Source organism: Mustelus asterias, chromosome 12, assembly GCF_964213995.1.
Source record: "Mustelus asterias chromosome 12, sMusAst1.hap1.1, whole genome shotgun sequence".
Taxonomy (NCBI): Eukaryota; Metazoa; Chordata; class Chondrichthyes; order Carcharhiniformes; family Triakidae; genus Mustelus; species Mustelus asterias.
In genome coordinates, this window is record NC_135812.1 from 74,029,337 (window position 1) to 74,101,425 (window position 72,089).

The window sequence follows — 72,089 nt, forward strand, 5'->3', positions numbered from 1 at the left end:
ATGGCACCCTCCCAGCTAGTCCCAATTGCTCACGTTTGGTGCATATCCCTCTAATCCTTTTCCATCCATGTACTTATCCAAAATAGAGGATTGTTAGAAATTAGTAATAAAAATTATGGAAATTAACTTTCAATCTACAATGCTAAATGGTTCCCATATTGCATCCTACAGGCCATTTGTTAGCCTCAATGGACTCTGCTGGAATCTTCAGGTCCTGCCAGCAGTAAGGAGCTTGGTGAACGAGGGAACATAGTTTAGCATTGGGCTGGAAATCAGTTTCGTGATGTCGGGATGAACTTTAGGTATTAAGTTCTTGGGACTTCAAAAGCATGTTAAAGAACAATTCTGGGAAGTCTTTTAGCATGTATTAACAAATCATGCATGCTCATTGAAAGGGCAGCTCAGCAGCATTAAGTTTCCTACCAAATTAGATCCTCCCGCCAGCAAGAAAGTTAACATTCGCTTTTATGACTGTACATAAGAGGAGTGCACCTGGTGAGGTAGACTCTGTCCATGGTTACCGGAGAGTTATCACTGCATTGTCCTCCTCAGACAGCAGCTGTAGGTGCCAGCCTATGTTTGAGACCCGATTGTGGCAGTGCAAGTTACGTGGAGGATGACCAAGGAAGGTTTAGCGGGGAAGGGTGGAGCAGTGGTCAGGCAAAGGTGGCAAGGGACAGTGCAGGGTGTTCAGGTGCCCTTTAAAAATGGCGCCCGGACCTTCCACCCCATAAGGTAAAGGATACTTCCTGCCTGCCCCCACTGCGAGAATCAGCAAGCCCCTCGCAGATGCATATTTAATGAGCGCAAGATCACATGTTGTCAGCCACCTCCAGTTAACCGCACCCACCCTCACTTCTGTGCCACCACCAGAAATAGATTCCAGAATGGAAGGTTCTGGATTCTGCCCCGAGGTTTGCCCTTGAATTTGTAGGCCTCTGGGACGTTAACATGGGAAGGAAGTGAGAAAGATTAAAAATAGAAACAAGCACATGAGGATATGTGAAACTGCCAATCAGAGCAAATCATTGTCCAGAAATGTGGCCCTTATCACAGGGTTAATCTGTGCTGCTGACCTGAGCATCTACAAACGTCATGATGCAGCCATTATTCCTCTTTTCTGATTAGATTTCTGTGGTTTTGGTTTCTTTTTGATATTATAAGCAAAATGGACATTTGGACTCAAGTCAGTTTGGTTCCTGAGTCTGGCCTGGATTTTGCTCCGATTCAGCCAGCTTCAACACAGCTTCAGTGAAATGATGTTCGCAAATCTGATGTGGGTAATACTTTATTGATGAGATGTACGTGCAGTTATACACATAAGCTTTCCTAGCCGCAACCTGTTCTTTTTTTCAGAGGACGGTGCATTAAGAACAACCACTGAAATAGCTCTACCTTTAATCTTTAATGTTGGTTAGTAAAATTAAAAGGATTACATTTTATTCTTCAGAAGAACCTTTTTAGATTATTAAAGCTCACCTGAACTACTCAGGGGAAAAAAAGCATTAAACACATCAGTAAAAGGGGTTTGGCAGTTGTAAATACTGTCATTTAGTGAAAATCTGATAAGATAACACTGACAAAACGTAAAGACAAGACATGATGAAGTGTATCTCTGTTTTGTCCTTTGTGCGCTGATTGTGAGTGGAACTTCTCTCACTCATGCTTTTGCCTTATTGACTTTGCCAAAAATGAGGTTCATCGGTCTTGCCATTAGCAGCTTTCAGGACAGCTTTATTTCAGAATTTATCAATGCATCCATAGTTGCTTGCAAATGAATTGCTTCCATCCCGGTAGAAATCCGAATGACTATATGCCATAAAGTTGTTGCTATCTGTCCCTCGAAACGAGGATGATGTCTGTCAGGCTTCATAGTTAGTGTGTCCTCAAGTGACTCAACAGTCCAGCCCTGGAGCCTTTGGGCTTTTGGCAGAGAGGGCCAAAGTCGGCCTGAGGGAGGGAGGGTTAAGAAGAAAGAGAACAAAGAACAATCTGTATTTGTCTACAGTTACTGTGAAATACATTGACAGCCTGAGAATGTAAAAGACGCCATGCAATTGCAAGTTCTTCTTTCTTTTCCTTTCCATTATGGGTCACCTTTCTTTTGTTAGGTACCAAAGCAAAAGTCCACCTTTGGCCAATAACCACTCACTGTCTGGTTGAATGCAACAAAAAATGAATAGAGTCTAGGATTTAACCCATTTTACCTCTGGACTGTGCTCAATGTGTTCACCCCTTCTCCCCCGAAGGCATTAATTCACATTGGATTCCAGAAAAGCTGACATTCCTATGAACCTTTACCCTGCTCGCCATTCTTCATACACAAGCCTGGACAATGAGTGTCACGATCATCGTGGGAATTGGTGCTATGCTCAGTCCTTTTCCTATTTCCACAATCCCACAAATGCTTTGCAGAAACACTAAGGAACCTTGGCTGAGATTTTGGTGTTCAAGGATACTGAGGTCAGTTGTAGCGCCCCTGTAGTTGCACTAGGTGTTCTAGTGCATGAGTTACTTATAGTTAGTATGAAATTAATAGTAATTATGAAAGCAAATGGAATGCTATCCTTTACTTCAAGAGGAATCGAACATAAAAGTAAGGACGTCATACTTAGGTTATACAGGGCATTGATGAGACCACATCTCAAATACTGTGCAGTTTTGGTCCCCTTATATAAGGAAGGATGTAAATGCATTGCAGGCAGTTCAGAGGAGGTTACTAGATTGATAACTGGAATGTGTGGGTTCTCTTATGAGGATAGGTTGGATTAGCTAGGTTTGTTTCCACTGGAGTTTAGAAGAATGAGGGGTAACTTGATTGAGGTATACAAGATCCCGAATGGTCTTGATAAGGTGGACATGGAAAGGATTTTTCCTCTTGTTGGTGAGTCCAGAACAAGGATGCACTGGTTTAAAATTAGGGGTCACCCTTTTAGGACAGAGATGGGGAGATTTTTTTTTCTCAGAGGGTTGTGCGATTTTGGAACTCCTTGCTTCAGAAGGCGGTGGAGGCAGGGTCATTGAAAATTTTTAAGGGAGAGGTAGATAGATTCTTGTTCAGCGAGGGAATCGAAGGTTATTGGGGATAGATAGGAATGTAGAATTAGAAACACAAACAGGTTAGTCATGATTTTATTGAATGGCAGAGCAGGCTCGAGGGGCTGACTGGCCTACTTGTGCACCTATTTCCTATGTTCCCTCTTTAGCTATTGATCCAGTTGTGATTAATTAATTGATCACAGATCAGTGGGATGTTCCTAATCTACACAAAGCCCAACATTTGAGCTGCTGAATATTCAGGGGATGTAAACGTAATAACATCAATAAGATTTTGGAACCTGAAGCCTTGGTGAAAAATATAGAGCACCCCATCATCATTGGAATGGAATCCTCATCTACATACAAAATAATGTTGTGAAATAAGACAATGATATATTCAGATATTGATATAGCACATCAGGAACAGGACAAAGGTAGGTCAAAGTTATGAAACATCAAAGTAAAAGAAGCAAAAATATCAATTATTGTGCTTAGTGTACTTTTAGAGATATAGGCCTGAATTCTCTATTATACAGTGAATGGAGATTTGGCTGAGCGTCAAATTTTCCGTTCTCGCTGGCAGCAGTTGTGGGTCAAACGAGATCGGAGAATCCTGGCTACGCACAATTGTTCGAGTGCCACGATAGTGCAGTGGAATGCTCTTGAGCGAACCCCGATGTTCTCCCACCTGCTCCATTTCTCAGGCCCTGAGGCGGCATGGTGGCACAGAGGTTAGCACTGCTGCCTCACAGTGCCAAGGACCCGGGTTCGATTCTTGGCTTGGGTCACTCTGTGTGGCGTTTTCACATTCTCCCTGTGTCTGCATGGGGTTCCCCCAGGTGCTCTGGTTTCCTTCCAGAGTCCAAACATGTGTGGGTTAGGTGGATTGGCCATGCTAAATTGCCCCTTTAGTGTCAGAGGCACTAGCTAGGGTAAATGCATGGGGTTATGGGGATAGGGCATGGGTGGGATTGTGGTCGGTGCAGACTCGATGGGCCGAATGACCTCCTTCTGCGCTATGATTCTATGACCTAGCACCCAGTATCTGTTTGCACTATCCCTATTGCCCATTCGCTCCACTTTATTGACACCAGTACGAGGGAGAGTTGTATCCAGACCACCAGCAGATCTCTTGCATGTATCTTGTTTGATTGTGCTTTTGGTAGGTCGCAGGGCACAAGTTGAACTGTTCCATGAAAGAGTTAAATGCCAAGTCTGAAACGTGACTGCTCTGGGAATTGGGTGGACATTTTCTGAATTTTCGAATTAGGTTCCGGCTTTCTGTGAGGCAGACATTGTGAAATGAATGCTAAATCCATGGAGTATTGGCTCTCGAGATTTCCAGTGTGATATATGCATGATTGAGACACACCTGCCACCAAAGAAAATAAAACATACTATAATGAGCAGACTTGACATTAGATCTTGGAAATAATCAAAATGTTGCTTCCAGTGGGATTTGGATTGAAATGTTTGCTACAGCCAGATACGCAGCCCATACAGAGACATGGTTCAGACCAGTTTGCCTCCTCTGGGTTGCCTTACAAGATTAGGACTCTGTAGCAAACATTTAACATGCATGTTATAGCTGCAGAGTTTTAGTAAATATTCCTTCTTTGTTTAAAGATAACTAAAAAGCAACAACATGTCTTTGCCAGGTTATTTTTTTCAAAGAAAATCTAGATGTTGTACGGGACTTGTATTTAAATTTGCATTTGATATAAGCAACAAAACCCTGTCAAATGCCCCAAGAACATATTTGATTACAAATTATTTTTTATCTTAACTGTTGAATATCACCTGTTCGATCAGCCCCTTCTACAAGCAAGGCTTTGATGGCAATGTTTACAACAGCCAAACATTTCACATGCCATATTGCAAATAGAATATAGGAGCTCCGATAGTGTGTACTATTCATTTTGGGGGTTTTTTAATTCCGAAAAAGAAATATGAGATGGGAAACAAACAGCAACTCCAGCGTATATGTAAAAAAGGATCATTATGTAAAGTGGACTTAGGGCTTTAAAAGAAAAAGATCCCAGGCTATTTGGGCCTACAAAATGGGTGTTAAATCTTTAATTTTAGCTGAAACAGAGCACTGCAGTGAGAAAGAGTCTTTTTACTCTCAGCAGGAAGCCTTCAGAGTACATGGACACAAACTCAATCAGAGCGATACAGGGTGACCAACAAGCAGAAACTCCATCTTCAATGGAATTTAGGGAGAATGTTAAAATACGAGAGGGAAAATGGGTTTAAAAATGCAAATTTTGTAATTTCTTTACGTGTGTAGGTCAGGGTTTGTCTATTGCTTTTGGAAGAGACTGTAGTTGAGACAGAGGCTTTGTGTCCTATTCAGTGGAATGAAAGGACCCAAGAGTCCGAATGGAGGGAACAAACTTTTGAGGGTCAGTGCGGTCAGGCCTGGATAAATGTGTCGTATTGTTTGTATTAAGGAGATGCTCCCAGCAGGGAGTCCCTGGACCACAGCATACAACATTGAAGCTGTATTTGTTCAACACTCTAATATGTAAAGCGTAGTTGGTTAAATTGCAAACTGTTAATAAAGGAAAATATTCAACACGAGGGCTTTGCAGACATATTTGGCAAGGCAAAATATCAGCGAGGGCTGCTTTTTGAAATAAATAAATAGACAATATATACACGCACTAACACACGCATACACACACACATTAAATGTAGCATGGTAAGAAAAAGGAAATAAAAACTTACCAGGAATGACAAAAGACACCACATTCCATTGGAAAAAAAGACAATCTGGGTCATTGACGCTGAGAATGGAAACAGTCTTCACATAATGTTTGAAAACAGCCCTTTGTTTGCTTGAAGCTGGCACAAGCTTCGAGCTGTGGCCCTTCCTTCATCTGACAATTCATTGTCTTTTTTTTAAGGGGCATTGATGAAAAGGGAATGCTGTTTGGTGTTTCAGAAAGGGAGATGGGCAAACATGAAATCAAAGTGGAAAAGCTGCACAAAAGCGGAAAATAAAGATAATTCGTTAGCCGTAGCCCCATGGCTGCCCTGCGAATCGCAAGCCAAGAAAAAAACCCAAAATGAGTGCCACAAGGTTTCCCAAAGTTTGAAAAGTATCTGTTGATAAAAGAGCGAATGTTGTGTTTCGGAAAATTCCAGATCTGTTGAGGAGTGAAGCTGAAAACAAGGAAGTGCGGCAGAATGAAAATGTTTGATTGGATAAGTTACCAGCATTGAATGGCTCATTGTTTGGCCAAATGATAGCTTCATTGCATGCAATTGAGGGATTTCATCCCCGTTCAATGTTCCCTGTGCTGCTAGATCACTCCCTCGAGGTAGCTAATACTTAAATGGTTGTGTAATGGCATCGTTTCAGTTTTCTCTTTAATCTGACTGATTCTGTTACTGTCGTCATCTGTATGGCTGGACTCTTGAGTTTCTCATGAAGAAATCACCTGTGATATTAACACTTGGTGGTAACAGATTATACTGAAGAAGTGACAACTAGAGACACAGCCTTGGTTTCAGGGTGAAAATTTGCCCCTGTTTCTTGATTTCCATCAAAGTATTCTTACGGCACGGTGCCTCACAGCACCAGGGACCTGGGTTCGAATCCCGACCTGGGTCACTGTCTGTGCAGAGGGAGTCTGCACGTTCTCCCTGTATCTGCGTGGGTTTCCTCCGGGTGCTCTGGTTTCCTCCCAAAGTCCAAAAGACATGCTGGTTAGGTGCATTGGCCATGCTAAATTCTCCCTCTGTACCCGAACACGTGCCAGAGTGTGGCAACTAGGAGATTTTCACAGTAACTTCATTGGAGTGTTAATGTAAGCCTACTTTGTGAGACTAATACCGTAAACTTCCACTATTCTATATCACTACAAGCTTAATATGCCTCTGCAGTAAATACTTTTGCAGGTTAAGATATGCAGCACATTACAAAATTGGATCTTTTTTAATGTATTTGCTCTCTTGGAAGGGGACACCATATGCTTGAATCTACAGACAAGAGATGGGCAATAAATGCTGGCCTACGCAGCTTCGCCCACATCCCGTAAAATGAATTTCTAAAAGGCACTGCAGCTCTGAAGATTCGAGCATTGATGGAAGATTTGCTCTGTTCAATCCATTGGCAGGGTGAATTGTATACAATCTTCCCTGCACTGGGTCACACAATTCATGGGGATAAAGTCTAACTTCAGCAGGAAAGCAAATCAGGCCACAGTGGATTGGCAATCCAGTATAAATCCTCTTCCATCAGAATGAATGGAAAGGAAAATTGGGGCACGTTTATATAGTCAGTGGCCAGTTGGCTACCATCCATTTTGAACCCCCTGCTAAATTAGAATTTCAATCTCATAGGTAACTGTCAGCTAGGAAGGGCTTCCAAACTGAAAAAGGAAGGATTTTTCCGATGCAACGTGCAGTAATATTGTACATTTATTCTTAAGAACAACACTGGTTTCCTGTTGGAGTGGCAGCTCGGTGGCACAGTGGTTGGCACTGCTGTCTCACAGCGCCAGGGATTCTGGCTTTGGGTCACTGTCTGTGTGGAGTTTGCATGTTCTCTCGTGTCTGCGTGGGTTTCCTCCGAGTGCTCCGGTTTCCTCCCACAGTAAAGATGTGCAGGTTATGTTGATTAGCCACACGAAATGCATGGGTATAGGGTGGAGTGGGCCTGGGAATGATGCTCTTTCAGAGAGTCGGTGCAGATTCAAATGGGCCAAAAGGTCGTCTCCTGCACTGTCGGGATCCTGTGAATTGCATTCCTCTTGAATACAAGGTCGATTGTGGCTCAGGGGATAACACTCTTGCCATTGAGTGACAAGATTATGGTTTAGAGATGGAACACAAAACTCTACTATTATTGTCAGGGAGTACTGTACTGTGGGAGGTGCTGTCTCTTGGATGAGATAAAAGTCTGCTCTCTCAGCTGGACTTAAAAGATCCCATGGTACTATTTTAATGAAGAACAGGGCAGTTACATCATTATCCTGGCCAATAATAATATCTCCAGTAATAACCAGAGGACTGAATTTTCCAGCCCTTCTCACTGGCCGGGTCTGCAGCTCATACCAATTATGATCCTCCCCAACCCTCCACCCACGCCCCGGTGACAGAGGCGAACAGTAAAATGCCATCGATGGGACCGATAGATTCCCCCACCAGCCAATGGCGAGCGAGCCACATTGCCTCTGGAAAATGTGCCGTGGGAGGTGGGGGTGGGGGTTTGCAAAATCCCACCCAGGACATCTGCTCATCATCGCATCTGGGATGTTTCTGGGAGCTTGCTGTTCACAAATTGACCGTCACATTCCCCACCTCACAACAGTGACTCTACTTCAAAAGTTCTTAATCAGCTGTCAAGAGCTTTGAGGTATCCTGAGGCCATGAAACGTTCTCCATAAATGCAAATATTTCCTTTCCTAGAGGAAAAGGATAAGAGGAAATAAGATTACAACAACATAACTTTGCATTGATATAGCACCTTTGATCTAGAGAAAAATTTCATCGAGCTTCACGTGGGCTAACATACAAGAAATGGGTGCCAAGCCAAAGAATTGGGAGATGTAACCAAAAGCACTGGGTTTTAAGGAGAGTCTTATAGAAGACAACAGAATAGAAACAATGCAGTTACAGGAAGTGTGGAGACTAGATGGGTGAAGACACAGCAGCTAATAGGAATGCAAAGGAGGGATACATCAGGGCCAGATGAGAGGAATGGGGATGTTGCAAGGCCAAGGGGGGGTTACAGGGATGAGAAGGGGTGAGAACTTGAAGGGAATTAAACACAAGGACTGGAATTTTAAGCAGGAGGCACTGGGAAGCCAGGAGCCAGTATATGTCTGAAAAGAGGATTATGGGTGAGAGGGACGTGGTGTGGGAAAGGATACAAGCAGAACTGTTTTGGATGAATTAAAGTTTAAGGTTTGGAACTTTTCCAGGATAGTATTGGACATGAACTCATTATGGATGCGAGTGAAGGTTTCAGCAGCAGTGGGACTGCTCGAGGCAGACAATATAAGAATTGGAAGTTGGCAGCTTTTGTGATGGAGAAGCAATAAGATATACTCAACTTGGAGATGATTAAAGACATATGGCCCGGGTTTTACCGGCATGCTGATTCCGGGGCAGCCAAGGTTCGCAGAATGGAATTCTCTGTTGGCGTAGGGCGGGATTTTACGAGCATCGCATGATCGAGGTCGTAAAATCCCACCATTGATGGTGGTGAAGAAAAGGGACTAGGGATTATCATGGTTCTTTAGGGTGACCCTGGTGTGGGAAGCAGTTTTGTTCTAAAGAGACTGAGGCCCAATGTTTCCCTTTGTATATTCTGTTCCTTACTCTGTTGGTGACAGACACAGCAAGATGAAATGGTGTACTGTTAGGTTTTGCCTGAGCTAGAAAAGAACTGCTCTGGGGTTTACCAAACTCAACACAAGAAAAATAGGAAGTTGATTGTGCGCTTGTTGTACTTAGAATCATAGAATCCTTACAGTGCAGAAAGAGGTCACTTGGCCCATCAAGCCTGCACTAACCACAATCCCACCCAGGCCCTATCCCCATAACCTCATGTATTTACCCTGCTAAGGATCAATTTAGCATGGCCAATCCACCCCCCTAACCTGCACATCTTTGGACTTGTTATAATTATTTTAATAAACACTCTCCTAGCACAATTTAATTCATGTTATCATTAGTCTTAAGATAAGAGAGGATAAATATGACCTGTAGCTCATACTAAAACCCCACTGGAAGAAATTAGTGGTTGGAAAACTCTAGCTTAAGGAGAAGTAAAAAGAAGACTCTTTTAAAACTGATGAGGAGCTCCCTCCTCTTTGGAAGTAATTCAGGTAATATTGCAAGCAGTTATTAAAATGTTACATTCCTATAAACAATTAGGATTTGACTAAATTGCTTATTTATTCATCCAAGATGGAAGGAAGTTGTGTATACATGTTAGGTAAGATAGTCTGACTTGGGTGCAACATTTTTGTCTTTGGGAAAGTGTCGTTGTATGATTTGAAGCTGCCTACAGGGGTATGCCGCATTACCTTAATACATGCCTGTTTGGTGCCGTGATACCAGCAACGCACAACAGTCAATTAAAGGACCTGTTAAAGAGGAAGCTCATTCCCCTGTGTTTGGCCACAACTAAATCTTATAGACATGTACAGGTAGAATATGAGTTCATCAGGAAATATCAGCATTATGATCGTGATGATTAGCATTTGCAGTTTTAACCAAGGAGCAATCTGTTACTTAGAAGAAGTAAAAATAAGGAAGAAAAGTCTACATTTCAAATGGGGATATAAAGTAGTTGTATAAAATCATACAAATAAGAGTCGGGGTATAAAAAGAAAATAGGTTGGTGTCTGGGTTATTAGATTATTCTTTATCTTGAATGGAGATAATGATGCCTTTACGACTTTGCTACTCTTCCACTCTTTAGTCAGATCAATTCATTAGAAGTCTGAGGACTCTGAGTCTATACTCGATGGAGTTTAGAAGGATGAGGGGGGATCTCCTTGAAATTTACAGAATAATGAAAGGCCAGGACAGAGTGGATGTGGGGAAGATGTTTCCATTGGTAGGAGAGACTAGAATCCGAGGGCACAGCCTGAGGGTAAAGGGACGACCTTTTCGAACTGAGATGAGGAGGAATTTCTTCAGCCAGAGGGTGGTGAATCTATGGAATTCATTGAAACAGTAGGCTGTGGAGGCCAAGTCATGGAGTGCATTTAAGACAGAACTCGATAGGTTCTTGATTGGTAAAGGGATCAATGGTTACGGGGTAAAAGCGGGCGAATGGGGTTGAGAAATTTATCAGCTATGATTGAATGGTAGAGCAGACTCAACGGACCGAATGGCCTAATTCTACTCCTATGTTTTATGGTCTTATGGTCTAAATATGTGCAATTGCATCCTGAGTGTATAGAAAGAAATAGGTTAAACTTCTAAAGTTTTCCAGAATGACTGATCTATATCGTGTTTGTCTACAGTTCCCTCTCCATCTTTGATACCATTGCACGATGTACTTTTTCCTTTGACTTGTTGCTAAATTTCTCCTAACCCAATTGCTGAACCCCAACTGGTATTGGGACAGCACAGTGGTTAGCACTGCTGCCTCACAGTGCCAGGGACCCTGGTTCGATTCCCGGCTTGGGTCACTGTCTGTGCAGAGTCTACACGTTCCCCACATTTCTGGGTGGATTTCTGGATGCTGCGGTTTCCTTCTATAGTCCAAAGATGTATGGGTTAGGTGCATTAGGCTTGCTAAATTGCCCCTTAGTGTCCAAAGATATGTAGGTTAGATGGATTAGCCATGGTAAATGCGCAGAGTTACAGGATTAGGGCAAAGGGCCTGGGTGTGATTTTCTTTGATGGGCCGAATGGCCTCTTTCTGCATTGTAAGGATTCTATGGTTCTATGGTGTCTAGCCATAACTACATTCAGGCTGAAAGTTAAACCCAGAATGTTCCTGGTCAGAATGGCTCAGCTATTGACTGCTTTAGTCAGCTGAGCCACAGGATAGATGGAAAGAGATCAATGAAGAATACTCTCTTTATGACAATGAATTAATGATTACACTGGCATTAATTGAATCACTTGTTTTCACAGGCTCTGTTGTGCTTATTGGCTTGCTGGCTGATCCTAACAGCATAGTTTTAAAGCTTGGACCTAAAATACTAGAACAATCTACTACATTTCCCCCACATTGCGGATAAATTTGGCAAATTGATAGACTCCCATTGCTTATCTTTATCTGAAACTATGTCTGTTCTGATTAAACAAAAACAAGCGCAGATGAGTTTAAGACTGGGTCGAGATTGTTCTAGGTTTTGTATCTGTAACTAATAGATATAACCATGGTGGATGAACAAAACAACTTTGAGACATAAAACTTTAGTCTTAATGTAAAATTTTATATTTTTTTCCTTTCAGCAACTTTCCATGCTTATAACAGTGTTGTCTGGCTACAAATGGCTGTGTATCCTGTGCCCTCATGTGGCTTTGTTTGGTATAGCTAGTTTGTTTGTTTCTTAATCATTAAGCTAATTACGTCGTGGAGAAAATTAATTTATAGGTAAGCATTTTGTGAGAATTCGGTTTTGCAGGATATTTATGGTAGCTCCAATTTTGCCATGGTACTCGGATACAGTGATCTCATCACCCTTTCCTCCCGGGTGACCTCTTGCTTGAAGGATCAGAAGGAAGGACCCGATTTGTGGCAGATATGCTGCTGTGCACGTCTGTGATCTGTTGTGTTTAACCCGCGCGTACAAGGCAGATTTACATGACTCTGGGGCCCATGAAAATGGAAATGGAGCCAAAGGAGAAGCCAGCCAGTGCTACAGGCAAAGGAACTATCCGGGGTGGTTCATTTAAAGCCTCTTTTCTGAGAGATAACCATGAATTATGAGCCCTAAGTACAATCAGTGAAATATTGAGCTAAAGCTGCTGCTATCACGATCACCAGAACCCTGATGTGAAATCAACTTTAATTATATTCTGTGTCAATACAGCAAGAGGCTTTAAAAAAAAATAATCCCAATGTTGAAATAGCAAGTGATAGCAGAGTTATTCACAGTTCCTTGCATTCACACAGATATAAGATGCTGCATCCAGAAGGTGGAAGTTCAATACTATGATATGCTTTAGGTACAGGACCATTTTTATATTTGAGAAAGTGTTATAAGTTCTGCATGCAATTAAATTAAATGCGCCACTGTTGCTGTTAAAAATAAATTGTACTTTACTTTGTAAACATACAAATCAACACAGAAATGTACATTCAAATTTTATTATTTTGCAAAGAAAACTACAATAGCACCTCTCCATGCTTTCAAATGATACACAGCTCTTTCTGATCTTGTACTTTTGGTGATATGTTGACAAGCTTACTATAAGCTTACTAGGAGGAATGGCCTCGTGGTATTATCGCTAGACTATTTATCCAGAAACTCAACTAATGTTCTGGGGACCCGGGTTCAAATCCCACTACGGGAGCTGGTGGAGTTTGAATTCAATAAAAAATATCTGGAATTAAGAATCTACTGATGACTATGAAACTATTGTTGATTGTTGGAAAGACCCATCTGTTCACTAATGCCCTTTAGGGAAGGAAATCTGCTGTCCTTAGCTGGCCTGGCCTACATGTAACTCCAGAGCTACTGCAGTGTGGGTGACTCTCAATAATTGCTAGCAATAAATGCTGGCCAGCCAATGACGCCCATGGATGAATAAGAAAAAAGCTTGGGTCAAATTTCCAGAACTCCCTCCCTAAACAGCACATTGGCTGTTGGATGCACCTGCACCACATGGACTGCAGCGGTTCAAGAATGTGGCTTACCACCACCTTCTCAAGGACAATTATGGCAATAAATGCTTTCATCCCACCTACTAATTAAAAATAAATAATCAAAAACCTATTCTCATTCATATTACACCTTTAACATAGCATGGAATGCATTTAAGATAACCACAAGAGGGAAAAATGAATAAATGGAAGGGTATGTTGCTATGGTTAGGTGCAAAGGTGATTTGGGGAGACTTGTGCATAAACACCAGTATGGAATTCTTTAGCTGAATGGCCAATTTCTATGCTGTAACAACTCTCTCATACTTTGCAATGATTTAAGGTAATTAAATGAACCAGTACTCTTCACAAGAGCATATTAGATAATAATGGATACCAAGCTGATGAGAAAGACATTAGGACAGGTGACCAAAAAGCTGGTCAGTTAAGTAGGTATTAAGGAGGAGAAAAAGGAGAGAGAGAGGATACAGGGTTGACCATTTAGGACGGAGATGAGGAGACATTTCTTCACCCAAAGAGTGGTGAGCCTGTGGAATTCATTACCACAGGAAGTAGTTGATGCCAAAACATTGAATGTATTCAAGAGGTGGCTAGATATAGCACTTGGGTCGAATGGGATCAAAGGTTATGGGGAGAAAACAGGATTAGGCTATTGAGTTGGACGATCAGCTATGATCGTGATGAATGGCGGAGCAGGTTCGCAGGACCAGATGGCCTCCTCCTGCTCCTATCTTCTATGTTTCTGTGTTTCTATGAATTCCAGTGGTTAAGCAACCGATAATTCAAGACACAGCCGCCAATGGTTGTGCAAAAGAAATGAGGAATGGTGGGTGGAGAGGGAGTTAGACAGCTGGTAGGAATACAGAGCTCTGAGAGTTGGTAGGGCTGGAGGAGATTCCAGAGATCATGAGGGCTGTGGAAGAACTTAAGCATTGAGATCAAAGTGTTACCTGGCGCCAGCTATGAATACACATCTGAAACGATGTGGTTGTAAGTCGTTGGCATATCTTGGACCATAGTTATGCTTACAGAAATTCTAAACAATTAGGCTGATATTTTCATTGCCTTCAAACCTGTTCACAAGTTGACTTGCTACTAGCAGAAGGAGGTGGTACATGGTAATTGATTAAAGTTTGCCTGTAATGGTTGAAATGCAGATATTGGTCATTAGAGGTGTGAGCACAAATAGTTGAGGTTGTAACTAAGGCAAATAGATTATTTTGTTTTATGTCCAGACAAATGGCGACAACAGGAGCAGAGCTTCTATTTTAACCTAATGAAGTTCCAGTTGAAGATTCCTACTATATTGTCCACCCAATTTTATGAAGGTCATAAAAGCAACAGGAAAGATTCAAAATAGACTCAATCATAAGTTACCAAAGATTAGCTGACATGGTTGTAATGACAGAATTGGTAAATTATGGCATTTTTCCACTAGACCAGAGAAGGTTAAGGGGTAACCTAATCGGTCTTCAAAAATGATGAAGGGCTATGACAATACAAATAGTGGCGGATTGGTTTTCCAAGTTGGAGAGATTCTAACAAGAGGATACAAATTTAAGATAATCAGAAAAAGAATTGAAGGAGAGGTGAGAAATAATTCTTTACACAGAATTTGTTTCGAACATAGGGTGGCACGGTGGCACAGTGGTTAGTGCCAGATACCTGGGTTCAATTCTGGCCTCGCATCACTGTCTGTGTAGAGTTTGCACATTCTCCCTGTGTCTGTATGGATTTCCTCTGGGTGTTCCGGTTGCCTCCCACAGTCCAAAGATGTGCAGGTTAGGTTGATTGGCCATACTAAATTGACCCGAGTGTCAGGGGGATTCGCAGGGTATATATGTGGGCTGACGGGAATAGGGCCTGGGTGGGATTGTGGTCGGTGCAGACTCGATGGGCCGAATGGCCTCCTTCTGCACTGTAGGGATTCTATGATTCATGGAATTTTCAAGCACATCTTGTTTTAGAATGGAGTCCATAAAAAATTAAAACAGAATTATAGTTTGTTGAAAGGGAGGAATATTAAATAATATGGGGAAGGAGCAGAAGAGAGAGTGGATTGAATATGAGGAAAGCATTGGCACAGGCTTCAACTGAATGGTTTGTGTCTGAAATGCAACATTCTAAAACAAAGTACTCTGTTAATTTGTGCACAGTGAGATAAATTAGTTTATGTGCGACAGATATAATTGAAAATTTAGATTATTTTCTTTCCAATGTTGTCCCCAAACCTCCTTTTAATTAACATTAAGTTCAACTGAATGGAATCACCCTCAAATAGTTCATCCAAGTGACAATTATTCTTGTATGACTCTTGACTGTGAACATCTGACTGTGGAGCAAATTATATCAAAATCCACTTCTGGTTTAACTGAATGTCTACAGCTATAAACTTATGGTAAGTGTTATGTGCTGATCAGCAGGGGGAGTTATGACTAATTATTCATTTCCCTAATCCCCTGGAACTAATTGTACCAAACAACTGCTGCTGAGCTAAGGTCAGAACCAACAGAGGATTGAATCAGTGGCCTTCTTACTCAGTGTGTGATCCTAAGAATTTACCTCAGTTATCAGATAGCCAGAAATGTATTTCTTAACATCAGATGCAATAAAACCACAACAAGAAAAGTCAATTTGGCGCACTCCACAAATACAGTGCTTCTGGTGCATCCAAAAGTGGCAACACGGGTGGCCAAGGTGATTAAGAAAGCATATGGCATACTTGCCTTCATCAGCCGGGGCATTAAGTACAAGGGTTGGGAAATCATGTCGCAGCTATATGGTTAGGCCACATTTGGAGTATTGCATGCAGTTCTGGTCACCGCACAACAGGATGTGGAAGCTTTGGAGAGAGTACAAAGAATGTGCATGAGGCTGTTACCTAGTCTTGAGGGTGTTGACTATGAGGGGAGGTTGAATAAACTAGGATTATTTTCACTGGAAGGACGGAGACTGAGGGGAGACCTGATAGAGGTCTACAAAAGTATGAGACAGGGTGGATAGTCAGAGGCTTTTTCCTAGAGTGGAAGTCTCAATTACAAGGGGGCATTGGTTCATGGTGAGAGGGGGAAAGTTTAAGGGAGATGTGCGGGGGAAGTTTTTTCTCAAAGAGAGTGGTGGGGTGCCTCCCACGGGCTGCCAGAGGAGGTAGTGGAAGCAGCCACATTAGCAACATTTAAGAGGCATATGAATGGGTGCATGAATAGGGAGGAATATGGACTGAGTTCGGGCAGAAGATTTTTTTTTAGTATAGTTAGGGCATCATGATCGGCACAGGCTTGGAGGGCCGAAGGGTCTGTTCCTGTGCTGTACTTTTCTTTGTTGTTCTTTGTTCTAGTTATCTGATAAGTCAGTGAGTAAATCCACCATGTGGTTCAAAAAGCTGGTTAGGAATTCTCAGATTTAGTCTGCATCACCTCATTTCAACCTGTACAGTGGTTAGGAATGTGACGGCATCTCCAAGCTAAAGAGGAGAAAGTTCAGTTTGAGCATTCAGTCTGCAAAATAAGAGGCCTTGGATTTACATTTCATTTCTGAGCTGCCTGCATGATTGGGTTGCCCTCCGCATTCTTGTAACGAAGGTGGTCATATCAAAGGTGGTGATAAACAGTGAATATGGAATGCCATGAGCATCCACATGAGGGTGGAGAGAATGTGAAGGAATGCTCTCCTATAGTCCATCTCAATCCTTCATTCTCCATAAAAGGAAGATCCTTTGTTAATATTCTATCACATGTCAAGTCCTGCATTCCCATCGCCTCTGTGTTCACTGTCTTGCATCAGCTCTCGATCACAGATTGTCTAAATTATAAATTTTCATCTCATGTTTAAATCTTTTTGTGGCCTTGCCCTACCCTGATTCTGTAACCTTTTCCAAATGAGTTCTTGCCCCCCAATCTCTGATTTCTTGTGCATCTACCACTTCTTTTTTCTCACTATTAATTGCTGTTCCTATAGCTGCCCATGGCCTAAACCTGAAAATTCTCCCCCTAACCTTTTCCTTATCTCCTGAAACCTTTCCATCCCTTCATCTGCATCTCTTTTGAACATTCTAGATACAGCCTTTCAGCATCGTAGCTGTGAGGGACAGCTCGGTGGATAGGATATTGGTATGTAGATAGGCTGGAAAATTGGGCGGGGATCCTGGATTCAGGATTCAATCCTGGACCGGGGAGCGGCGCGGGCTTGGAGGGCCGAAGGGCCTGTTCCTGTGCTGTATTGTTCTTTGTTCTTTGTCCTCTCCTAACCTTTCCCCATTTAGCTCAAATTTGATTTTTATCTGACTTTTTTTAATCAAGCATCATTGAATATCTTTCTATGCCAAAAGTGCTATATAAATTCAAATAGCTATTGTTGGAAAGGAGTAAAGAGATCCTGCAAATCTAAATTGGTACAGAGGATAGGTAAGAGTTGTTATTGTCCATCTTTAGGTTGAGGTCATTGAATAGTCCAATTAATCACTGTTTTCAATGTAAGGGTTTCATAGAACCCCTACAGTGCCAAAAGAGGACATACGGCCCATTGCACCTGCGCCAACAGCAATGTCACCCAGGTCCTATCCCCATAACCCCACATATTTACCCTGCTGACACTAAGGGGCAATTTAACATGGCCAATCAACCTAACCCGCACATCTTTGGAGTGTGGGAGGAAACCGGAGCACCCGGAGGAAACCCAGGCAGACATGGGAAAACGTGCAAACTCTACACAGACAGTGACCCGAGGCCGGGTCCCTGGCGCTGTGAGGCAGCAGTGCTAACCATTGTGCCACTGTGCCGTTTTCAAAGATCCTAAACAATGTACCTATGAAATGTTGAACAACCCAACACTGTCAATGTCCTGTTGCGTATCTCCAAAGCTTTCTGTTTACATTTCCAGCATTCACATTACTTTTAAAGAATTTTTAATCTTGCTGAGTTGAAAGGGAATCATTGTGGCCCAGGACTCGGATAGTCGTGAAGGAATTAAGTACCACGAAAGGCAGCACATATACAAAATACCCATGGTAGTCTCATGATTATTGTAAATCACATCAAAGTGTATTGTGTTTATTGGCAATAGATAAACATTTCCTAATTAGTTTTCTGGTACCTGTAATTTGTCTGTAAATGGAACAGAATTCTGACACACTGTTTATCCTGTTTCAAATGACTTTTCACAGTTCCATCAGTTTAATACCACGGGAATATTGTTGGAACTCTCAAATGTCATCTCTGTCTTTGACTTCTGGATTAATTTGTACCACACTTTGTTATTTGGTAACTTATTGAACTTCCTTTCAAGAAACATTTTTCTAGCATTTTTCCACATCTCAGAAACTTCTCAAAATATTTCATAGTGAATTAATTTGAAGGGCGGTCAATGGGCAAATCTAACATGTATTCAGTTACACAGGAGCTGACAAGCAGCAATGAGATGAACGACCAGTAAAGCTATTTTTTTGGTTGAAGGGAATGGTTACTCAGGGCACCGATATATCTCCTGTTATTGAATCATGCTATGAACTCTTTAATATCTACCTAAGTCACTGGAGTAATAGTCTGGACCAGAGTTTACAAATCATCTAAAACAATAAGGCATCAGTCGAGGCAGTGCTCCTTCAGTATTGCACTAACAGGTTATCCTAACTTGTATGCTTAATTCCTGGAATAGAGCTTGTTTTGTGAAGGAAGTACGAGTTTTTGATTTTGATTTGAGTCATAGTCTCATATTCTTCTAAAACTTTCCTATCCATGTACCTGTCCAAATTTGTTTTAAATGTTGTAATTGTACCTTTGATTTGATTTGATTTATTTTTTATTCATCCATTCATGGAAATGGGCATTGCTGGCTGACCAGCATTCATTGCCCATCCCCAGTTGCTTGTGAGTGGCTTGCTAGGCCATTTCAGAGGGCAGTTGAGAGTCAACAACTTTGCTGTGTCTCTGGAGTCACATGTAGGCCAGACCAGGCAAGGACGGCAGATTTCCTTCCCTAAACAACATGAATAAACATGATGGGTTTTTTCTGACAATCGACAATGGTTTCATGGTCATCAGTAGATTCTTCATTCCAGGTATTTTTATTGAATTCAAATGCAACCATCTGCCGTGGCAGGATTCGAACCCCGGATACCCAGAACATTAGCTGAGTTTCTGGATTAATAGTCTAGCGATGATACCACTAGGTCATCACCTCCCCACATGTATAGGGATACTGCGAAAAGTATTGTTTCTTGCACGCTATACAGACAAAAACATACAGTTCATAGAGTACAAAGGGGAGAAGGAAAGGAGAGGATGCAGAATATAGTGTTACAGTTAGTCCTCCTATTAGAGAAAGATAGGGACAGGAACAATGTCTCCACCACCTTATCTATGACACTGACCTATCTTCTGTCCCCTTGAAGCATGCTGTCTTCTGGCATTGCAACAAGACAGTCACTGTGGCATGGAAGAGATACCACTTTCCTAAAGTAGAGTTCCAAAGACACGAGGACTTTGGAAGGTAAATCTTTGGGACCGGAGGAATAGGATACTTGAAAATTGGATTTCTGATCCCTTGAACGTGGACATTAATAGGCCCCCAACCACTGGCCAGTGGTCTTTCAATACCCTGCAGTCATTGGTGTGAGCAACTGAAAGCGACTCAGATTGATCAGGTCACCTTTCCTGCTGTTATTTACATGAGGTAATAGATTTCCCCGTGAGAGGAGAAAATCCACATTGCGGTGGAGATGTCACTCTTCCTATTTTTTTTATTTCAGCTCCGTGTATATCGACGTGTCATTGTGACATCTAGATTGCTGCCAGTTTTGCGATGAGGCCTGGAAGCAAGTTTTCACAAGCAAAAAAATACGCGTCGGAATGAATGACTTGCTGAAACCTCAAGGTAATCTAATGTTTTGAATGATATTTTCAGTATCTGGTTGCTCAGAATTATTGCCTTTGATGTGGTGACTCATGTAAGTTGCGTTCGGAGGATAAGTGCTGTGCTGAAATGACATGGATAAGAAGGATTTACAGCTGTCCATATTTGACATGAAAATAACAGCATTGCATAACGTGAACCATTGGAAAATGATCTGTGGTGTTCAACTGAAATAGGAGAGAAATGGAAAAGAACGAGGAGAGGCAAGCACACTAACAGACCCAGTAACTAGGCAAATCTAGCTAACTAAACTCCTCAGTGAGTGGAAAGTTAAGGAGAGCGGGCAGGATTTTATTTCTGTTGCCTCACCTCTTAGTAACAAAAGCAGAATACTCATCCTGCAAACATTGTTCACTGTCTGAAAACACTGATGCATTCTAAATCTTACACTCTTGCCTGTCAGCAGCTTTGTACACTTTTCAAACTATGCTGCTGTGGACAGAGAGGCTGAATCCTCAAATTATTGTTGGTAGCAGTTATTGTATTGTGTTAAAGTTTCTGTGAAGCCACGTGAGCTTCAGGCCAGCAATATTTGATCTTTAAAATTAAATATAACTGCAGAAGGTCTTGTCTGGGCGTGGTGCAGAGGGATGCTTTGTGTTTTTCTGATGTTTTCTTTTGCATTGTAAGTGTTAAATCAAAGAACATGGGCAGGATTCGTCAATCTCATTTGTTCCCGCCCTGATCCCAATGGGAAGGGAGAATTTGGCGCTCAGCCAAAGCTCCATTCACTGCAGCGGCACCGGAGAGTCCCAGCCGCGGATGTGATCGGAGGTTCCCGGCGCATGCCTCGCTTTGTCGATACTTGTTCTACTCTAGTACTTCAGCAGAATCTTTGTAGCTGCACTGCACAAACCTGAAGAAAGAATATGAACCCATATTAATCTCTTAACTCCAAAATTATGCATTTACGTTTGAATAATGCAACATTCCTGCAAATTCAATTATTACTGAAGAAAATGGTACAGGCGTTTGTTAAAATGTGCCAACTAAGGCACATTTGCCTTGGATTGCTTGACTGATATCCACTCTCTTCACCACTAACTCATGAGGCGACAGTACACATGATTTGCAGGATCCACTGCAGCAAGCCACCAAAGTTACTTTGACAGCATCTCCCTCCTCTGCAACCTCTACCACCAAAACCAGGTGCAGCAAAGTCATGAGGACATCATCCCTTTTAGGTTCCCCTTCAAGCCACGTTGTGCCCTAGTGTATATGTTACAGTTCCATCATTGTCAGTGAACCAGCATCCTGGGAATCTATTTATTCATTCTTGGTATGCAATGCAACAGGCAAGGCTAAACTTATTGTCCATCCCTATTTGCCCTGACAACTTAGTAACTAGCTAGACCACTGCAGAGTGGCAGTTAAGGTTCAACACAATGGCTTGGGCCTTTTTAAAAAAAATTCAAATGTGAGTACCGCTGACTAGGCCAGCATTTTTTCCCATCCCTAATTCCCATGAATAGTTGGTAGCGAGATTCCTTCTTGAATTACTGCAATCTATGTGGTATTGGTACACCCACCTAGGAAGGGAGCTCCCAAGTTTTGACCAAATAATAATATTGAAAGAGTGATGCAGTTCTAAATTAAGGTGATGTGTGACCTGGAGAGGAACATGTCAGCAGTGGTGTTTAAATGATACTGTTACCTTGCTCTTCTAAATGGTAGCGGTTGAAGGTTTGAAAGGTGTTGTCCAAACAGCCTTGAGGAACCAATGGTGGAAAGAGTAAATTATTAATGTGGTGAATGGGGTGCCTATTAAGTGAGCTGCTTTGCCCTGAGTGATGTTGGAGTTGCACTCAAACAGGCAAGTGAAGAGTATTCTATCACACACCTGACTTGGGCCTTGTAGATGGTGAACTGGCTTTGGGGAGTCAGGAGGTGAGTTACTTGCTGCAAAATTCCCAGCCTCTGACCTTGTCTTGTGGCTACAGTATTTATATGGCAAATCCAGATAGGTTTCTAATCATTGGTAACCCCCAGGATGTTGACAGTGGGGGATTCAGTGAGGGAATGCTGTAGAATGCCAAGGGGTGATGGTTAGATTCTCTCTTTTTGGTGATGGTCACTACATGGCACTTGGGTGGAGTGAATGTTACTTGCCACATATCAGCCCAATCTTGAGTTTTATCTAGGTCTTGCTGCATTTGGACACGGGCTGTTTCAGTATTTCAGGAGTCTCAAATGGTGCTGAATATTGTGCAATCATCAAAGAATATCCCCATTTCTGACCTCATGATGAAGGGTAGGTCATTAATGAACCAGCTGAAGATGGTTGGACTTAGGACACTACCTGAGGAACTCTGGCAGTGATGTCCTGGGACTGAGATGATTTGCACCTAACGACAACAACCATTTTCGTCTGTGCTAGGTATAACTCCAGACAGTGGAGGATTTTCCCCCATTTCCCATTGACTTCAAGGTTGCTCAGGCTCCTTGATGCCATATATGATAAATGCTGTTTGATGTCAAGGAGATTTACTTTCATCTCACCTCTGGAATCCAACTTTTTAAGCCCATGCTTGGATCAAAATTGTAATTATATCTGGAGAGGAGTGGCCCTGGTGGAACTCAAATAGAGCATTGATGAGCAGGTTATTGGTGAGTAAGTGCCACTTGATAACACTGTCGATGATACTTTCCATCATTTTGCAATGATTGAGGGTAGACTAATGGGGAGGCCATTACCAGATTGGGTTTGTTCTGCCTTTTGTGATCATGATATATCTGGGCAATTTCCACATTTTCACATGGATGCCAGTGTTGTAGCTGTACTGGGACTGGTTAGCTAGGGGTATAGCTAGTACCAGAGCACAAGTCTTTAGTATTACAGCCAAAATGTTGTCAGGGCCCTCAACCTTTGCTGTATCCAATACATTCAGCCATTTCTTGCTATCACGTGGAGTGAATTGAAATGGCTGAAGATTGGCATCTGTGATGCTCAGTCCTCAGGAGGAGGCAAAGGTGGATCGTGTACTTGGTGCTTCTGGCTGAAGACGGCTGCAAAAGCTTCAACCTTATTTTCTGCTCTGAATGCTGGAGGGCATCATTATTTGAATGGGCATAAATTGAGAGAAGTAGATACTCAGCGAGACCTTAGTGTCCTCATGTATCAGTTGCTGAAAGTAAGCGCATAGGAACAGCAGACTGTAAAGCAGGCAAATGGTATGTTGGCCTTCATAGCAAGAAGATTTGAGTACAAGAATAGGGATGTTTTACTGCAATTGTATAGGGTGTTGGTGAGGCCACACCTGGAATATTGTGTGCAGTTTTGGTGTCCTTGTCTGAGGAAGGATGTCCTTGCTATAGAGGGAGTACAGCGAAGGTTTACCAGGCTGATTCCTGGGATGGCAGGACTGTCATATGAGGAGAGACGAAGTTGGTTAGGATTGTATTTGTTGGAGTTTAGAAGAGTGAGAGGGCATCTCACATAAACTTATAAAATTCTAACAGGATTAAGCAGGGAGATCCAGAAAGAATGTTCCCAATGGTGGGGGAGTCCAGAACTAGGGGTCATAGTTTGAGGATAAGGGGTAAACCTTTTAGGACTGAGGTGAGGAGAAATTTCTTCACCCAGGGGGTGGTGAATGTGTGAAATTCACTACCACAGAAAGTAGTTGAGGCCAAAATGTTGCGTGATTTCAAGAAGGAATTAGATATAGCTCTTGGGGATCAAGGGATTTGTGGGGAAGACGCGATCAAAATTAATGGTTGAGCAAGTTTAAAAGGCCGAATGGCCTACCCCTGTTTCTATTTTCTATGTATATTTCTATGTATGTATCTGTTCTTTATTTCACTGAACTATTGTTCACAACATTATTAATGACAAATTATACTTGTTCTTCAAGACAACATTGTTAGAGCTTGGAATCTAAATCTGAGGCAATTTCTAATACACTTAATGTTGCACAGAGTACCTTCCTGTGAAATGTACTTGTACGTGCCATTTCGCCATCATAAACAATACACATGCACTATATAAATACGTTTTGGTCAGAGTTTTGAGTTAAATTGTCAAATGCAAAAAAAAAACACCAGTGTTTCAATTTGCTGATTAACCAAGAAATCGTTATGGAAATATGTAAAGTTTGGTCACATCTCAAACATATGGGACCCTGCACATTCAGGCTGATTTTTATGTTTATTGGTTCAATACAGCATTCACGCTCAGTGCAAGCATTAATTGATATTAGTGGGCTCCCTGCCTCGATAAGACAGGCCTTAACAGTTTGTTTTTATGCAATGTGTGACCCTTACTGCAGGCTCCACGATATTGTGTTTCCAATTAATTTACTTGAATAGTTTTGTGGGATTGACCGTATTGGGGACTAAGTATGTTCATGAGAATGGACATGTAACTTCGAATAAAATTGAACAGGATAATTTTAAATTAACTTGGTCTTTTTCTTCATTCGAATTTGTCCTGTTAACGAGAGGAAACAAGCTGTCTGGAACTATACGTAAAACAAAGTCAGTTCTTAATCTAAATGTTTTAGTGAGTGTAACATCTGTACAAGCGTTCCACCCGTTTGAGCCTGAAGTATGTAACCTAATTATGTTTAGCTTTTTTCTAAATGTGATATCTCCGAGCATGAATACGAAAAGTGCCTCTCAGGAATACGATTTGAGAGATTCTGCAGCACAGAGTGAATCAGGTAAACTTGCTGCTGCTGCAGGGATGGCATTGATAAAGATGAAAAGAAAGAATCTGTTTGTGATTGACAGTTCAGGGCTATTTTATCCTTAAATCCAATCCAAAGATTTATTTCCTGCAGATCAAATTTCACTGCAAGTGTCAAAATGCAAAACATGCTTCTTATACTGCGGCTTCAGTCCAACATTATACATTCTGGGTTCAGAATTATCAAGAATCCGGATTAGTTAACATTTCTGTAGTAGAACTGAGAGGCGCTTGAATCTTTTTGTGCTCTGCATATGAAATCCTAACGTAGACAGTGTGCTCAAAATAAATTGCGTCCAAATTCCAGGTTTACCCCCTATATGATCAATAATGATTTGTTGCTGTGTTACATGCAAGGTTGTCCTCCATTACAGGGCAGGCAGTAGAGACAAAATTAGTGTGAATGTTCACAAGATGTTGGATGGGAGAGGTAGGATACTAGAGAGATGAGCTGCAAGGCCCAAATGGCCTCTATTTATTCATCTTTCTCGATGGAGATAACTAGACTTCCATTCTTTCTGAAATAAGAAGTCAATGGTTGCAGCTTAAGAATCTGTCACTGTCCTGATTTACTCTTTGGCACTGTTCCCAGTCTGATATTCCTTCCATTTTTCGGTTTTAGCCTCAAACTAAAATGTGATTTGCTGAATAGTTATTGTGAGCATAAAAGCAGCTGCCGCTCCTTCCAGCTAATTCACTTAAGTGGGAATAGACTTCGGAACGTGACATTAGCTAGCAATAAATGAAGGATAGTCATCTGTATTTGTGATGACATGTAGACTAAACAGGCTTCTGCACATTTTATACATTTTTAACGATTAGTCTACCAAAAGAGAAGGATCTCTGCCTGTTGATCTCCTCTTTTACTCACTGTGAGTCACCAGGAGTGCTGGGTTCTGGCATCTGAAGGCTAAATGCTCAGTCAATGGACATGACCTAGTTCCGATGGATACTCTGCAGTGGTTGCTCCATTCCACGCTTCTCACAGTTCCTTCTCTCTATGGGGCAGCGCGGTGGCACAGTGGTTAGCACTGCTGCCTCAAAGCGCCAGAGACCTGGGTTTGATTCCCGACTTGGGTCACTGCCTGTGCGAAGTTTACACATGCTCCCATGTCTGCGTGGGTTTCCTCCGGGTACTCCGGTTTCCTCCCACAGTCTGGAAGACATGCTGGTTAGGTGCATTGGCCATGCTAAATTGTCTCTCAGTGTACCCGAACAGGCGCCGGAGTGTGGCGACTAGTGGATTTTCACAGTAACTTCACTGCAGTGTTAATGTAAGCCTACTTCTGACACTAATAAATAAACTTAAGCCTAAACTTAAACTGATCACAGATGTAGAAAATTGGGTAAATTCAACTGTTTCCAACCACTGAGGACAGTTCAAAATAAGCAAGCAATGCAAAAGATTTGAACGTCAAGTTTCATTTGCTGCACTGCATTTCGCTTATGAAACCTGGGCACGGGATCTAAAAACTTTGACGATGAGCCTGGAACTGTTCAGGTTCACCTGCACATCATGGAATTTTTACCCCGAATGGATATCAAAGTTCAGCCGACATTTTCTCAGCCTGAATTTTAAAAAAGCAACAAATAAAGAACAGTTCTGAAATTTCAGTTGTGGCCCCAGGAGATGTTTAAGGATTTTTCTTCAAACTGCAAGAAACGAGCAGAGGATTTTAGGTCTACTTTGTGTGTCCTGTGGTGGTTACATTTTTCAAATTGTGCTGTAGATTTCCACTTATTATTTGTCTTTCAAAATAACTTCTAATACTCAGCATTACAAGCTGTAAATGGAACCCCTTTTCCTTTGTATAATTTTCTGATTAAAGCTAAATTCCTTGTTTCTTTTTATGACTTGTGGGCTGAACATTTTATTCTCTTTGTCGAGTTAACATAGCTTATTTGAGGGAATGTTAAAAGCGCAGGGTCAAATTTTCGAAGCAATGCTATTTCTGACTCAAAATTTTATGGCACTAATGGCTTTTTCATGACTGAGTTTTTTTTTCCAAAGCATAAAATCCCAGTTGCCACAGGGGGCTTATAGCATTTCCTTCTTACAAAGAAAGTCCAGAATGTTCTTTCTTTCCCCGCGCTCCTGTGGTATTTGTATGCCTTATTGGGTACAAAAATCCAAATGATGGCTGTATGTTGTCAAGAGGGGAGGCAGAAAACATTGCTGTCCGAAGTGAATTATTATGTAGGAAAAGGTTTTCCACTTAACCGGGTGCTCCCTGGTGATCAGATGGCTTGTTGCAGGCTTTGTTTCCAGCGTTGGTCAGATTAGAAATGTTTGAGGTCCATAAATTGTGACATTCACAATTCGCTGCCACATTTAATGATGTAGAAACCATGGGTTGGATTGCAATTGTCCGTGAAGGCGAGTACATTGAAATTAGCACTCTCAAATGGCATCACTGGGCCCCTGTGCCTCTCAAATATGATGCACCTTTCAAAGGAATGGTGTGGGGGAGGGGGGAAGGAAGATGACAACCCACAACCCTCCTCATTAACTATTTGTCGAGCTCCTTGTGGAGCTTGTTAACAGTCTAGTGAGCAGTAGTCTGCCACTATCAGTTGGGAGACAAGGGAAAATGGATGGTGTGGGACACTTTAGGGTACAGCTGGCATGAAAAAAGTCAGGAGCCATGAGTACCAATGGATGCATTCGTCAACATTTGTGAGAAATGGACATAGATGCCAGAACCACAGTGGCACAGTGGTGAGCACTGCTGCCTCACAGCGCCAAGGACCCACGTTCAATTCCAGCCTTGGGTGACTGTCTTTGTGGAGTTTGCACATTCTCCCAGTGTCTGCGTGGGTTTCCTCTGGGTGCTCTGGTTTCCTCCCACAGTCCAAAGAAGTGCAGGTTAGGTGAATTGGCCATGTTAAATTGCCTCTTAGTGTGCCAAGATGTATAAGTTAGGGGGATGAATGGGGTAAGTACGTAGGGTTACGGGTGTAGGAGCTGGGTAAGATGCTCTGTCGGAGAGTTGGTGCAGGCTAGATGGGCTGAATGGTCAGGGAGAGACCAGAGGAGCACAACAAGGAGCTGCAAGGAGAACATGGAACTACCGTAGACATCGGTATACCACCCAAGAGTCATCTGCTGGCAAATGACAGAGTGCCAGTGCTTGAGGAGACTGTGCCTACCAAAGCAGTTGGCCTTAGACATTTATGCTCTGATCCACAATGACATGAGGGCAGCATGGCCTCCCATGGCCGTCCCCTACCTGCAACCATCAAGGTCACTGTGGCATTGAATATTTATCATTCCAAGGATCAGCTGAGGACCTGGGAGACATCTCACAGTAGTTAGTACATTGTGCCATCAAGCAAGTCATGGATGCCCACTTCCAGAAGGCAGGGGACTACTTCCGTTTTGAGATAGATGGGTTAGAGTAGGCACAAAAGGCTTTGTTGCCATCAATGGATACCGTCAGGTCTGAGGGTGAAATCAACTGTACGCGCATAACCACTAGGACATCGGCAGATCAGCCAGCTAAATTCCTGAAGAGAAGGCTTTTATTCATTGGATGTACAACATAGAGATCTGTGACCAAAGGAAGTACATCATACAGGTCTGCACTCAGTTCCTGGGCAGCTCCCATCCATAGAATCATAGAATCTTGGAATCCCTACGGTGCAGAAGAGGCCAGACTCCCCGGCATCTCAGATTCCTTACATGGAAAGGGGCTACATGCACCCGTGTACCTGAGGATGGACACCTTGTCCCTGGTATTTTCCATTTTTTGGAATCATATTTTCATACGATTGGGGGCTATGACCCCTGCCCAGTAACTTCATCGGCTGGAAGGCAGAGAACCTTCCAGAAGGGTGCAAAGAGGGGGATAGGAAGAGTCATCTGGAGGCCACCCCCAGTGAAGACTTGGCAGCAGAGACGCAGCGAGGAAGCAGCAAAGACTCAAGACCAACCTTCACCAAGTGGAAGACCCTGCGTTCAGATCTCAGCGAAGACTGAAGACCGAGATTCATACCTGGTGGAGTGAGTCTGGCCAGTTCAATCTCATGGGTAGCATCTATGTCTTGGATAAATTAAGATAGCATTGTTTATTTCAGTTAAAAGAGTGTTGTAAGAAGTTTGGTACAACGAGTATTGAAATAAAGACCATAGTTTATTTTGTGTATAATTGCAAGTTCGGAGGTGTCTAAATTTGACGTCCAACATGGGGCTTTGATAAGAAGTGACCAAAGGTTGCTCCGCAGTCGAACCCCACAGGCCTCGTATTCTCCAACATCCAGCCTGAGCCTTAATTAAGAGGGTAATTGCCCCATGTGATAGCCAAGATTCAAGGAGTGAACAAGAGTTAATCCATCTGACTAGTAATTGGGCCATAAACCAGGTGTCTGTAAAGTGAGTCGAGCAAACAGCAGGATTTGAAGATAGGCCAGTCAAGAAATAGGGTAAATTCCAAAAGTCAGTCCCGAGGGGTGCTAGGCATATCTCTTGTGCATTGGCTCAGAGGGACTGGGCGGGAATCTAGTGAAAGCCCGACCCTTACCCTGGTCAACTTCCATACCCCTGTGACGAACCCTAGAGAGAATAAGAGTAGGAAAATTGAAGACTGCCCAGCGTGGGAGGAAACTCCGAGGACATATATGAATAAGAAATGGCCCAAATGGGTCAAGTATTGCAGTAAATGTCAGCTCTGAGACCCCCAGGACAAAGAAGTTGGGAGGAGGTATGTAGAGTCCTTGGGAAGCATGCTTCCAGGTTTAGCAAGGCTATAACAGTAGCCAGTTCTGTGGAGAAGCTTCGTGGAAAGGCAGAGGAGAATTTCAAAGGAAAATAAGAGAATACAAAGTTGAGGAAAAATAAAACATGAAGCAGGAAATGGAAAAATTGAGACCAAAAGCAATAGAGTAGGAGCAGAGACGTCAGGCGAGTCTGTTGCTCGTGAGCCAGTTTCAGACACAGCAAGAAAAGGCAAATCAGGAAGTTCAGCGTGCGATCCGCGATTGGCTGAGCTATCGGAAAAATGTACAAATTTACAGGCTGTGGTGAAAGTCCTGCACCATGCAGCCAAAGAAACCAAAGCCCATGCTGCTGACCCTTCAAAATGCCAGCACGAGATTGATAAATAAAATCCCAGCTTTCAATACAGAAAGATGCACATTGGAGACAGTCAAAGGAGGCAGCGATTATGGCAAAGATTGGAGAGATACGGAGGAGGAAGCCCATAGGTACATCGAGCTCCACAAAGATTGGGGACACCCAATCCTCCCTTCCTGGAGGAACCCGAACCCGTGGCACCCCCAGAAGTTTCCCCTGCCCTGATGCATCCTCTGACCACCAGCCATCAGGGCGTTCAGAGTATCGCCAACCCTATCACAGATATAATCCCATCCATGGTCGCACAATTGGCGGAGATGGTGAAAAAGATCCCCGAGTTTAAGCCCACTGCTGACCCCCATGTGTTCTTTAAGAATACCTGTCAACAAAGGGTTCTACCTGGGCTCGATGATGTGAAGTGTTATAAAGTCAAAGGTGAATAAATGCACCCTGACTAACCTTGACCAGTTTGCAGTAACCCTTTTTAACTCGGGTGCATTACGCGGTGAGGTAGGCAAAGAGGACAAGAGCCAGGTGAAGGTTCAACACAACTTTATTGAACACTTTATCAAGGAAAATCAATATTCATCAGACTCTGCTATTGTACTTTAATTAAACTCTATCAAACTCTGTCAATCTCTTCAAGGATTCTTCAGTTAGCAGTCTTCAATCTCTAAGTAAAGAGTCTCAAATCTACACTAGCTATCTAGTTCTGATACATGCTTCTGAGGATTCGCTACACCCTATCCACACCCAATCACTGTATTTGAACTGTTTGTCTGAAAAGACTGCTAATACCCATTCAATGAGGCTGGGACAGGCTGTTCCTTGGTCTTTGAGCGATGGCTGATGTTTCAGGGTCTGTAGTCGGCAGTTTGGGCTTCTCCTCTAGTCCAGGGCTGTTTCTGAGCTTCGGGGCATCTCACTGGGGTAGTCTCCTGGGTTTGGTCAGTCTGATGATGCTCGCCACGAGGTACAGGAGATTCTCTGCTGCTTGGCTGCCAGTGGAAGGTGCTCTCTGGAGACACCATTGAAAAAGGTGCACAAGCAGAGAGAGCTAGGGTTCCATGTTGCCCCTTTTATCCCCTTCTTCATGCCCGTCTCTAGAATTCCGTGGCCTGAATCCAATACTAGCATCGGGTGGGGGTAGAACGATCCAATGAAGCAACTACTTTCCATAATGGAGGTCACAGAACATGGTTTTGAACCTTCAACTGTTGAGTGGTGTCCTTGTCATGCTTTGCCTCTGGCTTCCTACTGAGCTGGGTGCCACCAAGTCTGCGTAGCATTCTTCTAATAAATCAGATTCACTGGGGGTGTAAACAATATTTCGTTGTAAAACAACGTGGTCTTTGCAGTTGGTCAGGCAGTTTCAGGCCTGTCTGGACTCCATTGGAAGTTGATTGTCCGAGGCTTGGCTGTATGAAAACTGTCTGCTTCAACTCTGCAGTTTGCAAATTAGAGAGTCTGGCTGGGTTTAAACTTGGCTTTTACATTTTGAGATTTTATCCATGCTCATGAAAAAATATCAATATTTCTGCAACAATTCGGGAGGTCATGGGTCACTTGACCACAGGAGGAAATAAAATTAACATTAATGTGCTTGAGTCTCGCGGTCAATCCTGTCTTACTCAATTCCCAGGAGGATGGGGAATGGTACCTGCTGGACATGACGGCAGTGACCTAGCAGCAGTTGGTTACAATAGAGGAGAGCCAGTGGAGGGATTAAACAAATTGCAGGCAGAACAAAGGAGAGCACATAACAGCGTTTGCTAGCCACCTGGGGACTCACTTCACTGGAGTCTTTGGGGATATTAATCAAGCCAGGTTGGAGCGACAAAATTTCTCAAACTGGACCAGGATTCTGGTATCACAGGCCACCGAAGGGCATAGGAGGAGTTTGACATACATACAGTGGCATTGGTGTTGAGGAAAATGGCCCGAGCCTGGGAAAGATCCAGAAAATAGACAAGACAAAGGAGAATTAAACAGGGAAAATGAATCCAGTTAAGACAGGCCCAGCACGGCGTAATGAAGGGTAGATAGAGGCAAAGAGGGTCATTATAGAGGTTTCCTGTCCCCATGCATTCCTCCTGCAGGAAGAGGCAGGTGTCAGCCCCAAGGGGATTCTAGACAACAGCAGGTGAGGTGCTACAGTTGTGGTTGAATGGGCCACTATGCCCGAGAATGTAGAGCAACCCATCAGCATCCGCAGGGACAGGGACCGGAGCAGGGACATTGGACTCAGTCACTAGAGGGACCAGGAGCCCCTTCTCCCTGTACCTTCAACTGGACACAGGTCCGAGGACATGATAGTGTCAGACCTCACCGATTTGAGTGTGTAGCGCCAGATGGGAGTAGTGGAGAATGACCTCTAGTGGAAGGCAAGGTAGGAGGCCACCCTGTCGAATTCCTATGGGACACAGGGTGCTCCCACACAACCCTTAACACATACAGAGAAATTGGTACATTATGGCGCACAAGGAAAATGATCATTTTAAGTGGCTCTATAGGGCACTTGCAGGAGGGATCCGAGACAGTCCCATTAGAGTTCAGGTTAGGAGATGTCGTGTGCTATCACCCCGCCATATTACTGGACTTCCACCCAGAGGCAGAGCATATCCTGGGCTCCAATTTCATACTCAGGTGGAATCTAACTTTCAACCCAGCAAACTGCTGTGTCTGGCTGATAGCGCAGAGGAGTGAGGCACCGACAGAGGTAGCCACAGAGAGCTATACGGACAGGAGCTGTATAGTTGGGGAATTATGGATGATGTCCCAGGAGCACAGGGAATCATTGCGGAACACACACCCACGTTCGCAAGACACAAACATGACTGTGGCCGGATGACAGGGGAAGTCGCTATACAAGGTCCCGATCCAAAACACCAAAACCAGTACGGCTTTCCCAAACAAGCTGAGAGCGAGGTTGCAAATGTAATCACAAGCCTACTGCAACAGGGAGTCTTACGCTGTATGGCTTCAACAAACAACTCCCCAATTTGGCCAGTTAAAAATCCAGACAGGTCTTGGAGACTGACAATTAATTACCAGGAATGAAATAAAACAGTACCACTAACAGCACCAATGGTAGCAACCAGTCCCGAGGCAAAGATGAGGCAAGCCCCACAGGTGAAATATTTTACCATGCTCGATATCCGCAATGGATTTTGGTCCATTCCCTTAAACCAGCAGTGCCAGTATAAATTCGCCTTTACCTTCCAAGCTTAGCTGCGCACATGGACCTGCTTACCGCAAGGGTTTCACAACTCCCCATCCATCTTTCATCAGAGATTGGCTCAAGGGTTTGAAGGTTTTTCATGACCTGAATGCCTGATCCAATACAAACATGATTTACACCTGCAGACAGATACCAGAGGGGAACATCAAAAATTATTGAACCAACTTTTTGCATAATTTGGATTAAAAGTCAATCCCAAAAAGGCCCAGATCATGAAGTCCCAAGTCACATCCTTGGGAACCGCGGGAACACACGGCAAACACAAAATTGAAAGGAAGAGCATTCAATCCATAGCAGAATTGCCTCTGTCCAAAGGTGTGAGCTCGCTGTGATCCTTTCTGGGACTGGTGGGATACTGCAGAAACCACATTGGTGGTTTTGCCACCAAAGCATCCCCATTAGCAGACCTCCTAAAAACTAATGCCCTGTGGGATTGGACCAACCACACACACAAGCTGTCTCGGAGTTAAAACAGGCCCTAATGAAGGCTCTGGCCCTACAGGTGACAGATCCAGAACTCCCTATTGCGCTGGAAGTCACTGCAATGGACTCAACAATTGCAGCGGTACTTCTGCAAGAACACCATGGAGGCTCGGACTGGTGGCCATTGCCTCCTGGTTCCTTACCCCCATTGAACAGGGAGTCTCGGTATGCAAGAGACACCTCCTTATAGTTTTCTGGGTGGTACAATGTTTTGCTTGCATCTTTGGACTCAATCCCCTAACTATAGCAACAGAGCACACCTCTATCCAACTGCTACTGAACGGACAAATCAAAGATGGCACAGTTAACCAGAACCGTACAGCACGATGGACCCTAATGCTCCAGGGCCGCAACATGGCAGTGAAATGCTCCAAACTACCATCCTTCCTAGCCAATAACTTGAGCTACAGAGGAGAACCCCACGAGTGCTAAATAGTGGCAATAAATGACCTGCAGGGACCATTTCTACCAAAGCAATAGGCGGGAGGACCCAAGAAAGGTACTAAACAGCCCTTATGAATTTTTATCGACCATCCTCTATGGTGGAGGATGGAAATAGGAAGATAGGGAGTGGGATACAGGCAGCTGATCACCAAGTCAAACCCCTGGTGGCACCAGCATTAAAGCTACCCAATGAAATGAGCACCCAGGCTGCTGAGCTAGCAGCTGTGGTCAGCCACCATGATAGGGTACCCCCACCTGAAGACATACATTCAGACAACATGTATGTCTGCAACAACCTGACTGACTTCCTGCCTACCAATCCAGTGAGAGGATTTGTATCAGCAGATGGGAAACCCCTACCGTCCGCGCTCCTGCTGAAGTATATTTTCCAACCTGCCCGAGGACAGGAATATGGGATTCATAAAGTCAGGCACCACGTAAATCTTCCCCAGCTGGTATTGGGCAGGTAGATGAATTGGCCAAGCAGGGCGCTCAAGAGGGGGAACCATGGCAACCCACCGGTTAACGAGCAGGCAGACACCGTTGCTGTTAGGCAAACTAAGGTTGAGGATTTAAACAGGCTCAGAGCAGCGATGAGAAATTAAAATAAATACAGGAAGGGGCACGCCCCACTTCCTACAATCGGTGGAAGGATAAATTACAATTGAAGAACGGACTTGTCCTTAAAGACGGACAGTAGGTGGTGCCAACACGGGACCGTCATCAAATTAGATCGCAGTGTAACGATGCCCAAGGTCATCAAGGGGCAGAAGCAATGGTAGAACGAATTTAAGTGCTATGTTGGTAGCCAAATATAGATAAAGGCGTAAAGCACTGTGTCAATAATTGCATGGTATGTGCACAAAATAACCCCAACGGATATGCACATAAGGGAGAGTTGAGACATACCCAGCCAGTAAAGGGCCTTTGGATGAATTTACAAATCGATTACATTGGCCCTTTACCACCCTGCATGGGAGGATATAGATACAATGATCTGTATCCGCACAGATGACTGGGCTTCATGAATGAAGCCCAGTCCATCACTCAAACCAGCCTCCCATCCATTGACACTGTCTACACTTCCCGCTGCTTTGGAAAAGCAGCCAGCATAATCAAGGATCCCATGCATCCCGAACATTCTCTCTTCCACCTTCTTCTGTCGGGAAAAAGATACAGAAGTCTGAGGACACGTATCAACTGACTCAAAAGCAGCTTTTTTTCTGCTGCCATCAGACTTTTGAATGGACCTACCTTGTATTAAGTTGATCTACACCCTAGCTATGACTGTAACACTACATTCTGCACTCTCTCCTTTCCTTCTCCATATACGGTATGCTTTGTCTGTATAGCACTCAAGAAACAATACTTTTTACTGTATACTAATACATGTGACAATAATAAACCAAATGAAAAAAAGTCAAAGATTTATCTAAATATCTCAGATTAAAGTTGGACTTCAGAATTCTCAGCACTTTAATCGGACAGATTGCAAAGTGTAGTTTGCTTTCATCACCATCACCGTTGTACATACAATACAATAGCTTGTATTTATAGAGCACGTTTAGTGGGCGGGTTTCTCCAGCCATTCCAACTTGTAGCAAGTGGGTCAAAGCATTCCCTACCTGGACCAACACGGCAAATGTTATAGTGCAGCAAGTATTTACTAGATGGGGGCTCCTGCGGAGCGTAGAATCAGATCAGGGTACTCATTTCACTGCTCAAGTAAGCAAGATGTTATGAATTTGTTGGGAATCAATCAAGGGTTCCACATTGCATACTGCACCCAATCCAGTGGGATAGTAGAGAGGATGAGGCATACCCTGATTAGAAAGACCATCCAGCAGAAAAATTCCACATGGAACACAGTATTATCCTTTGTTCTCATGCTGGTTGGGAATACAGTAGCAAGTTCCCCATGCCCTGATGACCGGATGCCCCATGAAGGGAATCGAAACTCTGATAGGGCTAGATCTATTTGAGCCTGAAATCACAACCCTTAGCCATAAGAAAGCAGTAAAAATACCAGCGAATAACATTCAAGCCGCACAGATGACAGCCATCATTAAAATGGGCCAGAGAAAGAAGCAGAGCAAGGCCTATTTCGATGGCAAAGTAAACTCAGTCGAGTATGAGGTAGAACAAATTATCATGCTCCAGATTTTCCAACCAGGCACATTCTAGTCTCCTAAGAGCATTTGAGGATGGACAGCTCGGGGGCCCTGACATCTTCCATATATGGAATCAGCAATCCCATTGGGTTCTGCGACCCTTGCCTGGTGACCTCATTGGCTGGAAGCCTAAAAACCTTCCAGAAGAGCGCAAAGAAGGGGATAAGAAGAGACAGTTGGAGGCCACCCCCAGCGGAGACTCATTGTTAGCAGCAGAGATGCAGTGCGGATCCAGCGAGGAAGCAGCAAAGACTCAAAACCAACCTTTGCCATGTGGAAAACCCTGAGTTGAGCACTCAGCTAAAACCCAAGACCAAGATTTGTACCTGGTGGAGCGAGCTTGGCCAATTCAATCTCACGGGTAGTATCTAGGTCTCGAATAAATTAAGATGGAGTTGTTTAAGATAAAGTTAAAAGAGTGTTGTAAGAAGTTTGGCACCGTGAGTATTGAGATAGAGACCAAAGTTTATTTTAAGTATAATTGCAAATCGACTCTTGTCCTTTGTTTGTCTCTTGAGCAAGAGTACCCAGGTAAATGGGTTTTGGTGCAAACTGGTCGAAGTATCTAAATTTTCCAGACAACAAGCCCATGGTGTAGGGGGTAACATATTAGCATGGAGAGAGGAATGGTTCGCCAACAGAAAAAAAGAGTAGAAATAAATGGGTCATTTTTAGGTTGGCAAGATGTAACAGGTGAAGCATCATATGGATCAGTGCTGGGGTCTCAAAGATAGGTCGGAAAGTAAGTTGTGAAGAAGACATAAGGACTCTGCAAAGTGTTATCGAGAGGTTTAAGTGAGTGGGAGAAAAGTTGTCAGATGATGGGAAAATGTGAACTTGTCCACTTTGGCACACAGAATAAAAAACAGCATATTATTTAAATGGGGAGAGACTGCAAAATTCCGAGGTACAGAGGGATTTGGGTGTCCTGGTAGATGAGTGACAAATAGTTACTACACAGGCACAGCAAGTGTCTAGGAAGGCAAATGGAATGCTGTCATTTATTTCAAGGGGAATGGGATATCGGAGTAGGGAAGTTTTGCTACGGTTGTACAGTTTATTGGTGAGACCACATCAGTACAGTTTTGGTTTCCTTATCTAAAAAAATGACATGATTGCATTAGAAGCAGTACAGATAAGATTCACTCAACTGATTTCTATATAAGGAGGTTGTCTTATGATGAAATATTGTTCAGGCAGTGGCCTGTATCCATTGGGATTTAGAGGAATGAGACATGATCTCATTGAAACGTATAAGATCCTGAGGGCACCTGAGAGAGTGGAAAGGATGTTTGGTCCTATGGGAGAGACTAGACATAGTTTAAAAATAAGGGGTCTCCCATTTAAAACTGGGATGAGGAGAATTTTGTTTATTTTAAAGGGTCGTGAATCTGTAGAACTCTCTTCCCCAGAGGACAGTCGAGGCTGGGTCATTGAATATTTTTAAGGCAGAGTTAGATAGCTTCTTGACTAACAAGGGAGTCAAAAGTTATTGGCAGTAGGAAGGAAAGTGGAGTTGAGGCCACAAAGCAGATCAGCCATGATCTTATTGAATGGCGAAGCAGACCTGAGGGGTCGATGGCCTACACCTGCTCTTAATACGTCTGTTCTTATGTTCGTATGAATTCCCCTGGCAAGTGGAGAAAGAAAGTCACTGGTCACATGACAAGCCAACGCTTTGTATGTTTTAAGCACATGTTTTCTCAGAGCTGAGAACAAACAGTTGAGGGAGGAGACCTAAATGAAGTCTCTCCTGCCTCCTATTTTCTCCAACCCACCTGGTGAACGTCGAGCCCTATTGACTGATTTTGATCATCCAGCGATGTCCTGCTGCTGATGGAGATTTCTTAAATGAATCCAATGCAGCACTACCGCCACCAGAAGAACGACAAACTCAGACGTCTACATCTTTTAATCTGAAGCATCAGGACCATTGAATTCAACCTGAGGCTAGCCAAGTAATCAAACTACCGACTGAATACTCTCACTTTTTTATGGAGTCTGATATGGTCAACCTACCCTTCCCCAATCTGTAATCTGTATTTCTGTGTGTACAAAAGTCAATGTGTATTTTATTGCTTTAATTAGATCAGTTTAAGTATAAGAAGGCAAACTCTCGGGGGAAATTCCCTGTAACTTTGGAAAGGGACATTCCAGTGTCATGGTGGGTAGGAACCTGACTGCAGAGGTTCATACATGGTGTGGGAAAGATGTGCATGGTTTGTGTGTTGGGGGGGGGGGGGGGCGGTGGGCGTGCTGGCTGGTAGAATAACACATTCAAGGAAGTTGGAGAGGAGAGGGGGGTTTTGGATGGAGTGGTAGTTCTCAATAGCAGAAAAATCAAGGGTATTTGGATGAGGTTTCAGTTTAGCCCACAGCACGTCTGAAAGTTACTTGGTCGTTGGACAGGTAGTGGGCTGGAGGGGGTGGGGCGCGGGGGGGGGGGGAGGTGGACGGACTTGCAAAGGTCTGTTGACCTCGGACGGGATTTTCCAGTTTTGCGGCGAGCGCGGCCAGAAAATCCCACCCTCTTTCTTTGCTAAATACACAAGAAAACCTTCCCTATTGGTTGTTTTATGATTACAATATGTAAACAGTTAAGTAATTATTGAATTGACAAGAATATCCTTTTTACACAGAAAAAAATCTGTTGTGGTCAAATGAGGAGAAAGAAAAGAGGGGATCCATCTGCCCCCTCCTCATCTGCTCATGGCAATACATTAATTAAAAGAAAAGACCCATACTAATACCAGTTATCTCGTATGCATTTCTTTTTTTTTGCTGTTTCATCTTCCCACATGAAACATATGTATTTTTGATATTGTACGTAAGCAATCATCTTGTCACTTAATTCAAAACTGTCATGCTATAATTGAATGATTCCAAATGTGAAAAAGATGTTTATTGCAGTTTCTCAAAGTGATCTGTAATGCTTTTGGAGTTTTACCTGCTTTTCTGGAGACCCTAGAGGTCTCGTTCTTCAGGAAGCAAGTTGTCCCTTTACCTGTCCAACAGGCAAGTAACTGTCAGACGTGCTGGGAGCTAAACTAAAACCTTATCTACCCTTGACTCTTCTGCTATTGAGAACTACCACTCCTCTCCAACGTCCTTGAATGTGCTGTTGCCCCTCCCCCCCAAAACCATGCACAGCTTTCCCACACCATGTATGAACCTCTGCAGTTGTGTTCCTACCCACCATGACACTGGAATGTCCCTTTCCAAAGTTACAAATGAAATGCCTGTGTGATTGTGACTGTAGTGCGTTATTGCTCCTCATCCTTTTTGACCTGAGGAGTTGAAATTCTCTGTACTTGAAGATCGGGAAGGCCAAAGACATTGGGCGGAATTTTCCCATATTTTTCTAAGTGTCGGTTCCAGTGAGAAAACCGGAGAGAATCCCGTCAGTGCCGATGGCAGAAAACCTCACCAGATCTCGAGCCCCTTTCACAATTCTTTTCCCCACGAATCACGCCACACACGTGATGGCTTGCCTCACCCAGGAAAACTTAATCTCTGCGATCAGAGAGGCGCTCCCTTTAAACGCCTCCCCAGCACTTGTTCCAGATCCAATCAGGGAGATGGCTGCCAGGTAGACGGTGCCAACATTCTCAGAGGATGCCTTGGCCACACTACACTCCTGGATGGTGTGGAGCAGAAGCAGAATGTCCTCAACCCACATTCTCGCAGACGTATATCCAGCCAGGCCACCACCCTTGCCTGGGAGGCAATGGCAGCCATAGTGAATGCCAACTCGCTACACAAGGGAATGAGGCAACAGTGCAGCAAGAAGATGAATGGCCTTCTTTGCATGGTCAGAGTAAGTCTGCCTCCTCAAATCTCCCGTTGCACCCCTTCACACTCCCCTCTCACCCAGTCACCTCATGAGTTCCCAGCATCTATCATGCAGCCCTCTCTCCCACCCCCACACTCCACATGTTGTCCCCAGTAGCTAATATGCTCCTCACATCCCTGCTCCCACTCACAACCCAGGCATGCCCAGCCTTCATCACCATCTGACCCGACAGGAGTCCCGCCTACACTCTCCCCATCTGTCACATTGCAGGACAAACTTGAGCATAACTGGCGTGAGCGGGCACAGCCAGCTGGAGTCAGGCCCGACCTGAGATGCCACACACTCTTTGAGGAAAGAGTCCTTGAGCTGGCCGGTGTGGAGGAGGACCACACCTGTGCAGAGGGCATGGTGCGGACAAGAGACAAAAATGAGAACCCTCAGGACACACAGTCATGGTTTAAGTCTCACATGAGTTAACTTTCTCATATCAGTTATCCTCCATAATGCACTAATGCCATTCTCCCTTCCCTTGCAGGGCAATCAGTCGACAAGCCCAGACCATCCTCACTCACTCACTCACTCATCCTCACTCTGAACATCACAGCTACAAGCAACTCTGAGGGAGACTGCTTGGAGATAAGCATTGAACAGTTGTCACGCGCACCCAGCACCAGCGCAGATACTCTCACCTCGGTGGAATTAACCAGTCGGCAGACTTCTGGGTCACTCACTGGTGGGCACCTCACAACTGAAGATCCATGATGTGGAGATGCCGACGTTGGACTGGGGTGGGCACAGTAAGAAGTCTCAAAACACCAGGTTAAAGTCCAACAGGTTTATTTGGTATCACGAGCTTTCGGAGCGCTGCTCCTTCATCAGGTGAGTGGAGGTTAGTAGGATTTTGCAAACTCAGGCAGTATGGTGGCCTGGGTTTGCAAAATCCTACTAGCTGTCCTGGCTTAAGACAATTCACGCCTCTTTAACCTGTGATTATCCCTCTCTCCACGCACACTGTTCGTACCTGTAAAGATTTGATTACCTGTAAAGACCCGCATTCCAACCATTCTTCACATTCTAATCTGTAATTATCTTGCAATTGCAGCTCTGTCTATATATGCTGTGTTTGTCAACTAACCTCCACTCACCTGATGAAGGAACAGCGCTCTGAAAGCTCGCGATTCCAAATAAACATGTTAAACCTTAACCTGGTATTGTGAGACTTCTTACTGAAGATCCACAGCAAGTGGAGGAAGTAACATCCCAGGGAATTGGCACTCAGAGGGATTCCAGAGCCCAGGACTCTGCTGAGCCCTTGGCGGGTAACGTGACCTTGGGTCCGCTCATCCCAGAGCTGCTGGAGCTGCAAAGGCAGAGTCGCGATCATGAGGAAGGAAAGCATCATTGTAAAAACTCACTTGGTTCTGCCATCCTTACCTGGTCTGGCCTACCTGTGACTCCAAAGCCACAGTAATGTGGTTGACTTAACTACCCTTTGAAATGGCTTAGCAAACCATCCAGTTTCAAGATCCATGAGGGATGTGGAACAAATGCTGGCCTTGCTGGAGTTTCCGACATTCCTCGAATGAATAAAGAATTGGCAGGAATGGTGCATGAAGTCAAACCCTACCGTCTTTTTCCTCCAGTTGGTAGCATTCAAAGTTCAGCAGACCTTTTTTAGTCTAATCCATTCCATCAGACATACCAGGAATCTAGTGGAGAAGCTGGCCCAAAATGTTCAGAGGTTTCAGGAAACGGAAATTGATGTTAATTTTCATACGTGATGCAGCGGTGAACATCAATTTATTCCTCACCACTTGACACCAGTCAGATGCTCTCAAACGGGAACATTACTGCACTTTTACGTATATCACCATAAACTGGCAGACTGCGGATTATCCTGATGCGTTCCCAGTGAGTTTTCAAGCATAGTTGAGGCCATCTGGGAAGGAGCACAGCAGAAACATTAGTGAGAGGGTCAATGCACCTCTTAGTGCTATAAACAGCAGACTGGAAATAAATTGTCTGCTTTCGCAGTCAGCAAATGCCAATTACTGCTGTGTGATCTACATAACAGGAAAAGGCAAAATATGTAAACAATTAATTAGGATCGTCAAGTTAATGACAGCTAGTTAGGATCCAACAGTACTCGTCATGTCTGCATTAATATATCTATGTACATGGGCTGGTTACTCATCTTTTTAAACAGTAATAAATGAACCTTTGTTATAGTACCTCAGAGTGAAGAGATGCTCCTTTAAAACTGAAATGAGGAGGAATTTCTTCAGTCGGAGGGTGGTGAATTTGTGGAACTTCTTGCCACAGAAGAAGGCTATGGAGGCCAGGTCACTGAGTGTCTTTAAGACAGAGATAGATAGGTTCTTGATCAATAAGGGGATCAAGGATTATGGGGCAAAGGCAGGAGAAGGGAGATGAGAATCATATCAGCCATGATTGAATGGTGGAGCAGACTCGATGGGCCAAATGGTCTAATTCTTCTCCTATATCTTATGGTCTTAGCTCCTGTTCTGAGAAAGTGCACCAAGTGTTATTAGCCAGGATTGTCTAAGGAAGGCTTAATTTCCAGTACGCACCTAGACTCTTGACTTTATGGGGTCAAAAGTGCAGCTTAGCCTTTAACCAAAGACAGCATGATAGCTTCCAAGGAAAATGAGCATTAACTTTCATGATTTCTGTTGATCTAGAACAACCTTTTCCAAACTGGGTTCCATAGGAGGGACCCAGGGATTTCACAATAGCCGTTGTAAATCCAAGAAAGCTGTCCTCCCAGCTTGTCCAATCGAAGGCAGTTTTCACACTGTGTTGGCTGCTGATAGGCACACTAGTCAGGCTATATGAGAAGCTGGCCTCTGATTGGACGAGCTGAAAACATTGACGAAGTGAGTGTTCAAAGTCCTAGGCAAGGGCAAGAGCGGAGGCAAGCGGGCAGCAGAATGAGGTAGGCCACGACCACGAAGCAGGAGGGGAAGTGGCCACTAGGTGGGAGGGGAAGGGGCTACAAGGCAGAGGAGAACCTAACAAAGGGCAGGATGGGAAGAGAGGTTAGAGTGTGTGTATAAGAGAGGTGATGGTGTGAGTGTGCATGTGTGTGTGAGAGACAGAGAGACACGAGTGTGTGTTTGTGTCTGAGAGGCAGAGAGGTGGGAATATGTTGGTGTGAGAGTGTGTGTGAGAGAGAGAGGTGAGAGTGTGAATGTGTATGTGTACATTTTTGTATGAGAGAGAGAGAAATAGGAGTGTGAGTCTGTGTGAGAGAGGTGAGAGTGTGTATATGAGAGAAAGTGTGTGTGGATATGTATGTGTGTATTTGTGTATGAGAGAGCTGTGAGTGTATTGGTGAGAGAGAGATGAACATTTGTGTATGTGTTTGAGAGAGAGTGAGAATATGTGTGCATGCCTTATATGACAATCTAGCTCTCCAACAGCACTCCTAATGTTAAGCAAATTTGTGAGCAAAAAAACATCATTCCTCCCATTAAAAATGACAAAAAGAAAGTAAGATTTAAGTGCTTTGATTAATAAGAGAACTTGTAAATTATAATAAATGTACACATACAAGAGAAATCTTGTATAAATTTGCTTTTGTATGTTTGTATCTATTGCACAAAAACAATTAGTGTTTGGTGGGGTAAATCTTCAACATAATAAGAATGTTTCTCGGGGTTCCATCAGTTCTCTCGGGAGGTCAGTAGAGTTCTGTGGCTCTCCTTCTCTCTGATACACACATACAGACACTCCCACCTCTCTAGAGGAAAGGATATATCTCTGGTGCAGGAACTGCAAAGCATGGCTGCATTCTATAATTCCTTGTAACCTGAGGAGGTTTGCGACAAGGTGATGTTGTAGCACTCTATCATACTGTCATAAGTTTGCCTATGGGGAAGTGAATAGACTGGCTAACTGGAGCAAATAATGGATCCATAACTTGCTTAATGCAGCTGTGCACAGATGATTGGTTAACGTTGCCAGTGATCCTTCAGAATAAGAGTTCCGGACGGTAGTGACCTTCACAGCTATTCGCTGTGGTGGAGGTGCACTGTATGCTGGGTTGCAGCATGTGCCACATGTTGATGGCTCCCTTGGCAAAGTGCAACTTCCTTAATTACTTCTCCTGGCTCAGCTGTAAATAGGAACACCTTGTTCCATACCATCTGGAGCGCAGGAACAGTGGATGGGTGACCAGGCTAGCTTTGTAACTTTTCTCCTGCAAACAAAATACAGAAACCTTCCCCAATGGACAAAACTCTATGGGTTCTTGGGGCAAAAATGGTTGGATTTCCACTGCCAAACAATAATAATAATCAGGGTGGCACAGTGGTTAGCACTGCTGCCTCACAGCGCCAGGGACCCGGGTTCGATTCCCTGCTTGGATCACTGTGTACATTCTCCCCGTGTCTGCATGCTGGTTAGGTGCATTGGCCGTGCTAAATTCTCACTCAGTGTACCCGAACAGGCGTCGGAGCGTGGCGACTAGGGGATTTTCACCGTAACTTCATTGCGGTGTTAATGTAAGCCTACTTGTGACTAATAAATAAACTTTAAACTTTAAATTAATAAGCTACCTACAAATCCTTCCAGAAAAGCACCTGGCCCATGGAATGCATTTCTTCAGGTCACTTCTCAGAAAGAAACATCGGATACTCGTTTGATTTTGCTGTGATTTTAGCTGCAGTTGTCAAATGAGTCAGTTAACAACAGAAGCTTGTTGGTATGGGAACACCACATCATTATTGGCTTATTTAATATCCCTGCCCAGCATTAGGTGGAATTGACATCCTGAGAATTAGATCGGTGAGAACCCAACCTTCTGCATCTCCCAGCTGGTATGAAGAGGAAACTACAGGGCATCTTTTTTTCCCAAAATGAGTCAAATGACTTATTTAAAACAAAGCTATTTGACACAATTAGCTTTTAATCTTTGATTCATTTTATCTTTTGATCTACAAAAGCAGGGCATCTTGGGGGAAGACAAATGAATGCTGGCACTTCCATTACCTGCACACTTTGCCTGCTGTGCAATTTAATTCAATTAATTAATTCATATATGGAATGTGGGCATCACTGGCTGGGCCTATCCCTAACTGCTGTCCATTTCAGAGGGCATTTGAGAGTCAGCTGCACTGTTATGGATCTGGAATGACATGTAGGCCAGACCAGGTAAGGATGGCAGATTTCCTTCCATAAAGGACATTAGTGAACCAGATTGGTTTTTACAGCAATTGATGATGGTTTCATGGTCATCAGCAAACTTTTAATTCCAGATTTTTTTTGAATTCCAATTTCACCATCTCCCATAGCAGGATCCAAACCCACGTCCCCAAACCTTGCCCGGGGTCTCTGGATTACTTATCCAGTGACAATACCACTACACCACCGCCACCACATTTTAACACCACATTATTGTAGGCGTACAGTTCACATCAGGAATTTATTTTAGGGAAGTAATTCAATATTAGTAAAGCATATGTGCTTTTAAAGAAGGGGTTTAATTTCTTGAGACAATGGGGGGAATCTTCCCCTACCACCCACCACGGGACTTGTAGCGGGAGGGGGGGACGGACCATGCAAACGTTTGTTGAACTTGGGCGGGAGTTTCTGGTTTTGGGGTGAGCATGGCTGGAAAATCCCATCCGTAGTGTAACTCATGAACAATTCAACTACAGTCATCGCATCGGAACAATCTCCTAATTAGCTAAAATCTGCAAATTAAATATAGCAGAAGTATCGTTTTCCAAAGCATCTATATAAATAGAGCCACTGAGATGCTCAAGAACCACACAACACCAGATGTGAGTGAATTATTAGCCTTTGCCCTGTATGAACTGGGCAAGCATTGATATTGAGACATACACAATCCGGGCAATAACTGTTAAACTCTCATCCACTGAGTGCTGGAGATCTGTTTAAAAACACAGCTGTCCAACAAATCCTGGCTGCTGATATGGTTGCTTGTGTCTCAGACCTGCATTCAGCAGTATTTGTGACACAAGAGCTGTAATGGAATACATATAATTTTGTTGGTGAAACTGTACAGTGGATAATTGCAAAGAGCAATGGAGCTGACAGAAAAGAAAACTCCCTCTTTGGCGCAGGGGATCGATGAAGAGATGATTAAATGAGTGCATCTTTTTTTTTTGTAATCAAATCGCGCTAAAAAGATCCAGCGGCTTGTTATTAAAAGCTCACTTGGGTTTCACATTTGCATTTTCCTGTAATTTTTATGGTATCATTTAGTGTAGACCGGGGAGTTCAGAGGATTAGACAATCCAAGGGAGCACAGATTTGGTTCCATTCTTCCCTGCTGTTTTGATGAAACTGGTGGCAGGTGTGTTGTACTTAATCCCAGCATCCCAGTCCCTGGACGCCGGCCAGTCTGAATTAGTCAGTCCCTGCAGCTGCCCAGGCTTTTCTGAAGTCCTGGACCCTGCAAGGTAAGGCCACGTCAGCTATGGGGACAGACGATACAACTGCATTATCTATAATCCGAGCTAATTCCTCTACAGTAACACGATATTAATAGGGCAGCAGTTGCGTCAGTTTCCTATTAAACAAACAGCTGATTTGGAAACTAATGTAACTTATTTTTGTACTGCAGACATCTGTGCTATCGTTTACAGCCGCGCCAGACTTAATTACCTTTTATTATCCCGGGAAAGGTAAATAGTGGAATTCATGGAATCTGCTAATTTGTTATGGATTCCATTGTGGTTTTGAAAACACCATTTTTATGGGAAAGTGTTCTTTAGTTCAGTAATAAATTAAAAGATTTGCTCGAGCATTTACTCCCCAGGCTGGTAATGTGGTAAATTACGTGTGATGGATGAAATGAAAAGCTGATTAATTTTCCTATTTTTTAAAATAAAGATTTTGATATTTTCTCTTTATTGAAATATCGACTCTTGCTTGACTAAGATTCGAAGAGAGCAAGCAATGGAATGGGGAGAAAAACACCATTCATATCCACATCTAATGTAGCATCAAGGGTCGCAGGTTAAGAATGAGGTTGTGGAAATATTCTGTCTCTGAAGTTGGGAATGGCATTTTTGCACTAATCAGTGGGGGGTGGTGATTTTAGGTTGAGATTAAGTTGGGGGTGGGGTTGCACTTTATCTTGACCACCAGTGAGCCAGTAGATTAATTTACACTCTGTCCGATTTTGTGTCACCAAGGGAAATATCAGCCTCATTATCTTATCAATGTTATACCTGATCTAGGCTTGACCTTTGACACCGCCGAAGTGTTCCATTTCAAGCTGGGTAAACTCTTATCCGTAAACTCTGCTGCCCTTGTCTTAACTTGCAGCATGTCCAGCTCTTCTATAGACCCTGTATTCATTCACTTACCACGTCTCCTGGTCAGACAGCAAAATTCTCATCCTCATTCTCAAATCCTTCCATGACCTCGCCCCCTACCTAGCTCAATCTTCACCAGTCCCACAACCCTCTGAAATATCAGCAATCACCTCATTCTGACCTCTTAAGTATCCATGATTTTCATTGCTCCAACATTGGAGGCTGTGTCTTCAGTTCCCTGTGCCCAAAGCTTTAGAATACCCTATCTCTACCTCGCCAACTTTCTACCTCGCTTTCCTTCTACAAGACATTCCATAAAACCTATGTCTTTGACCAAGCTTTTGGTCATCCGACCTAATATTTCCTGAAGTGGCTTATTTGTTTTAAAATACTCTTGCACAGCAACATGGCATGTTTCACTACATAAATATAAGTTGTTGCTACAGCTAAATGCAAACATTTAGCTAACAAATGGCATGGGTTAGGTGTGAAGTAAAACTGCCCTATTGTAAATAATTTGCTATCATCCCAATTTATTGAAACCCTATCAAAACTGGTTGAAGAATAGCAAACCAATAGAGGATGTACAATCGAGGTGGGGGTTGTGCTCTGACTAGTGGCAGAACAGTGGCACAGTGGGTAGCACTGCTGCCTCATAGCGCCAGGGACCTGGGTTCATTTTTGGCCTTGGCTGACTGTCTGTGTGGCGTTTGCATGTTTTCCCTATGTGTGCATGGGTTTCCTCCGGGTGCTTCAGTTTCCTCCCACAGTCCGAAAGATGTGTGGGTTAGTTTGACCAGCCATGCTAAATTGACCCTTAGTGTCAGGGGGACTAGCAGGGAAAATACATGGGGTTATGGGGGTAGGACCTGGGTGGGATTGTTGTCGGTGCAGGCTCAATGGGCCAAATGGCCTCCTTCTGCACTGTAGGGATTCTATAATAATGTGACCCAGGGATCACTTGAATTCAGAAACTCAATGCAAACTGGTCAAATGTGCAAACGATATCAAACTAAGAGGGACATTTGTTTCTGAGGAGGCAGTTTGAGAAATATGAAGTTAAGAGGACAAAATATCTAAGTGTGCAGAGCAATGGCAGATAAGATAGACAACGTTAAAGTACTGCATAGAGGAAGAAAACTGAGTGACAGATATCCATTTTCTATGAGCAGATGAAGTTGAAATTCTCAACATTGCAGTGTGACAAATAGAACACTGAATTGTATTGACAGAATAGTACAGTACAAGACACATGCTCAAAATATACAGCGCTGTGCACATCAGGAACATGGTATACAGTTCAGGTGGCCAAGCCATAAGCTAGTTTGCGTAATTGAATTATGTCTGAGATAGAATCATAGAATAGTTACAGCACTGGGGGAGGCCTTTCCACCATCGTGTGTGGTTTGACTCTTTTCCAGTACAATTCATCTAGTCCGTCTTCCTTACCCTTTCCCACTAGCCCATCTCATACTTTTCTCTTCAGATGACAGACCTAAAAGAGAGAAGATGCAAAAAAAAAAATTACATTTTCAGCCTTGAAAGGAAGATACAGAAAGGTTTGGAAAAAGTAGATTTAGAAAATTACTACCAACTAAATTGCAAGATTTGCTCAAGAGTACAGACACAAATTCAAACCAGCGACAGGCAAATTTAAAACTGATGTCTGGAAGTTCTTCACACGAGATGATCAGCACAGGAGATGGGATGCTGGAATGTAAAATGTTAATGTGTCTCTCCTCTCTCTCTTTCAGGTGCTGACATCCTTTCCTATCCATCTAGGAAGATCCAACAGCATCCAAATGATTCCAAAATAATTCCAGGGTTTTCACCTCCACTAGTTCTCCCGCTGTGTTGACTATCCCGTATGAAGGACTTCCAGACATCAGTTTTATATTTGCCTGTCGCTGTTTTGAATTTGCATTCGTACTCTGGCCCAATTCTTGCAATTTAGTTTGAAGTAATTTTCTAAATCGACTTTTTCAGAGTCTCCCTGTCTCTTCCTTCCAAAGCTGAAAATGTAAAATCGTTCTCTTCCATCCGTATAAGAGTCAACTGGGACAATTACTCAGAGTACCAAAGTCCCACCCAGAAAGTTAATTTGACTATCTCCTTTGGCTGTTGACCTGCTATGTATTTCCAACCTTTTACTATTTGTATTTCAGTGTATTTGCCTTGTTCTAACAAAGGTACAACTGTGCTATTTAATTTTATTCTGAAATTAATTGAAACTATATGGCACATATGGTTCATTACATGGTAAAGTTAAATCTACATGTGTAAAACACTTGCAGCACTTAGCAATTAACCATAGTCTTGACATAATTCATTGCATATTGAAGTTAACCTTTAGGCACACAAACTACACGCTTTGATGTTTCTAAAGTTAAAGTTTATTTATTAGTCACAAGTAGGCTTACATTAACACTGCAATGAAGTTACTGTGAAAATCCCCTAGTTGCCACACTCTGGCGCCTATTTGGGTACACTAAGGGAGAATTTAGCATGGCTATAATCAGCACGTCTTTCAGAATGTGGGAGGAAATGGGAGCACCTCGAGGCAACCCAAGCAGACATGGGGAGAATGTGCAAACTCCGCGCAGACAGTGACCCAAGCCAGGAATCGAACCCGGGTCCCTGGTGCTGTGAGGCAGCAGTGCTCACCACTGTGCCACTATTTCTGGTCTCTCAAATAATTCCATGAAAGGGCACATAGTCAGAGAATTTGTTATCGAACACAATTGACTGAGGGTGTACATGTGATTGTCTAAGTTTTCCCAATTTGATTTAATATAATTAACCTATTACTGAGCTAGACAGGCTCATTTCAAGGCAGGTGGAGGTATTTATCTCAGAGATAAATCTTTTCATCAATCCCAGCTTCTGTCCATTATTGTGCAGATAATGAACGTGACATTTTTGGTTTCACATCAGTGCTTTAGTCGCCTTAACTTCTTCATCTATAACATTCCTTTAGAACCCGGGTCCCTGGCACTGAGGCAGCAGTGCTGGCCACTGTGCCATCGTGCTGACCTTAAGGATATGCAGGCAGACTGATGCATCCCCTGCCCACTGTAATATGGGAGACAGGTTGGGGAAGGTAGGAAGGCCACATGCTGCATTTTACAAGTTCCCCCACCTTCAAATACACCAGCAGGAGAACATAAAATCCAACTCATGGGTTATCTGTCTGGACCAAATATTGCTGATTTTGATTTGATTTGATTTATTATTGTCACATGTATTAGTATGCAGTGAAAAGTATTGATTCTTGCATGCTATACAAAGCATACCGTTCATAGAGAAGGAAAGGAGAGAGTGCAGAATGTAGTGTTACAGTCATAGCTAGGGTGTAGAGAAAGATCAACTTAATGCAAGGTAGGTTCATTCAAATGTCTGGTGGCAGCAGGGAAGAAGCTGATCTTGAGTCAGTTGGTACATGACCTCAGACCTTTGTATCTTTTTCCAGACAGAAGACGGAAGACAGCTGTCTGTATGGAGTTTGCACATTCTCCTCGTGTCTGCGTGGGTTTCCTCTGGGTGCTCCAGTTTTCTCCCACAATCCAAAGATGTGCGGGTTAGGTTGATTGGCCATGCCAAATATTGCCCCTTAGTGTCCTGAGATGTGTAGGTTAGAGGGATTAGTGGGTAAATATGTAGGGATATGGGGGTAAGGCCTGGGTGGGATTGTAGTCGGTGCAGACTCGATGGGCCAAATGGCCTCTTTCTGCACTGTAGGTTTTCTAGAGTACGTCCGGGGTGCACGGGGTCCTTAATTATGCTGGCTGCTTTTCCGAGGCAGCTAGAAGTGTAGACACAGTCAATGTATGGGAGACTGGTTTGCATGATGGGCTGGGCTTCATTCACGACCCTTTGTAGTTTCTTGCAGTCTTGGGCAGAGCAGGAGCTCTACCAAGCTGTGATACAACCAGAAAGAATGCTTTCTATGGTGCATCTGTAAAAGTTGGTGAGAGTCATAGCTGACATGCCAAATTTCCTTTGTCTTTGAGAAAGTGGAAGCGTCGGTGGGCTTTCTTAACTATAGTGTCAGCATGGGAGGACCAGGTCAGGTTGTTGGTGATCTGGACACCTGATCTCATTGCCTAAACCTTTTGGCAATAATGGAAAACCTCAGTAGAGCCTCCCATTCTCAACAGTTTCTGAAGCTTCTGTTCAACCTATCAGCACCGTCACTAATAGTTGTTTCTTCAAAGTGCTGTGCGGTTTAGCTTCTGTATTTAAAGGTAGATTATGGCAGCTCCATTATGATTGATAATGGCAAGAGAATGGAGGAGAAAGCTTCAATGTGCTACTGACTTATTCACCTTACAAACTATTCCTCTTTTAAAGATCAGACCAATTCTCACCAAAAAAGTTGACCTGAATAAATTAAATCTGAAGTGTGTTTAACCTTGATACAAAAAAAAACAGTACAGGTCAGATTGCTTACATGTTCTATCTATATACTAAGGAGGTAGGCTTTCCCCTTTGGGTGAAATTGGTCATAAATTGTACTTATTTGATCATTTTTGCAACTATCAACTCCATCCTATTTGCATATCATTGGATGGAAATTCTACCATTAACCATTGCAATTGGGCAATATTTTAGGAAATCTTTTTTTTGAATGAGGATTATTCCATGATAAATTTAAGAGTGGTAACTTTCATAGTTCCATTAATGCAACTGAAAATAGGTTTGTCACAAAAATAAGCATTTTTAATCAAAGTGTCTCTATTTTATTCTTAAATGGGATGTGGAAGTCACTAGTTAGTCTAGCATTTATTGCCCATCTATAATTGCCCTCGAGAAGATGATGGCCAACTGTTTTCTTGCAGTCCACTTGTTGAATACATCTGCAGTGCTGTTAGGAAGGGAACTTCAGGTTTTTGGCCCAATAACAGTGAAAGAACGGCAATATACTTCCGAGTCAGGGTGGTGTGTGACATGAAGGGGAACTTGCAGGTGGCGGTGTTCTCAGGTATCTGCTGTCCTTGTCATTCTAGGTGGGGGAGGTCATGGGTTTGGAAGGTGCTGTCAAAGGAGTGTTGGTTAATTGATGCATTGCATCTTGTAAATGGTGCACACGGCTGCCACTGTTCATTGGTAGTGGGGGGAGTGAATATTTAAAGTGGTGGACAGGATGCCAATCAAGTGGGCTCCTTTGCCCTAGATGTTATTGAGCTACTTGCTTGTTGTTGGATATGAACTTATCCAGGAAAGTGGAGAGTATTCCACCACATTCCTGACTTGTGCCCTGTAGATAGTAGACCGGCTTTTAGGAGTTAGGAGGTGAATTACTCTTGCAGCTACAGTATTTGAAAAGCTGTTCCAGTTAAGTTCCTGGCCAAAGGTGATGCCTTAGTATGTTGAAGGTAATGTTGCTGAGTGACAAGAGGATATGGTTAGAATCTGTCTTCTTGAAGATGATCATTGCCTCGCACTTGTGTTTTTTGCCACTTATCACCTGAATGTTGTCCAGGTTTTGCTGCATATGTGCAAAGGCCACTTCAGTGTTTGAGTAGTTGTGAATGGTACTGAACACTGTAAACACAAGTAAACATACCCACTTCTAATAAAGGGAAGATTGTGGATTAAGTAGCTGAAGGTGGTTGGGCCTAAGACATTACCCTAAAGGACTCTTGTAGCAATGTCCTGGGACTAGGATGATTGGTCTCCAAAATCCATCTTCCTTTGTGCTAGGTATAGCACCCATTGATTCCTAAGGAGCCAGGGTTCCTTGATGCCATAATTGGCCAAGGGTACTCACTCTCATGTCACCTCTTGAGCTCAGCTCTTTCTGTTCATGTTTGTGCCAAGGCTGTTTGAGGTCAAAAGCTGTATGTTCCCAGCAGAACACAAACAATCGGGTTATTGCTAAGTAAGTGTCACTTGATTGCACTGTCAATGATCCCTTCCATCAGTTTGTTGATGATGGAGAGGTTGGTAATCGGGTGGTTAATTGTTTGAGTTGAATTTGTCCTGATTTTTGTGATCAGAACACACTTGGACAATTTTCCACATTGCTGGATAGATACCAGTACTACAACAGCTTGACTAGGGGCATGGTTAGTTCTGGAGCACAGATCTATCTTGTCAGGGCCTATCGCCTTTACAGTATTCAATGCCTTCAGCCATTTAGTCCAATTCCTATGAATAATTTGATTTTAAATAACTGAAAATTATTTTTAAACATATGCAGTACCATTTATCAGTGTATTTGGTGTACAGTAGTCAGTTTCTTAGTTTCTTTAAGTATTTAAAAGCTTTTAAAATGTGCCAATTAGCGTCCTGCACAAAGTGTTTACTTTTAAGAACATACTTGAAGGCCTGCAAAAGGGCAGAATTAGCAAAAACTGGACATAATGATTTATTTGATACATTTTTTTTGTGCAGGGCAGATTTCTAGCAGGAATGTCTTTTTTTAAACTAGTGCGAAAGATTGTGGAAACTCAGTTTTGTGCTGGAATTAGTTTGCTTTTGATTTTTGTCACTGGTTCTGCTGATGTTAGGCCAATTGTGCTGAAAAGGCAAGTGCTGCCTATCAGAAATTCCAAGCCCTGAGCTTAACGATTTGTCGATATTGTACCTGTTAAACATTATAGACTTGAATGTTTAATAAGAACATAACATAAGAACTAGGAACAGGAGTAGGCCATCTGGCCCCTCGAGCCTGCTCTGCCATTCAATAAGATCATAGCTGATCTTTTCATGGACTCAGCTCCACTTACCCGTCCGCTCACCATAACCCTTAATTCCTTTACTGTTCAAAAATTTATCTATCCTTGCCTTAAAAACATTCAATGAGGTAGCCTCAACTGCTTCACTGGGGAGGGAATTCCACAGATTCACAACCCTCTGTGTGAAGAAGTTCCTTCTCAACTCAGTCCTAAATCTGCTTCCCCTTATTTTGAGGCTATGCCTCCTAGTTCTAGTTTCACCCACCAGTGCAAACAACTTACCTGCTTCTATCTTATCTATTCCCTTCCATAATCTTATATATTTCTATAAAATCTCTCCTCATTCTTCTGAATTCCAATGAGTATAGCCCCACTCTACTCAGCCTCTCCTCATTAGCCAGCCCTCTCAAATTTGGAATCAACCTAGTGAATCTCCTCTGCACCCCCTCCAGTGCCAGTATATCCTTTCTCAAGTAAGGAGACCAAAACTGTACACAGTACTCCAGGTGTGGCCTCACCAGGACCTTATAGAGCTGCAACATAACCTCGCTGTTTTTAAACTCCATCCCTCTAGCAATAAAGGACAAAATTCCATTTGCTGCCTTAATTATCTGCTGCACCTGCAAACCAACTCCTTGTGATTCATGCACAAGGACACCCAGGTCCCTCTGCACAGCAGCATGCTGCAATTTTTTACCATTTAAATAATAGTCAATTTTGCTGCTATTCCTACCAAAATGGATGACCTCACATTTACCAACATTGTACTCCATCTGCCCAGACCCTCACCCACTTACTTAGACTACCTATATCCCTTTGCAGACTTTCAACATCCTCTGCACTCTTTGTGAGTCTCTTGCATCAGAACCTCAGAGGAAACCACAGAGAAATGTCACCAATTGCTCCATTACTTCAATGGTTCTGCTAATCTTCCACCACAGATACCCAATGGAAATTCCAGGCACATAGTATTCTTCACAGGGAGATTCCCTCACAAAATCATGGAGCTGCTTCTTTTAATCATGTTTTATTTTTATTATTCATTTGTGGGACATGGGCGACGTTGGCTGACCAGCATTTATTGCCCATCCCGAGTTGCCTGAGGGCAATTCAGAGTCAACCTACATGTGACACCGGAGAGTCAGCTCTGGAGTCACATGTAGACTAGACCAGGTAAGGATGGCAGATTTCCTTCCCTAAAGTACATTAGTGAACGAAATGTTTTTTTCTGACAATCAACAATGCAGTAGACTCTTAATTCCAGATATTTTTACTGAATTCAAATTCCACCACCTGCTATGGTGGGATTCGAACCCGGATCCCCAGAACATTAGCTGAGTTTCTGGATTAATAGTCTAGCGATAATAGCACTCAGTCATCATCTCATGTGTATGGAAGCTCCAATTCAGAACACCTAATTGATTCTTATTTTTTTGTCTTGTTTTTTAAAAATATCATAGCCTACTTTTGTGTATTTTCTCATCAAATACGCAAGTATTAAACTTCAGGGATATATATTTTTGCATTTTTGTTTTCCTAATGGCAAACCATTTAATTAAATATAATTGAAATCATTCCACTTAACCGAAATGTTACCTATTCATACATTACTGAATTTTCAGTCTTAAATAACAGATACACATGTATTTGTGTGCCTGAACTTTCCACAGGGTATCTGTGGTAGAAGATTGGCAAAACCACTGAAAAAAGCAGGGCAAAAGGTGGAAAAGAGAAATCCCTACCCATCCCACACAAGCACTGTAATAGTAAGTCTTTACAAATGCCACTTTAGAAAGACTAATTATTCTATAAATCACATATGCGTAAACTTGTGTCCACTTTGCCGGATCTTGCTAATGTCATGACATCAGTCTGTATCACGGACGTTTGACCTGCTGTTGATTTTATCCATTATCAGCATAGCTGTGTATGATAGAGAGAACCCTACAGGTTTTCATCCAAATTCTTGTTTCTTAACACATCATCTCTCCTGAACAATATCTTTCAGTAAGCTGGTTCCTAGTGATAAGCCAGTGGCATTTTTTTCACAGCCACTGCCTAATCAGGAATTATCATAAGAAAGTGCAGGCATCCATCAACCTTTTACCACACTGATTTATGTTCAAAGTTAGGATTATTTATTCAGCTGAAAATCCCTTCAAACAACAAACTGGATAAAAGAGCATCGCTCTCTGGATTAGATTGCTCACATAATAAATTGAGAAAATAGGTTCCGGCAACTAAATGACAGGCCGTGTTTATCTTTGAACTGCTTCAGCTGTTTAATTTTGTTAGTGACTGTTCTTTTATCCCTCCTGACTGGGAGCACATGGAAACTCTTTGACTGACTTAAATGACATACCAGGACAACACAACATGGCTGCAAGGGTTTTGGCTGTCCTACATAAACCCCAAGGTTTTAACTTTGCGCTGAATGCTGAGAGATAAAATTGTGTATTTAAGCCGGCTAAAGAACTGGAAACTGATTAGCATTGCGAACAGTAAATTCGCACACGGAATACTGGCTCGTGTTTCTGACAGCAATAACAGCCAAACTGTCAGCATTCACTAAAACTTTCATATCTGAAACGGGAAGCAGCTTCTAGGAGTCCACCCATGTACATTTAAACGCATAAACTAAAGGTTGCTGTCAACAATTCTCCATGTTTTTCCATGATGTGTGCTGTTGAAGTTCCCCTTGTTCTCCAGTCTGAACTTACAGGGCAGGGAAGAGGATCTGGGTGGGATGCTCTGTCGGAGAGTCGGTGCAGACTTGATGGGCCAAAAGGCCTCTTCTGCACTGTAGGGATTCTATGAAAATTAGAAGAGCCAGATCAAAACTCTATTAGCTTGGATTTTCCAATCAACATTATTTTGATACCAACTGCATTTAACACATTGGGTCACTAAAAGCATTAACATGGTGCCAGTTTGAAAATCAAACTTATTCAGATAACATGATTCCAACCTTAATCCCAACGTGAGTTAGGATGTTATATACATTTCAGATTGCTGTTTGCAATGTATGTTAGATCCAGATAATTGAGCCCATTTGGCTCTATGTGTAGACAAAAGCCTTGGTACCTCCAACTACCTGTTCCTGTTTATACATCCTGTACCGAGAAGCGAATCCCAAGCTTTGATCTTTCTTTTCCTGAACAACTACTTTCTGACATCTGTCCTCAGTCTTCCCAGCAACAGTTTGTTTTTATACACACCACATTTATCATAGGGGAATATACCAAAGTGTTTCATGGAAGCGTATCAGAAATTGGATGTCTGGTCAAAGAAGGAGATGTTAGAAGGGATGCCCACAAGCTTGGTCAAAAAGCTGCCTTTAAAAACATTCCTACAAGGAGGAGAAGTAAATGGAAAAATGCTAAAGTTGGGATCTAGTGTAGCTGAGAAAGTTCAAGAAGTTAACATCAGAGTGTTGAGTGGCCAGGGATGAATGGTCGCGCTGGATATAGTTACAGAGGTAATGGAGGGAGTTAAACAAATGGTTGGGAACTGTTAATTTGAGTTTTTGTATGGCCAAGAGTGAATGAGTGAGTGAGAGTTAATGGCGATACGGTGGCACAGTGGTTAGCACTGCTGCCTCACAACACCAGAGACCTGAGTTCAATTCTGGCCTTGGGTGATTGTCTGTGTGGAGTTTGCACGCACTCCCTGTGTCTGCGTGGGTTTTCTCCGGGTGCTCCCATTTCCTCCCACAGTCCAATGATGTGCAGTTTAGGTTGATTGGTCATGCTAAACTCTTCCACCGAGATGTGTAGGTTAGGGGGAATTGGTGAGGTAAACACGTGGAGATAGGGCCTGGATAAGATGGTCTATTGGAGACTCACTGCAGACTTGATGGGCTGAATGGCTTCTTTCTGTACTGTAGGGATTCTATGCTTCTAAGATAAGCCTGATGTATGAGCGCAAGTTGGTACAGCACAGGACATAGGCATCAGAGCTTTGAATGAGTTGAACTTCAGCTGTTTAACCTATACTTCTTTGTCCTATGTGCTACTCTGAAATGAAATAGTGCTCCAAATTTAGGAAATTTAAAATCTTGTCTGTTTCTAAAAAGTTTCTCCTCCGTCAGTTCCTTGCATGGCTGAAGAGCTTCAGTGCCTCCAGTCTTTTCTCATGATGGTACTAATGTGTTAGTACTATGAGGTATAGCATGGAGTAGCAATGTTGCCATCAAGCTGGTCTTTTAAAGGCTGAAGATAATCAGAGAATACTGAGAGAGGAAAGACATTCCATAGCTTTCGGTCACGGCAAAGATGGAGATGGAACAGCAATCTGAAAAAAAGAGAGAAAAATCCAGCTGGACAGACTGTTATAGTATCAGTAAAACAGAGAAAGGTATGAAAACCGATTCATCAGAATACCATCACTGTCTGCTGCCCATCTCACAAACATCGGAGGGAGCAGATCAGAATCAAAATTTATCCATCCATTGATTTGAAAATCAATTCAAAGAATCTTCCTCCACAAAAATGAAGACTTTGATTCAATACCATTTTCAGTTTAGTTTATTTACTGGTGTCGCAAGTAGACTTATATTAACACTGCAATGAAGTTACTGTGAAAATCCTTTATTTTCCCTCCATAAAAATTAGTATTCAAGTTTAATGCTAAATGGTTGGAAAATGCATGTTTTCTTTTGCTAGTCAGTAAGTCAGTCAGTGGCATAAATCAGGAACCATAGTTGAATATCTCAACACAGAATTTTCATGCAGTGATTCTGGCTTTGACTCTCATTCATTTATCTGCTGCAACAGAAAATATGACATGTAGAAGGTCCAATTTAAGCTCACTTCACTGATGCTGTCAATTATGAGTCACCATGGGATTTGTATAGCAATTTTACTAAATCACGGATTATCAAATGGGATGTTAGTGTATAATTGCTCTAAAGGGAAAACCAGTTTGCTGTAAACTTGTGAACAAGCAAGCTGTTTAAAGCAGTAAAATTTCAGTTCAACTTTGGGTTGGACAATGTGCAGTAAGCCTAAGTCACAATCTAATGAATGAAAACAAACATGTAAAGTTTATTTATTAGTCACAAGTAGGCTTACATTAATACTGCTTTCAAATTACTGTGAAAATTCCCTAGTCGCCCACTCTGGCTCCTGTTCAGGCACACTGAGGGAGAATTTAGCACGGCCAATGCATCTAACCAGCACGTCTTTCGAACTGTGGGGGGAAACCAGAGTACCTGGAGCAGACACAGGGAGAACATGCAAACTCCACACAGTCACCCAACTGGAAATTGAACCTGGGTCCCTGGCACTGTGAGGCAGCAATGCTAACCACTATGCCACCACGTCGCCCAATAGGGAAACACCGATGACCTTGTGGCATTGTTTAGTGGCCCTAAAATATCTTACAAACTGCAGCGCTCAAATGATGAACCTGAAGTCATAGACACCGGTTTAATTGAAAGATCCTGAGTTTCAGTGCTTGAAGGAAGCCCAGGTTAGAGAATTAATATAATAATAGGGCTTTAGCTCAAACTCCCGCTGCCTATGTCTCTTTTCAAATGTGGCTCCCAAATGGGAACATGGAATCTAGTAATTCATCCTTCTCAACACCTGAAGTCAAAATAATTTATTATTGTTGTTGAATCTTTTTCCAAGTTTTTGTGTAGGTTAAAAATCCCAAACAGCCATTGATGAACTTGACGTGTTCAATTTGATTTCTCTGTGAGAACATTACTCATCATAATCTGAGTTTGGCATTGGGATTGTGACTTGGTTTGTCACTCTATACCAGTCTGATCAGTGAGTCTATCACATTCTTCATCCATTTTCTGTATTGTCTGACTCAGAACTGTCTAACAAAAATAAATCTTCTTTCAAATCTTCATTGACAAGCACAAAAAGCATATTTGTGGAAGATTTCTTGGCAAATAACCAATCTTGCCGGGTGTGAGGAGTGGACAGTGTGATTCAGAGCACTAAAGGGGAAGAAAAGCTACAAGCTGTGAATTTATCAGTAGCAAGAAGAACATTTAGTCTTATCGCACCAGGAGAGCAGTGCCCAACCAAATGAGATGAGAAACACAGGAGCTCAGGTGAGAATGTTCTGTGACCCCCATGTCATACTTTAGTCAATAACTTATGAAGATAGATTTTCATTAATAAAGTGCGTTTATGACCAAAGTGTATCCCAACGTGTTTTACAACAATGAAGTTATATTGAGGTATTGTACAAAGAACTGTACAGCACAGGAACAGGCCCTTCAGCCCACCAAGCCTGCGCCAACACATGACGCTTTTCTAAAGACCTTTTGCCTCTACGCAGTCCGTAACCCTCTATTCCCTGCCTATTCATGTATCTGTCAAGATGCCTCATAAACGTTGCTATTGTATCTGCTTCCACCACCACCTCTGGCAGCGCATTCCAGGCACTTACCATTTTCTGTGTGATGCCTCTCGCAACTCCTTTAAACTTTCCCCCTTTTACCTTAAACCTATGTCCCCTAAAATGTTATGTAGGCTTGGAATGGTGATTCAGGGTTTATGTGACTGGCAGATATTTACTGACAACTAAATAGAAAGGTTATGAAACAGAAAGCACAAACATGGAAGCTATAATCACTTTTTTTCTTGACTGGGCTCACTATGTGGCAAAAGGAGATATCATTTCCCTTCAAAGCTTTTGATTTTTCACGATGTGTGGGGGAGATGCATTAAATGTTCAGTTCAGCACGGCAAAGAAGAGGTACGCAAGGTTAAAATGGACAACACTCCATTATTTCCTGGAAAATAATTTAAATGAATAGGAAAAAGCACAAACTAATGTTTTACCAACTTTTTAGAATCATAGAATAGAATCCCTACAGTACAGAAAGAGGCCATTCGGCCCATCGAGTCTGCACCGACCACAATCCCACCCAGGCCCTACCCCCATATCCCTACATATTTACCCACTAACCCCTCTAAACTATGCACCTCGGGACACTAAGGGCAATTTTAGCATGGCCAATCAACCTAACCCGCACATCTTTGGACAGTGAGTTTGGACAGTGGACAGTGCCTTTGGACAGCGAGAACTCCACAGTGAGTTTTGAAAATTGTGACATTTCCAAGTTCTGTAGACATTGAAGAATAAATATAATAAAATCATTCTTGAAGAAAATATTACAGGCTGTATCTAACAGCCACACCCCCACTGACCCCCAGCTGAGCATGTTTACAGCGGGGGGAGGGGAAACAGATAAAATATGTTGGGGATCCAGCCCACTTACTGCCCAACCTAACCTGTTCCCCATAATAGGGGGGAAGGTGGGGAGGGTAAGCTGCCCGCTAGATCACCCACCCTTAGGCCTACTGAAGTCCTCAACTGCCCAATTCATTGGTAATTAAGGGTCTCAAACATTCTCCATTGTCATAAAATGACAGGCAGTGGCAGGTGGACAAGAATGGAAAAGCCATTTTTGAAAGCTAAATGGGAAGGAAGGGGGTGGCGACACTTTAAGTTTTCCCTCCTTCCACTCCTTGCCACTTGCCCTCCAAAACCTGGCTCCAAAGTTGCCTTTCCCCTCCTCCCTAGGCTGTCCGATTCCTTCCCACCCGAAAAGCCTGGAAATTGCCCGAGTCTGATCACTGTGATTTTTCTCCCTGGGGCTTCCTTGTAGTCCCAGCAGTCCACACTGCTGAGTTCTGGCATTGCTGGGACAACTAGAGCTGCCAACCAATCAGATTGGCCAGCCTCTCTTGAGGGTGAGACTTCCTGTCCACTGAGGGGGGGGCGGAAGTCCAATCCTCAGCCTCTCTAGCCCAGCCCTAGGTATGTAATCATTGCGGGGCCAGTGTTTGAAAAGTCAATGTCCTTCCAAGAGAGCGAAGAGTCCGCCCACCAGTAAAATCCAGCCCAATGGGTCACATATTTTATCTTTGAATATCGTTGGATACTTTCCTTTTTACCCACCATCCCTCAGATATGTGTCACCTATAGTGTCATCAAGCTCATACGATATGAATGGTGACACAGGTGTTTGCAAAGTCTTGTTTGTGCAACATTAGAGGTTTTGGGAGGTATTGCATTGATGAAATATTGGTCATCTCTCATTCAACATTAAAACGTCTACCAGTGAATAATTTTCCCTGAGGCCTTTTTCGGTTATAAGAAGCTAATTGCAAGTTATATCTGAGAAGCCCACCTGGTCCCTGAAATAGTAAATAAAACTAGTGATATCATGCTAGATATGAACCATCTAAATATCATGGTACTGATTGAAGTTGACTTGATGTGGACTGATACAGTATCTCTTTAATGTGCATTCCCAGAAACAATAGCGCAGAATGCTTTAAACGATGAGTGATCACTGTTCGAATGAAGGAACCCAGGTGCAGAATTTCCATTCTGGCACACCTCCACTGGAATTACTATGGATAAACATGTGTGCTTTTTTTCAGAACAATGAGGGTTAGCTTTGATTTGTGTGCCCTACATGATCCAGAAATGGAAACCTATCAAACAAGGTTTGAGTTGTTCTCTCAAGTATCAAGATGTAATGGCACGGAGATATGTTTTTAAAAACAAATTTCAACAACTTACCACCTTCAATTTATCGGTCTGTGAGAAATGATCTGTGAAACATGCTATGCAAAGGGACATCCAAAACCACAGATAGATGGAGGGGGGCATTAATGTATCACCTCTACGTTTTACTGACAGTTGTTTACTCTTTCATTATTCTTAGGTTTAGGTTTTGCTTCATCGAACAGACCCAATAAATCCAGCTTTGATCCCAGCCCTGCATTGATTTAGCTGAACGGGAAGTAAGACCACCACAGATGGCCTCGGTGCTAAGAGGCAAATTCACTCAGGATCCTCCTCCTATCCATTAACAAGTGACACCTGTTGCAAGTTTACATTGTGGACGTTAGGCAAAACACGGTTGATTTAAGCTGATATTCCCCACACTTTAGACTTGTACATGAGAATAGATCACTCAGTGAGGTATCAGACAATGCTCAGCATCAAAAGAAAGTCTTAGTGCCTTGAAGGAAAATTGGCCATAATGGGAGGAAATTCTGTATACCCAGTGGAAACTGGTCTGCTTCACCTTTCATACAAAACTATCACGCCCGCAGTTGGATCTCTGGTTAAAAAAAATTAATAGGTTTAAAATTTAGGGTGGCGCAGTGGCAAAGTGGTTAGTCCTCAAGGGACCTGGTTCAATTCCATCCTTGGGTGACTGTCTGTGTGGAGTCTGCACATTCTTCCCGTGCCTGCGTGGGTTTCCTCCGGATGCTCCAATTTCCTCCCACAGTCCAAAGATGTGTCGGTTAGGTGGATTGGCCACGCTAAGTTGTCCCTAAGTGTCAGGGGGATTAGTAGGATAGATTTGTGGGGTTACGGCGATTGGACCTGGGTAGGATTGTTTTCAGTGCAGACGCGATGGGCCAAATGGCCTCCTTCTGCTCTGTGGGAATTCTCCAATTCTATGGTTTGAGAATGTGGTTATTTTATAGTTGATGATACTGAAATTCATCTAAACCCAGTGTGGCAGCCTTTGAAAAACAAAAGTGCTTTTCACTAACTTGGTTTAAATGTGGAAATGAGGATATTGGCACCAGCAAAGCAGTGACTTATTAAAGGCTCCAGTAGTGTCAGATCTGGTGGGACACTGGAATCCAGCTGCATGCACAGCTGATTTGCAATTACCTTTTGGAATGGAAGAAATCTTTGCATGTTTGCTTTCCAAAACGCTAAAGGGCTGAAGACCTGAGGGTGAGTAATTTTTATTAAGTTATTACACTCCTAACACGCACCCCCATGCCCCCCCACTTCACGTCTAATCAGGACCTTCTGGTGTCGATCTCCAATCTCAAAGGCCTGGACGCAGCTGCAGAAGCCCCAATTCACTGCTCAGTAGTATATTCCATACTCCTCAAAGAAAATCAAACATTTCGAGACTTAAACAAATCACTACAAGGAAGATGTACGCAATTTAAATAAAGGTTTCAACATATTCTACACAAGAAGCCGACGTATACAACTTTTAAAACTTGAATCATTAGTGTGCTTTTGCCCCTGATTTCAAAACACGGAAGTGGACGAGACGCAATGGGTGGGATTTTCCAGCCGCGTTCACCCGAAAGCTGGAAAATCCTGCCAGAGGTCAACGGACCTTTGCATGGTTGGTGTCCCACTTGCTGTAATTTCCATGGTGGGCAGGATGGGAAAATTTGCCCCGAACACTTCAGGCACCCATGCGATAGACTTGTGAATTTCTTTCAGAATCCAGAGACAGCCTTGATCAGGATTCAAGATGTACTAAGCTGCTCTGTATAATTTCCTCCAGTTTTTTCTTACACTGGGTGTGGATTTTTTTTTTTGCTGCATGTGGATTAAACGCCTTGGCCATTATTTCACTAGTTAAACGCATTTTAAGCCACTTGAGAAACACAAAATGAACGTCACCGCAGGTGAATTCTGACTGCCTCGCTGTCTGCTGTTCAGGCCTGGAGAACAAACTCTCCCAGTGGAAACATAATTTGTTCTTTCCATTTGTTGCTGTTAGAATAATCAAGTAATGATAATATTGGCACCTTGGTTTCTAAGAACATAATGTGCATTTCATTTGGGTTCCTGTGTACATCCAAAAGAGACCCACGAAAGTGCAAAGCGTTCCACTGTATGTATAAACAGATCTAAAAGAATGGATTGATTAATACTAATATCATTCAAAAATTATTTATGGAATAATGACAACAAGTTTATAGCCAGCCTGTATAGGTCTGAGTATTCACACATTCTGATCACTTAATGGACACTTTTAGCACCTTCCTTAGCCTTCTTCATCTTCATTTACATTCCTTTTTTCCTATTACAACCCTCATAATATAAATCTTTTCTGATTTTCTTTGCTCTCAGCTCTGATGAAGGGTCATCCAGACTCAAAATATTGGCTCTATTCTCTCTCCACAGATGCTGTCAGACGTGCTGAGATTTTGCAGCATTTTCTGTTTTTGTCTAAAGGAATATCACTGCGATGCATTTAAAACATATCAAAAGATATGAATCAGGTCAGTTGTGTCGCAAACATGAGCCATTAGTAAATGGTAAGCCTAGAGGTTACAATACTTGAGTGATGAATGATTTATTGGCATACATTTTAGTAACCCTTTGCATCCAAGACTATTGACGCTGCCCCAGGCTGAAATGGTTACCACCCACCCGGTCTTGTGAATAGCTCCTACAGATATTTCCATAAACATCATTTCGCCATCACCTGCATTTATCAGATCCAGTCCAAAATGTCATTAAGGTTTGCATGTTGGTTCTTGATAAAGCTTGAAATAAATCAGCAGAAGCATTCCAGGTGTCAATTTGGACAGATGAATGAGCAGTGTTAAGCATCAGCATTTGCTGAAGCAAGCCTTCAGTTGCTGGATTAATACTAATATCCTGCAGAAATTATTTACGGAATATTGACAACATGTTTATAGCCAGTCTGTATAGGTCTGGGTATTCTAAAACAAACTTAAGTACATAGGATTAATTTTCAGAACAACAGCTTCAGCAAGCAATGTCAGCATCATTAACTGAAAGAGGTAGCAGCTTATAGTTCAATGAAGAGTATTCAGTGGGTCTTAGATTCTCAGCATGAAGCTGGTAAACCCGACAGATCTATCTCACTTCAAACCATCTTCTTTCTTGTTAACCAAGTTCCTCCGTAAATTTATCTTCTTCGCAGTTTACTGTATTTCTGAAAAAGGAACGCAATGACCTTCGAATGAGTAGGGGTGGGGGGAATAATGACAGATATTTCATTGCAGACATACTACGCTTCTCGACAACATGAATAATTTGAAGCTACTTTACAACTGGAACGGGTGTGAATACTGAACAGTCAGCATATTTTCAAAATCGTACTTTAATCCTTTTAGGAACTGTGGAAGATTACTATTTCAGAAATAACTGGGTTATGGTCTTTCATTTATTCACAGATTATTAAAGCTTTAAAATTCATTCAGTGATTGAAGACTTACTTGAAATTAATTCTAAAATGTGTCTTCAAAAATTTCAGGGAATTATATTCGCACTACAATGTATTTTGGAAGTTGCAGAATTAATCTGTGCTGTCGCGTGTACTTAAATGCATCATTTCTCAAAAGCCCAAAATACCCTCCCACTTGTTCTACACTGCGCGATACTTTGTAGTAAGGGCAACTTTTGATTTAAATTGTACTTTTTAAAAAAAATCCTCAGGATTGACCTGTTTACTTGTATGTATATTTGTTATTTTGGCAACCATATAATCCCTGTACATTAGTACTGTAAAATCATGCAGGCAGATTGTGTCATCTCTGAGCTATGGTAATGCACCTTTTTAAAATTAATTTACAGGATGTGGGTGTAGCTGATTAGACCAGCATTTGTTGCCCATCCCTACTTGCCCTTCAGAAGGTGGTGGTGAGTCACCTTCTTGAACTGCTGCAGTCCCTACTTGGCCAATTGTACAACTGGCTTTGCACCAATGAGATGTGTTTTCAAATGGTGCATTGATGGAAAATTGGTAATTTAGGCATCACATTGGAGCTCAGACTGCTGATCACACTACAGAAAAGGTGCGAGACCTCCACTAGGCATGAGGTCATTTTACGACTGTGCTGCAAAACCACGGACAGGATTTTCTAGCCGCACTCGCCCCCAAGGTTGGAAAATCCCGCCCAAGGTCAACGGACCGTTGCATGATCCATGTCCCACCTGCTACGATTCCCATGATGGGCGGAATGGGAAAACTCCACCCCAAGTTTAAAGCATTCTTGACTGGTCCATTTTACAACAGAGTTTTCAATATGTTTTATGTTGACCGAGAGCATTTTGATGCTCTGGGCTGAAGGTAGAAGTTTAAGTTGGATCAGTGACTATATTACATTATGGGAATACCATACTGGCCCCTTGGTGTGTACTAATGAAATAACACATTGGGAAGTTACTGCTGGCATTCAGTTGACTTCTGTCAGCCTTGCTGGCTTTGATTAATGTCATCCATTCACTTCTTAATTATATGGATTTCAAGTTTTCATTTTCAAAAGGAAAGCTTTTGAGCATGAGTTGGGCTTAGAATCATTGAATCCTACAGTGCAGAAGGAGGCCATTCTGCCCATCGGGTCTGCACCGACCACAATCCCACCCAGGCCCTATCCCCATAACCCCATGCACTTACCCTAGCTAGTGCCCCTGACATTAAGGGGCAATTTAGCATGGCCAATCCACCTAACCCGCACATCTGTGGACTGTGGGAGGAAACCGGAGCACCTGGGAGAATGTGCAAACTCCATACAAACAGTGACCCAAGCCGGGAATCAAACCCGGGTCCCTGGTGCTGTGAGGCAGCAGTGCTAACCACTGTGCCACCGTGCCGGCTTGCTCCAACATTAATAACAATACTGAGGATCGGTCTAATGTTGACTCACTGACAAAGGGCCGGATTCTCCAACCTCGCCTACGGCTGATATTCTCCGGTCCCGCTGCAGTGGGTGGAGATTTGGCTGAGTGCCAGTTTCTCTGTTCTTGCTGGCAGCGGCATTGGGGCGAATGAAATCGGAGAACCCGGCCCAAAGTCTTTGTAGCAATGGGAATTAGATGGGTTTTTGTTTGTCGGTTGGTCACATCCTCTGTTTATTCTCCATGCCTGGTATACTTTATTCAGTCTGTCCCCCAAAATTAGAAATAAAGGCCGTGATTCTCCCAAAAAAGTTCAAAGTGTCAGATTCGCGGAAAAACTGTTGTAAATCACTGTTGTAAAACTGCTGGTTTTATCAGTGCAACTTCAGACTCGAATCTCCCACACTCTGTGCACTGCAGAGGTCACAATCGGGAATATCATTAAAAGTCCAGACAGTTCCTGACAGGACTGCCAGCCTGCAATTTGCTGGCCGGTTCGATCGCTGGCCAGCCCGGGACCCCCGCAGTACTGCCCCTCCACCTCCACCATTGCCGCCCCCCAAACCACCCCCCCCCCCCCCCCCCCCACCCCAGCCCGATCGCGGCTCCCTGTCCATTCGCGGGCCAGCCCCAAACACTGTCCCAAAACTGCCCAATCTCCAGCCTCCCCACCCCCCCCCCCCACCCCCCCCCACCCCCCCCCCCCCCCAAACAGTGACGATCCTCCCCATGCCCCTGCAGAACCCGCCTCAGGAGGCAGACGCCCCCCTCCCAGGCCTTGGGCACCTTGTGCCTTGGGCAGTGCCCGGGGGCACCACCTCCCCACTGCCCAACCCACTGAGGAGGCCCGATTGTCCCCCTTTCACTCCAGCGGGGTTGTCCTGCTAGTTCCCCGAATGTGGTGAACTTGCCTGAACCCCGCTGGAGTGAAATACGCCTGACGGTGTGGGAGATGCAAGCGGGCCCAGAGAATTCAGCCCCGGGCCCGCTAATCACATAAAAATAAGATTGAAAAACAGATGCAAAGTACTTACCTGGTGTTCCCGCCGGTTTCCAGCGTGGCTCAGATGGCGCTGGGTATCCGGCGCTGGGAGATGCATGCATGAATCCTGTGAATTGGCCGATACACAATTTTCCTAGCCCGATGCATTAATAACATTAGCGCGCCAGGATGGGAGAAACGCCCCCAAAATGAGCTAGTCTCTAGCTGAAGAATCTATTTAGAATGTGTATATGCTTAGACCTGACCAAAACTTGGTATTTTCAGGCAGTTTGTCACACATATAAAGCTGTCCAAAAACATGCAGACCAGAAGAGAGCAGCTGAGGGGCAATGCACTAGAGGGCAGATAATATGTAAGCCAGCTACTTGGAGACACAACTCAATGCAGGAATGACCCAGAAGTAAAGAAGCAGTAATTGCAAGGCTCAAATAACTTATTTCCTTACCTGGCAGGGGTGAAACCATGTTCAGGCAGATGATGAGGTTAGTCCACTGCACTTGGGGTGTGCTGACACCTGCAATGGTGGTTTGCCCAGGCTAGGGTAGAGAAAAGGATCAAGGTAGCCAATGAGGTTAAACCGAGGCTTTACCTGATACAATTTTTCAAAGCCATCTCTGCCTTTTGGCTAAGATGAGGCATTAGATCAAGCCTGGGAGGGGGTGCAATGCCTCATCCTGTCAGTTTGAACCTTGTTGATCAAGCCCAAGATGGGATCCAATGTCTCACATTGTCAGCTTGGACCTTGTTTGTCCCTTATGCGGGGACCATGAATTGGAATCAATTTGAATTGGGAATAGGGGCAACAGAGTGGCACAGTGGTCAGCACTGCTTTCTCATAGTGCTAGGGACCCGAGTTCAATTCCGGCCTCGGGTGATTGTGTGGCGTTTGCACATTCTCCACATGTCTGCATGGGTTCCCTTTTACTGTCCAAAGATGTGCGGGTTAGGTTGATTGGCCATAGTGTCAGGGAGATTAGCAGGATAAATACATGGGGTTACGTGGATAGGGCCTGGGTGGGACTGTTGTCGGTGTAGGCTCAGTGGACCGAATGGCCTCCTTCTGCATTGTTGGAATTCCATAATTCTGTGAATAAAAGTGCCGAAAGGTACCAAAACAAAGTTATTTTCTTGAGTTTCAAGTTTCATTGTCAAGTTAATAGTCAATCGTTTAATCAAAAGATTAAGAACCAATTTATAAGCTCGCTACTTTAGCAGGTGCTGAAAGGTTTTTCCAATATTCACTACCAAATTTCAGCTCACCAAGTGTTGGATTATTCTGACATTTGGGGCAGGATTTCCCAAGACTGGAAAATCCCACCCGAGGTCAATGGACCTTTGTGTGGTCTGCCCCCTTCCCACTACGATTCCTGTGGCAGGAGGGATGGGAAAATTCCCAGCTTGGTATATCTATGAAGCAAAAATGATGATTCCAAAAGGAAAAAATAGTAAAAACAGAGAAATATAGATACTGGTCTGAACTTAAAATGAAGCACCAGTAAAAACTGGAAAATAAGAATATTGGTCTGAACTGTTTTGTCCTATTGGGCTGACATCAGTGAGCTGATAAAAAAACAGCAAATGCTAGAAATCTGAAAAGAAAATAAAAACTTTCAGAAATACACAATGGATCAGTAGCATCAGTAAAGTGAATAGTCTCAGCTATTAAGTCATAGAAGCTGGCTCATTGAAAGAACAATCCAATTAGTTCCACTTGTCTGCTCTTTTCCCCACAAACACTGCATTTGTTTTGTTTTACTATGATGTATCCAATTCCCCTTTGAACATTACTATTGTATCTGCTTGGATACCAGGAGGTGCCAATGGTTAGGTAGTACATATAACACCGGGAAGCCTTGTGGCACAGTGGGTAGCGTCCCTGCCTTTGAGCCAGAAGCTCAGGACTTGATGGCCAAGGAAGGTACGTTCATAATGTGGCCAAACAGATTGCGTATCAACTTGCAAATCCTTCCAACACACCAATGATTGACGGTAAGAGTGGGAGAGACTCCTGATCAGCATGCTTGATGTGGAGTGGCACCTCGAAACTATTCGCCTCCTGGCAACAGACTAGCAACTTGTTCTAGAAATAACTAGCTACAGAAACAAACAGGATTCTGCCTTAGTGCACCACTGGGTGTGGGAAGAGAATTGGCATGGAACATGTTCAAGAAAGAGCGTGTAGATATTCCCGGTAGTTGGAGGCTGGCCAGTTCAACATAAATGGTGGATAAGATTTTAGAAGCTACAATCAGGGGAAACACCTTAAAAAGGGTTTGGGGAGTATGAGTTAATCAAGGAAAGCATGGATTTGTGAAAGGCAGAACGTGTTTGACCAATCTAATTGAATTTTTTGAAAGTTGCTAAAGGGAATGCATTGGATGTTGTCGATGTAGATTTGAAGGAAATATTGGTAGAGTATCACATAAAAGGTTGATTATCAAAACTGAGTCTCGTGGTAGGGTCAATTTGCACAAAAACTTGGCATAATAGATGGAATAATATGGTCCTATTATATGGTTGTTTTCACACTGGAGGATGGTAAACAGTCGTGTTCTCCAAGGGTAAATAGTAGGACCACTGCTTTTTTGGATATGTAAATAGCTTGGATATTGGAATATAATAATCTCTTGATTCCTCCCAATGCCATGGACTAGTGAGAGTAGTAATAGAAAGATACCTAGCTTGTTAAGGAGGGAAGGCTTCAGATTCTTGGGGCATTAGGACCTATTCTAGGGCAGGAGCCATTTATTCAGGACAGGCTGTATCTCAACAAGTCTGGGACCAATGTCTTCCTGGGAAAGTTCACTAATGCGGTTAGGGAGAGAGGGTTTAAACTAAACAAGCAGAGGGATAGGCACTCGCATATAGAAATAAAAGAGAGGAAAAATGTGCATATTTTGGATAGAAGATTGGCTGGCTAACAGGAAGCAAAGAGTAGGCATAAATGGGTCTTTTTCAGGTTAGCAAGATGCAACAAGTGTTATGCCGGAGGGATCAGGGCTGGGATCTCAATTGTTTACTATTTATATAAATGACTTGAGAGCACCTTAGTAAAATAATCTATCAGAGACTTGGTGCAGACTCAATGGGCCGAATGGCCTCTTCAGCACTGTAGGGATTTTATGACTCTACTTTATGATTCTACAAAATACACAAAACCAGATTAGAAATGAAGGGGGGGGAAACTGTTCTAAATCCCGACCGTTCTCTCAGTTCAGCTTTTCACCCGAATCTCCGCACTCTGTGCACTGCAGAGGTCCCAGTCACGAATATCATTAACATATTGCTGGCCAGCCCGGGACCCCCAGTGCTGCCCCTCCAGCCCCCCCCATGGCCTGATCACGGCTCCCACAACACTTCCCGGGCCAGCCCTGACCACCCCCCTGCTCCCGGAACACCCCGATGCACAGCCTACACCCCCCCCCCCCCCCCAGTAGTGGCAATCCCCCTCACCCCGGCAGATTCCACACCCCCCCCCCCCCCCCCCCCAACTCACCCTCCTAGGGTCAGATCCCCCTGGAGGCAGCCCCTCTGGCCAACCATCT